The sequence below is a fragment of the Ptychodera flava genome, chromosome 13 (assembly GCF_041260155.1).
Source record: "Ptychodera flava strain L36383 chromosome 13, AS_Pfla_20210202, whole genome shotgun sequence".
In the NCBI taxonomy this organism is placed as follows: Eukaryota; Metazoa; Hemichordata; class Enteropneusta; family Ptychoderidae; genus Ptychodera; species Ptychodera flava.
The window spans coordinates 8,554,456-8,615,403 of record NC_091940.1 but is presented as its reverse complement, the minus strand read 5'-3'; the positions used below and the strand labels follow the sequence as shown (position 1 = coordinate 8,615,403).

Sequence of the window (60,948 nt, the reverse complement as noted above, 5' to 3'; positions counted from 1 at the left end):
CTTTGACCTGTTCAGACATCAAAATGGCAAACATCGATATCAGAACATGTTCAACTGTTTTTGATTTTCTTGCAGTTTTTATATGCAACAATAGCTAATCTAACAGGTAATCAGTATCTCTTGGATGAATAACTTACATGACAGAATTGAACATGCATAACCAGACTCAGAGTGCATGGCAATAGTGCCTAAGATATAAGTGACGTTAATTGGATGATGTGGTCTCACTTGCTGAGCAAATCCTGGGGGAAGATATTATTTTGAGAACATGGGATGTGATAAAGACTGGAGGGTGTCATCTGGGTTAGGGTCAGCCCAGTGCATGCATACACCAGCGCACTTTGGACCTGCCTGACCCAATTAGGGGGGCGGGCTTTGACTCTCCTTCTTGCCTGGTCCAAACTAGACCAACCCTGGCCCTTAAGTGCAGCAATGTTGACAATTTTAAGTCGACTGAAAACCTGAGCTAGCACTAACTACTCAATGTGAACGCAATTGATCACATACTGTATTGATACAATATCAACCAAAAGTTGCAAAGAATGCTCTACATGCAGGTAGCTCAATATATAAGAATAATGCACAAATCCTTGTTCAGAAAATTATAGTATGCACTGCTGTAGTTAAGTACTATTCACACCCTGAATCTTTCAATATGACTTTAAATACAGCGAGGTACAAGCACAATTAGCTCACAATAGACAGGTAATCACACTTCATTTGCAAGGGTGACAAATTAACAAACATCTGTGACTCTTCGTTGAGCCATGGTTCTACGCTGACATTAGAAAAAATAGTTGGATTATGGAGGTGATCAGCATAATGCAAATTTATGTAAAAACATGTTTTTTTCAGAGTCAATAATGCATTTTTTACCTTTGATTAAACCTAACTGCATGAAGTTAACTTACACATCCACAAAGGCGTATAATTTTATGTACTTATTCATCAGAAACACTTTAAAACTTAGTGGCTATACCGTAAAAGGTGCTTACTCAAGCATCTTGTCACAGTTCAGTCAAATAAATCACAGATCTCTGAGAAAATAATGTTTAGATGTTTTTTGTTCAAAACACTTGTCAGTTTAAACTTCCCCAGCAACCAGGTTCTTCAATTCATCATGTGAAGGGAAGTTAAGATCATGAATCCGTAATTACATTTTTCGCACACCTCAATGTTTGGATTCAAGGATGACCTGGGAGTTTGAAGAAAACCGCAATTAGTTTCATTTTCCAAGCACAATTTTTCTTTATTCAGCTGCAAACAAAAACCTCCAAGATATCAGAAACAAGGAAATTTTGTCCAGTCAAGATAGTTTTTTGTAGGAAAATATGCCTTTATTTCAAATCATGTGCTGAGGCTCATACACAGAAACAGCATGCCTGGAAAAAATAAGACGATAAAAATTATCAGGAAAAATCGCGTTTTTGTACACCTATTTACAATAATGTCAATCATAATAAATATCACATCAGTATGTTTTAAGCAGAGAGTACATTATAATGTTTTGTTTCAAAGCTGGTGTGGATCAAAAATTTATCGTGAGCAAAATCCATATCCTTGACATTCAGCTTGGTGAAAAGGTAAAGTGATTTACACAAAAAACTGGCAAAAATCATGTGCAAAAACTAAGAAAGCAACACGCCTTCAGATGAAATACATACAACATGTACTGATATTAGGGGAGCTATAGATTCGTTTGAGGGTCAATGAGGAAATCAAAGCGGAAAACAATGCTGACAACGTCTTTCATGGTATTTGACCCCAAAGGTCAGTCAAGAATATTTCTGTGGGTATAGACGATGTAGACTTACAGCAAAACTGAAGCCCGCGGCGTCAGCCGGACAGTAAAGAGTGAAAAGGGGCTGTTGATAATTAAAATATGTTTACGGCACAAACAAAACTCAGCACATTCAAGGGAACTCTGTTTCCATTATGATATTGAAATTTCAACAAATACCATAGCACATGCACAATAATCAATCACTGTTCAGATTTTGATCGGCAGAGGAAAAGTGTTTTGAGGTAGTCTGTGCCTCAAAATTGCAAGACTTATACTTTTGCCCAAACTTTCCTGAAAGAAACTTTAAATTAGTCCATTTTGAAATAAAAAATAAAAATATCACAGGTCGCTGCGCAAAATTTGGTATGAGATTACCAAATAATAAAAGACAATTGAAATTCAACATGTCTGCTATCCCTCTGTCAACCTATGAGGAAAAATACCATATAGGATTTTCATAAAAAATAGCCAGTGAAACTTTATAAAGTCAATAAGCTTCAAAATTGAGCCCTAACAAGTGGTGGACTAAAGTATATTGTAACAGTTTGAAAGTCCAAATATCTGTCCCCAGGGTATGTTCTACCTTTAAGGGAGTTCAAACCATAATTTTATTGTTGCATTAATTTTTGCACATCAAAACGTCTGTTTAGGGGAGGTGGTTTGTGGTCGAATATGATGAGTTTTATTTGCGAAATACAGACTATAATTTATGCACAGATCTTTTAGAATGGAAGGCATCACACAATGTTCACATAATAACTGAAAAGTGAACATATAAGTATATCACTGTGCTGATATAAATAAAGCCAATGGACAACAAATACATTTTTATGATTCAGTGCTGTTATTCGACTGGTCTCAGAGGTTATAAAATCACTCTAAGACTTTCTGTATTTGCCAACTGTCTGCCATGTTGATTAATCAGAGCCACCACATAGCTTTGTTCTGGCACTGCAAATTTGCCACTTCTGCAAAAAAGTCATGTTGTTTAGTATTGAGTTTTGGCGATCCTCTTTTTCCATTACCATGATATCAATGGGTGGACAAAATCAAAGTAAGACTTTCATGGCCCCGTGTTATACCGGGGTATGGGTGTGATGATAAAAAAATAATACAATGTACTCAAAATTTTTTCTGGAACCTAACAAGTCCATAGCACCTCGACTGGCTCTCAGAGGTATACCGGTACTTGGATTTACATTCTACTAACTAGGTTCTTCACTACTACAAAAGTTCCACAAACATGTACTCTGTAAAAAAATGTTGACTCTCAAATTTAGGGGACAAAACCCCCTCCCAAATTCCCTTTGATACTTTGCCACTCTTCAATGTGTCAAAAGTTTCATCATTTATTACTTTCTCTACCATTAAGGTAATTTGTGCCTCGAAAGTGAAAGACTTAAAATTTTGCTCAAACTAAATTTTGGTACTGGGGAAACAAATGACTCAAGATTTACTGATATTTAAAATTCAAAATGGCCACCATCCCTCTGTTAACTCGATGGAGGAAAATATAATTTTCGAATTTCAAAAAACCAAGCTGGTGAAAAGTTCTCTTACACCAAGAGCTTTAAAATGAACCTCAACAAGCTGTATATCAGAAAAGAATTGTAAAAGTTTGAGAGTCCAAATTTGTGTCCCCAAGTCGCATTCTGCCTTAATACACAGTGAAAGATGAAAAATAAATGTTTGTTTTCTTATTTTTCTACAAATCCAGAGTATCTGATAAACCATCCGGGTTCAACGAAAATGGACAGTCTCAGCTTCTATTCTCACAAATGTCATATCATAGTACACAAGAAATATTATTTAAAATTCATTCATTCCTCATCAAAATATCCAGCATTGTAAAGTAAAGAGCATGGCGTAATGTATGCTGATACATGCAATGTTACTTCATAAAGTAACATACCTCTTGTCATGATAGATTTCTTTAAAGAGAGGCTTGAAGAGAGCAGTCTTTGAAAATTTAAACTTTAGTTTCTCTGTAAAAAACTTATAAAAACTTTTTCTTACACAAGGTGATATGAACTGGTCAAAGTGTGTCACCTTAAACATTCATTCGTTTGTCCATCAAACTATCTAATCACAGTTTTGTGCGTTGTTAACATTCTTATTTCAGTATAATTATGTTCAACCCTTGGATTCAAACTATGCTGTATATATTCAAATCACGCCTTCAATTCAGATGAAAGGAAAATTCCAAGAAATGGAAAATGAACATGCATTTGTACTAAACTTTGATTTGATGATGAAGGTAAAATAATCTTCCCTTACTGGAAATATTTCCTTTCTGTACATAGATATTCTCTTTAATGCCTGATAGACGAGTTCAATTATATCTTCCAATCCCATGGTATTGAAATTTCTCCATCCTGTGATACTGCATAAAACTGTGAAATCTTGAGACTCAGCCCTTGTAAACTGGCACCTGGTTCATAGGGATTCTCAATGAGACGGTGACAGCATGCTATCATCTGTTCAGCAGACACACCATCGTCCTTTGTTAGCTTAGCCAGATCAAATTCCCGCTTACACTTCTCGACCACTTCCCTGAGTTTTTCTTCAGACCTGTGATAAGGAAGGAATGCTATGTCTAAGCCCATTTTTTTTTCTTCATTTCACACTTTGATTTGTCTTGCCAAAAGAGGTGAGAGCTGAATATCTAATGAGATATGAACTTGCTGAACATCATCAGAGCAATGAGGTCGTACCTGCAAATGTCTACATTTGACAGGAGTGCCAAGTGAACTTAACTTTGTAACAATAGCAGTCATCAACATAAAACTGGTAGATGTTCAATAATGGTCTTACACAAAGATTATACTTTCTTTGAATTGGGCCCTACAAAACATGTCATTTTCACCCAGTTTCAGGAGATAAATCTCAGTAAAAAAGTCAGTTCTTGAATTTACAAAACAATTTATTGATTTCGTATGATTCTAGTGGTGAATTGGTTAAGGGCAAAGTAAGTTCTTTGATGTATGTCTGTGAAAGAGTCACGTATTTTGAGTTTTTTGTGGGAAAAAGCTGAATTTTCCATCATTGGCAATATTCTGTCACAAAATCAAGCCATGACTTTTTCATGGCAATAAAATACTTCTTTATGGCATTTATATTACAACCACTGAACCAGTGACATAAAATGGTATCCTCCAGATACCTATGGTTAAAAGAATGTGCACGTTGAATGACACTTTCAAATCAATGAAAATTGATTTTGTACTAAATTTTGTATGTGTGTTTGAACTGCTTGTCGGTCAAACTTTCGGCATTTTAGTGGAAGTAAAACATAGAATTTACTTATTTTGGCCCAACATCCTGTTCTGAACTGATATTTTGTTGCATCAGATGCAGTTAAACATAAACATCGCATCTTCAACTAATACTTTAGATAGCTAGATTGAATAAGAATTACTAATACTGAAATGGAAATAACCCTGCCGGCTTCCTCTGTATTATTGTCCTCGTCTGAACGAAGTACAATATAAATGACAACATTGATATTTGAAAAAAAAACTTTTAAAAATATGAATGTTCAAACCTCAGAATTTGCAATGTTCCATGCCTCACATAACCGGAAAATCTTTCAGCTTTAATAATTTTGGTGAATCGACGACAATTAAATAAGAACACATGCCAGCAAGGGAAAGATCACAATTTGTTGCCCGCCGAAGGGCTGGTGCTCATGACACAAGCTCCATGACGGTTAAATATTGATGATGCTAAAGCCGAAGGCGAGGGTATCATCAATATTACCACCATGAGCACCATCCCTTGGGCAGGCAACAAATCCTGATCTTGCCCATGCAAGCCTGTGTTATTGATTTTATTACAACGAACAAACACTCTTGTTTTCAAAACTTTGCACAAAATGTAGTAAGGTGTCAAGACTTGCAATAGTAAAACGTTCCATTTCTAGCTCGATGGCAATGCTGAATGAAGTTGATTTTGAAGGTCAACTGAACCTAACCTCTAAGTGAAGACACTGTTGTTTAAGCTTTCTTGTACAACATACTGAATGTCGTCAAACTCAAATCAAGCTAACTTTTTGAAACTTTCCAAAAGCCATTGCTTACAGAAAATACCAAGCAAATGTACGCGATGACGTTGTATATGTATGCTCAGAAATGAGGTGTACTACTGTATGATAATTGTCAAAATGTAAATGTATGCTCAGAAATGAGGTATACTAATGCAAGATAATTGTCAAAATGTAAATGTATGCTCAGAAATGAGGTATACTAATGCAAGATAATTGTCAAAATCAGTTTATAAAACATGAAAAGGTCATACTAAAGAATATTGAGCCCATGTTAAACTGCAGTACACTTTAGCATCATCTCAGAGTGTACCAGTACCGGTATATTGAGAAAGGTCATGACATACCGGTATGGCATATCTGACACATGCAGGATTTCATAGTGAAAGGTGTCGCAAGACAAACACTGAGTTAATCACTTGGTAGATATAGCCCAGTGTTGTTCAGGTGTGTCCATTTTTCTTGAAAATGTTCTAGATATTGCTGTGTTCTACTGACTCTTGTTTCTTACCTCAAAAACTCTTGATGTCGGAACCTTGCTTCATTTTGTTTGGAAAGGATATATTCCAAGAGTAAAACTGGAGGATAGGATGCTGGCACATGGAACTGGCCATTGGATAGCAATCTGACATCGCCTGCATCACTGCATGAAAATAGCAATGGAGACATTTATCTGTGATGATTTCCATGAAGCACTACATAAGGAACTAGTCACATTCATGACATGTTTGACACATGCAGGATTTCAAAAGTGTTTTCAAGGCAGTGAACAATGTCAATTGGCATCAGCTTATGTCATGTGGCGTCAAGTTACCAATGTCACTGTGACATTGTCTGTTCTTACCATTTTCACACATCTTATTTTAATATCAATAGTCAAGATTTGTCTGTTCAATGAATGGTGAAACACATGAAATTTATGACCCCGGTATCTTCATAGCATGACATTCAGAATCCAATATTTCACAATCATTCCTGAGATTACTCGGATGTGCCAAAAGAGGTGTTATCACTATTATTGTACTACCGGGTTTCTACAGAACCATAATGCACCATGGCACATGACATACCCTTTACACATACTGGTAAGTGTTTGAATATGTGCAAACTCCTGGCAACTTAGCTAACAAAAGTGCAATTGACAAACATTTAATCTTAGGTACTGAAATTTACTCAGCCAGCAAAATGGAGGACAGCGCGACACTGCACATTTATACAATATCAGATATATATGGTCAAGTATCGATACTAGAAAATATCGATATCAGAGTCAAGTACAGCTTTACATGTGATATTGTTTTGAACTCTTCACACAATGTGATACATAATTAATATTGGATACTATCAATACTATCATCTAGTATCGTCTACGGCTTCATAGTAGACGATGTTTTATAATGGCTTTGACTGGGTCCTGATGATGTCAAACCTAAACAAGCGACCTAGCGGCCGATATAGCTCCGCTGTGTTTATGTAGAGAATAACTATTTTTGACACATGTTGATGAAGAAGGTGGAAATCTTTGATAGCTTGATGCAGAGGCCAGAAAAAAGTGGCTAAAATGAGCTGCAAAAATACACAATTGAAGATATCATCATACTTTGAATATATCACATCGGATCATCCCTAAGAACATGTCAACCAAAGTTATCTGATGAGTAATTTTTGAGAATAAATTTTTTGACCAAAAATGGCAACAAATGTCCCCAAAAATAAAAATTGCAGATTTCAACATAATTTCAAAAGACCAAATTTAGTTATCTATAGAAACCTGTATACAAAATTTCAAAGCTGTTAAACAAGTACTTTTGAGACACGCATTTTTTGACCAAAAATAGGAAAAATTGCCCCAAAAATTCAAAATTGCAGTTTTCATCATTATTTCAATAAATATCATTTAGTTCATCTATGGAAACCTGTATACCAAATTTCAAAGCTATCAGATGAGTAGTTTTGAATATACACATTTTTTGACCAAAAATTGGCAAAAATTGCCCCAAAAATACAAAATTACAGATTTCATCAGAAATTCAATATATATTACTTAGCTTATCTGTAGAAACCTGTATACCAAATTTCAAAGCTATCAGACCAGTACTTTTTGAGAAACACGTTTTGACCAAAAAATGGTATAAATTGCCCAAAAATTACAAAATTGCAGATTTCGTCATAGTTTCAACAAATATCATTTAGTTAATCTGTAGGAACCTGTACACCAAATTTCAAAGCTATCAGATGAGTAGTTTTGGAAATACACATTTTTTGACCAAAAATGGCAAAAATTGCCCCAAAAATACAAAATTACAGATTTCATCAGAAATTCAATATATATTACTTAGCTCATCTGTAGAAACCTGTATATCAAATTTCAAAGCTATCAGACCAGTACTTTTTGAGAGAAACATTTTTTTGACCAAAAATTGTAAGAATTGCCCCAAAATTACAAAATTCTAGATTTCATCATAATTTCAACAAATATCATTTAGTTAATCTGTAGGAACCTGTTTACCAAATTTCAAAGCTATCAGATGAGCAGTTTTGGAAATACACATTTTTTGACCAAAAATGGCAAAAATTGCCCCAAAAATACAAAATTACAGATTTCATCAGAAATTCAATACATATTACTTAGTTTGTCGATAGAAACCTGTATACCAAATTTCAAAACTATCAGACCAGCACTTTTTGAGAAATACATTTTTTGACCAAAAATGGCAAAAATTGCCTTAAAAATGCAAATTGGCATATTTCTGCACAATTTGAACAAATCTGAAATAGATCATCCCTAGGGACCTAGGTACCAAATATCAAAGCTATCTGACTGGTAGTTTTGAAGAAGAAGATTTTTAAAGATTTTTTTACCAAAAATGACAAAAATTGCCTTAAAAATACAAATATCCAAATTTCACCGCGATTTGAACAAATCTGACTGAAGTCACCCTAAGCAAACTGCATATCAAATTTCAAAGCGATCGGACAAGCTATTTCAGAGAAGAAGATTTTTTTACCAAAACCACCAAGAAATGCCCCAAAAATACAAATATGCAAATTTCACCATGATTTGAACAAACTGAAGTGAGGTCACCTCAAGTGAACTGCATATAAAATTTCAAAGCAATTGGACTTGCGGTTTCAGAGGAGAAGGTAATTGTTGACGGACGACAACGGACGACGGACGACGACGACGACGACGGAAAATCAACCTATTTGATAAGCTCCGCGTCGCTGACAGCGGAGCTAAAAATGCAATAGTTTGGATACTATTAATACTATCATTTAGTATCATCTAAGGCTTCAAACTAGACAATATTTTATGATGACTTTGACCGAGTTCTAACCTATTGCACCTCAAAAATATTTGATAGTATCAAATGCTATCAATAGTCTCATCTATCGTCTAAAGCTTCAAACTTGATGATATTTAATGATGACTTTGCTTGGGTTCCGACCATGTTGCAGCTCAAACATATCTGAAAATATCGGATACTAAAGATCGTCTCATCTATCATCTAAGGCTTCAAACTAAACAATATTTTACGACAACTTTGACTAGGTTCTGACCATGTAGCACCACAAGAATATCTGATAGTATGGGATACTTACTATCGATTTATTGTTTAGTATCGTCAAGGGCTTCCAACTGGATGATATTTTATGACAACTTTCGGTGGGCGCTGACAATGTTGCAGCAAAAAAGTGTATGAAAGTTGCGGTTCCATCATTAGTATACTTTAGCATCCACTAATTTTAGAAAAATGGTGTTTGTTAATTTTGAATATTTTGTATATGTCGGTAGGGCTTATACTGACCCTCATTATGAAAAACACATCACCACGTAATAAAAAAATGTACTTTTCTGAAATTATTGGCAGTTCCTGCTGTACTTTAACTGTTTTTGATTACTTGTGGAAGCCATGTACAGCGATTTGCATAATGTTTTCGTAATAAGTCGTGTTTGGCCTGGATTATGCAAAAAAGCTGCCAAAGGGCACAGGTCAAATAAAGATTAGGATGAACGGTTATGGCTTCTACCACAGTCCCTCTGAGTGCTTTTACATAATATCACGAATCAGAACTGTAGGGTGGTTAATACGGGGAGTAACAACATAATTCGACCGGCAAATCAAAACTTGAAATTTGCAGCATATGTTGGTTATAGATGGGGATTAGCATAGTCATTGATCATTTTGTCCGAGACACACATAAACAATGTAAAGCTTCTTTTGAAATAGGAACATTTATTTTCATATCACAAGAAAAGAATATTACAGACATGACAATATTATATGTTGTTACCAGAATACATCATAATGTGGATATCTAATGAAAGAATTTGGTGGAAATAAAAATCACTTAAAATTATTAGTCTAAGAATAGCCACCCTAACAGTTGAAAAGTCAAGGGTGACAGAAGAAATATTACATACCGTACATGTAGGTGTTAATGGGCATACAGTAAAACAAAAAGAAGCCACTGGCAACTGTATAAGATACAAAGTCCTTTGCAAGAAAACGCAAATAACAAGATTACAGACGATCTTTGGAGTCGCTGAAATTTGTTGTTTAGGTTTCATACAATGTACCGGTCTCCTGCAGCTTCTACTTTTGCAGGCCATGATCGATACAACAGCAATGTCCCACCAGTGCAATGTTTCTAATTGTTTCAGTGTTCATCGTGAAAATCAATTACATCCACACAGCATCTCTTGTAATCAGCTGCAGTCATCTAGCAAAGTTGAAGGATGTCTTTCAATGTCAAACAGAGTTCCTTGTATGGCCTCTTCTTAAAAACAATTGATTTCTTTCTGTAGTCAATTTCTCCAAATCCAGTAGCTGCCATCTTTTTCAAAAAAGAGTCTTCAGGCTGTCATAGTGTATCTGAAGAGAAATAAAAAGAAATATGTCTTAAGGTCTTAGCACGAGTATGGAGGTATGGCATGAGTTTAGCAACGACAATTAGCTACAATAGGTGATGTCTCTGGGTATGCATACTATTGCTTTGCATGAAGACTGGAGCTCCTTTTTCCATGATGCTATGGTGATACTATAAACTATTTCATGAAAAATTATGTATGAAAACATACCTATTTTGATGCTTTCCCGGTGTTGAGTATGGGGCCATCAAATGGGTCTGCATGACTTTTGTTGAGTGGAATTTATTCAAACGATACATGTAGGTGAGTAGAGATTTGATGTTGTGTTTGGCACCTCATGGAAAATCTGGATACTGACAGTCATACAAGTCTTCCGAAGTGACGTTACTGCTTACTGGAGTAGGTACTGTACTTGGTGAAGTATCTGACTGTGCTGAGCATATACTTCCTTGCTTTGCTTCAGCGAATGTAGTTTCATCAGGCATGAGTGCAAATTTATGATGAACAAAATAATCAGTCATGTACATGACAGATAGGGTGATACTGTATCTTCATCGATGAGGTTGGTTTGGAAGGACGAGTCTGGCAGCAGGTTTTCTTCTAGCAATTCTAGGCCTGACTTCTTCCACTCAGATGAACAAACGATGGTACATCTCAGGCACTGCAACACTGTGGCAATGCGGAGGAATTCGCCGCAGGCTTCAGAGAGCACCGCTCTGAGGTTTTCATCATTGACGATCTGACCTCTCTTTGCAGTCAGCCTATTTAATATGTAGTCCAATGGTTTCCGCTTTCCTCCCTTTGTAAACTGGTAAATGATTGGGTGAGTTGTGTCATGGATTGCTGCCACCACTGCCTGTATTTCTCCGAAAGTTGGTGTACTATCAGTCTCATCTGACATTTCATCGATGAAGGGGTCAACTTCTGGCAGACAGGAAAAGAGCTGTCGGTCGAAAAACTCATCTGAATCATCCTGTATGACATTCTTGATAACGAAATCGGTTGTAAGTAACCAGTCAGATTAAGGTTGGATTCATTCATCAATGGAAGTCCTGCATTCGTCATATAGTCTCTGTTCCATTCATACCCACTGTATAAACTTAAGACAAGTTTCTGTTGAGCTGTGAACTACCAGCTTTATTTGCAGCAACGATCTTGTATAATATCAAAAGTTCATCAGAAAAAAATAGCATCTGGTGATCGTTCGCCAAAAGCACTTGGTGAAGTTGTTTGAATGAAAACACAGATGTGTACTGTTGTGGTTCTTTGTCAAGCTTTGCCATTTCCTAGATACAATGTCTTGGTTGTTGGACTCTTTCTTCAATTCTTGTTGCACACGTCTTTGCATCGCCTTGATGCCACTTATCACAGTCTTTCCTGCTACAGATTTTTTCTATTCCTTTCTTGCGGCCACAACTGTCCAAATGATGCATGGTTCAGACCAATGTTTCATAAACTTGATGACAGCAATGGAATCCGTCAGTGATACTGTAACAGGTAGTTGCGGGATGAGTACAACCTCGTCTAGGATGCCCAGAGCTCTTGAGTAGGCCTGCACAATATGTTGGATGTCGGGACATGCAAACTCCTCCCAATAGGAAGGAGTTTCCCAGGCTCTTTGCAGTCACGCAGAATGGATCTTGTCAGAAGCAGCACTCGTACTAAAACCGCTTAGGTGTGGTAAAAACTTGAAGACTCATAGGTTTTTATAAGCTGCGAAGATGTTTAGTAAAATCTGTACTTCTGTTTTTTTTGTTATTTTATGAAAAACAGATGCTTTTGATTGGTTGCTCACCCATAAGTTACAATATTCTATGCGCAGAAACTACATACGTCAGTGGGAGTTTTGCTTTAAAGTCAAGGGTCACTCTAAATGTCACGTGTTACACCTATTATATATATGGTGATGATTAATAAAGTTGACCACACAGCATGAACATATACACCTAATGTTTAATAAAGCATCATTGTCAACCATAAGATTTTAGACTGTGTGTTGTTAATTTTAATTAGAATTAGGGTTGAGCACAATTACGTAAAGGCTGTCAACATCAATATACATATAATTGTTGAAAGATTTACATAAAGTTGTTGAAAGATTCTTTTCCTTTTAAAGGTACACTGTCACCTGTTCCAATTTTGCCACAGTTACCATGGAAAGAGAAAATCTAACCAATCAGAGATTTTAAGCAGGTGGCCACTTTTTAAAAACAGAGCCCTAACATGGGCATTTTGAATACCAAGGAACGCCCCTTTGACCATATATGGACATATTTAGATTACAGGTGACTGTATACCTTTAATCAGGAATGAAAGTGGAGTTAAAATTATCCGGTAATTAAAGCACTTTCTTTATATTATTTTTAAACAGGGAGATGTCATGTCATGTCATACAAACACAGCTACAATGAAAGTGACTTTGGTGAGAAATATTACAATGAAGAGCAACGCAGTAACCTCTTTAAGATCTCGTCGAGCACAGTATATTAAACCAACTTCTTAGAAGATATCTCAAACAGCAGATATCAATATGTGCACCGTCGGAAGTAGAATAGTAATTGCAACCATGGCGACAGGGACCAGCAACAACTAAGTAAGCGGTTCAGATTTAAGTGACAGGTGAAAGACAACACTTTTGAAAATTGACAAGTGATTAGACAGAAGAAGCATTCTTTCTATGGGAGATTGTTGGTTGGTACAGAAGAAACGGAAAACAGTTGTTGGCAATCAACCTAAGCACAAATTCTGATAATCGCGCACCCGCAGGACATAGAAAAAACATAGAACTTTTGATTAGAAAAGTTATGACAGACATTACTCAAAAAAGAAATCTATGGGTCGATCACGTTTGTGACACAAAGGAAGTGGGTAAGTCAATGCCAAGATTGATATAGTGCTGTTCTGAAAGTCCATCAGCTGGAAACAAGCATGGGGGACAAAAGAGTTTTGCTCATGTCATTCTTATTTAGAGTTGAAAGACAACGGAGCACCAGGTTGTGAACATCATGAAACAAAGGTGCCACCCATGAGGATCAGAATACATGTACCTGATACATGTAGTTGATAATAGGCATGGAGAAGTCATCAGAAAGGTCCCACCAATTGTTAGTGTAGTTAAATTGCTTAAGTTTAAGGCCTTCAAATCCTATCATTTTAAACAAAGGAGATTTACCTGATGAACGAGTAGTTGTAGGTTGTAAAAAGGCGAAAAACCTACACAAGTTTGTAGATCAGACAGCCGGTGTGTTTAAGCAGTGGTGAAGCCCTGTGGCATTATCTATCATTCACTGTCAAGAAATGTTTACACAAGAATCTTACATACGAGCTTCTCTTTTTCTGATGTGGTTGTTAGTTGAAGGAAACAGATACAAAATTAAATACTGCGGTTAGGACAGGTTATGTGACCTTTAACCATTCACAGCCAATTTAGCCAAGCGTGGTAATGAAGCAGCTAAAGTGCTCCTTGAAAACATCAAGTTTTTAGTAGACATATGTCACTGTAACAAGCACACAGAGCCACAGTGTTTCCGACCAGATAATCCACTGTGCAAGTATCATCCCTCATTAGACACATTTCAAGAGATAAGGGGTGTAAATACAGAAAGTGTAGAACGGGCTTATTCATGGCTAAGTCGTTTCAAATATGTAGCAGTACATTATTCACAGGGAAATTTTGCTTATTTATTTATTTCTTTTCATTGTAATTGAACGGAGAAATAAGCGTCTGTCAAAGAGCCTCACAATAAATCAATTAATGTAATAACTGTTCCTATGTAACAATAACATTATGGGAATGATATCGATAAAACTGATGTAAAATGTGTGAAAAACAATTGAAAACTACTGGTAAAGGAGTTGTGTGATTAAAATTTAGCATTGAAACCAACGATTTCTTTATTGGTATGAATGAGTGATTAAGGACGAAGTTTGAAATATTCTTGATGTTAGCATTCATGTTTGTGTTTTTAAATGTGGCTATTTGGTTGTTGTCTGAGATACACTGTGTGCATGTGTGTGTCCAATATTGTTGCATATTTTTATAGACGCCCGTACACATAAAATATACTAGATGTTACCAGATGCTTATCAACAGTACCTAATAGTATCTGATAATTCTCTTGGTGAACATGTCATAGGCGACATGGGTCTCTAGTCGAATAACTTAGACGATACTACCGGTAGACAATACTATCGATAGTATCTGATATTTTTCTTAGTGAACATGTGATAGCCGGCATATGTCTTCAGTCAAATAAATTAGATGATACTATCCAATAGTACTGGATATTATTCTCAGTTAACACAGTATACGGTAGATGACATAGGTCTCTAGTCAAATAAATGAGAGGATAATAGACGATACTATCAATAATATCCCATAATATCTGATAGTTTTCTTGGTGAACACATCATAGCTGTCATAGGTCTCCAGTCAAAAAATTACATGATACTAGATGATAGTGTCAATAGTATCAGATATTTTTCTTGGTGAACATGCCATGGCCCACATGGGTCTCTAGTCAAATAAATTAGATGATACTAGACGATACTATTAATAGTATCCTATAGTATCTGTCACACTTTTCTTCATGAACACATCATGGCTGACATGGGTCTGTAGTCAAATAATCTAGAGGATATTAGACGATATTAACGTTAGTATCTACCATTATAGTATCAGATACTATACCTAATAATATCGATATTATCTACTGGACAATATATATGTATCTGATATTGTATTAATGTGCAATGTTGCGCCTTCATGGCAAAATGTACACTTCAAAGAAAATATTCCATGTATAACTGACAGTTGGAATAAAATGGCATCTTTAACCTGTTCACCCCCAATTCCCTGTAAACAGGTCCACAATCACCATTGCTAACAGTGGGTTTGGGCTAAACCATGGTCGTGAAAGGGTTAAAAGATGTTACCATTACCAGTACAAGAAGCGGTTCTCTAACCAATCAAGGACTAGCACATTCTCCCAAAAGTCAAATGTATATGTTTCAAGTGAAGAAGAGTATGCCCATGCACTCTTAACATAAAGTATTATGACACCAGCAGGAAATGAAATGCTGTTGGCAGCATAACAACTTATGTTATGTTGGAAGGTTGATATACCGGTAAACCCATGTAAACTTTTAACAACTTATTCATTTCTTTACTTATCAATTTATCAAGTAATTTCTTTATCTACTCCCAATCAAAAACATCTTGGAGTACTGCTAGTTCTGCATGTATCCATTCCTTACATGTTTGATATGTTGTTTCTTGACTTAGAAATGAGAACTCCTAAACAGGTATCTGATAACTCACCATTCTACCAACATTTGTAAGTCCTGCAGAAGGCCCCTGGCTGGTTTTTCTGGACCTTCAACATCATCATCGTAATGTAAATTACTGTACTCTGAGACAAAGATATGACTGCGACGCCTGTAGTAGTTGACAACTGATCTCAAAAGTCGCATCAGTAGCGTCTGATAATCCTCTGCAAGCATGACTCTCTCATTCTCACGTTGAATAATCTGTATGTCTCCAAGTTGAGCAGAGACAGCCTCTTCTAATCTGGGAAGGTCACTTAATACTTCTCTGAATGTGTGGAAAGATCCAAGGAGCTTGAGGATAAGAAACAAACTAAAGTGAGTTAAAGGTATACAGTCAACTGTAATCTAAATATGCCCATATATGGTAAAAGGGGTGTTCCTTGGTATTCAAAATGTCCATGTGAGGGCGCTGTTTTTAAAAAGCGGCCACCCGCTTAAAATATGTGATTGGTTAGATTTTCTCTTTCCATGGTAACTGTGGCAAAATTGGAACAGGTGACAGTATACCTTTAATTAGGAACAGCAATATCAAATAAGAACATCAAACTAGACGGGAGTTTATGCTGATGTTATGAACTGGTTATCAGAATGTTTTTATGAGATCATCTATGATAGCACAGGGTAACAGATGAATTGACAGATCAAACGTTTATGACACTAGAGGATAAAGGGATTCATTTGGCAAAGAGCATGCATAGGTTACCCAGTAGAGTCACACAAGTAAACATGTAGAGAAAAAACACCTGATTTTACCATGAGCCAGTGATGCGGTACATCTCCTGAGCTAAGAACAATACTGCCATTTCGGCTGACTCCAGTTGCTGTACTGAATATTAACGACCGGCCTATTAGAGAGATAAAAATTGTGACAACATCACTGTTCGCTCCCATATAGTTATCAAAACAAGTCAACAATTGTATGAAACATGGACATACATATACAGACAGACTGACATACACAGACTGGCACAGAGTGATGACATTGACCCCAAGTGTGCCTTGGCCCATGGAGAGTGATAAAGATATAACAAACAGCTGAATGTAATGATAAAATGGTTAAGTATAGGCCTACAGGCACTGAGAGTGAATGTGTTACAGCGGTTTGATTAGTTTCTTTTCCTTTTCTACTTCTGTGATAATCTTTAAGACAACCAATCTGCAAGGCAGTTTATGTATTGACAAATATGTTATCTTTTACAAGCACACAGTACAGTAAACTGTTCTTGATTTTTCATTTACAATATTTGACATAGATTGAAATACATAACATGCAACCAATGTTTACACTTTGCCCATACACCAGATACATGGAGAAATTTCAACATACAATCATCAACTCAGAAACCCTACAGGGAAAAGTAAACACTGTTTTCTTCCAGAACAGCTGGTGCATCCACATCTGGAACAACTTACAAACTTAACCAATTACACAAGGATGATGACACAAGAGATAAAGTTAAACTGTGGTGAACTTGACTATTCCTTTCAAATCCTTACCTCACTTGACATCTTAAACTAAAATACACTACATGGTTAATTGTGCACAAAAATACATCGGGGTGGACCATTTGATAAGGGATGATGTCTGGAAGATCGATGAGGTACATTATCTTTTTTATCCGATCCATTGTACATTCTTTTTTCCCCACTCTCCCACCTTTTCTTTTTGTCAAACCTTCTCTGGCTGAATTTTTTATTGGCATTTGTTTGGAATTTTTTCAAAATCTGCCAGGATTTTTTTACCGCATTTCAACACCAAATACAGTTTACCATATCAAATGCTTACTAAATCACCACATTATATACTCTTACTGAGTTCCAGTAGGTATAAAAATACCAAAAATACAAAATGAAAGATATCCCAGTAAAACTGAAAGTTTCGCAAAGTTGCCCAAAAAATTCAAAATTCCGGATTTCAACTTAATTTCAATATGTCTTATTAACAAAAAACCTAAGAACCGGTTTACTAAATATCAAAGCAATCAGACTGGTAAATTTCGAGAAACAAATTTTTTGACCAAAAATGAGAAAAATTGCCCCCAAAATACAAAATTGCAGATTTCATCCTAATTTTAAATATATCTTATTAACATAAACCCTAGGAACCTGTACACTAGATATCAAAGCTACCAGATCAGTAGTTTTAGGAGAAAAAAATTTTGACCAAAAAGGCAAAAATTCCCCTAAAATTAAAAAAAAATTGCCAGTTTCAAAATAGCTTCAATACATTATATTGAGATTAATCTTAGACACCTGTATACCAAATATCAAAGCTATCAAATGAGTAGTTTTTGGATTAAAAATTTTTTTATCAAAAATTGGGAAAATTGCCCAAAATTACAAATATGACAATATCAATACAATTTGTACAAGCATGACTGAAGTCATTCTGAGGAACATGAATATTAAGTTTCATAGCAATCAGACGAGCGATTTCAGAGAACAAGATTTTTTGACTAAAAACGGAAAAAATACCCTAAAAATACAAACATGAAAATTTCATCCAAATTTTTGCACACATAATTTAGAATATCTAAAGAAATCTGCATACCAAGTTTCAACCAAATCTGACCAATGCTTACTGAGTTTTAGCCATTTGCACGATTTTTCCTTTTTCCCCCTCATTTGCATATTTTTGGCACTGACATGTTCATTTGAACAAATTCACATCTCCACCCCTAGGTGCACCTGTACATAAAATACTAAGACAGTAGGTGCTGCGGTTTAGGTGTTTTTGATGTGGACGGACTAACAGACATACATACATACCGGTACTTACATACATACACACAGACGCCATTTTGCCACCTTATACGAATATCTCCCATTTGCATATATAATCGCAATCATACCAATCAATAATCCAATGACAGTAGGTCGGAATTCGGAAGACAATAGTTGTAAACATAGACACAAAACAGCACAGAACAGACAGTAAATAGACGGTACACAAACAAAGTCATATTCATGAAAGAAAGATATATGGACCTCTGGCCAGAAGACCAAGAAGTGATGTCAGGTGTTTCGAAAATAGTAAGCGCATCCTGCCCCACATGTGGCACCCGCCATATATCAATCTGTAAGTCAGATAGGTAGTGGTCACTAACTAAGGCCCAATGTCACCGATGCCATCAGTGATCATTTGTCGAAGAGAGATATTGTATTTATCTACCAGCTTGCGATACCTGCCAAAAAAGCGTTTGAATGTAGAGACAAGTCTTGCTCTGGTGTAACCTTGATTTAACAGTTTGTAAAGAGAGATGGCCATGTCTCTCTACAAAATCACCATATGAACTGCATGCTCTAGCATATCGAATAAGCTGGGAAATGTATACCCCATAAGCTGGTGAGAGTGGAATATTACTTATGAGGTGTGGAAAATTGATGATACTAAGTTGAAATCATCTCTCTTGTCATATAGCCTAGTAGAAAGGTGACCATTAGAGTCAAATTCAAGTAAAATGTCCAGATATGAAGCAGAAAGAGGCCGTTTCTGTAGTTTCTTTAATCTCCAATTCTGGAGGATAAATCATAGCGAGATATTTACTGAATTCAGAGTTATTCAATAGAAATAACATCGTCTATGTATCTGAATGTTAGATTGAAAGTTCGAGCTACAGAGACCTTTTTCTGTTTAATTAAGTTCTGGATAAATTCTGCCTCAAATGAGAACAGAAATAAGTCTGCAAGCAAGGGAGCACAGTTAGTGCCCATAGGAATTCCTATACACTGTTGGAAAATGTGCCTCCAAATTCTACAAATATGTTGTCGATGAGGAAATCAAGCATACTGATAATGTCTTTCTCGGTATAAAACACTTTAGCATTAGTAGTATTTTTAACAAAATATGTAGAATTATACCCTAATACTACATATTTGTAACGGCGTGAACCGTTTTTGTAGAAAAATGCTTGGTTGATGATGTTTTTCAAGCGTTCTTTCAATTTATTATGTGGTATTGTGGTATACAATGTGGAAAAATCGAAAGTTTTAATAGATGTTATTTTTGAAACAGATCTTGATTTCAAATTTTCCAAGAGTTCCTTCGAATTTTTTAATATCCACATTTGATTTATACCACTCCGAGAAAAGACAACATCACAGTATGCTTGAAGTCCCCGTTTAACAGTACAAAGAACAGAAGTCAGTATCTTCGATAACTCTGTTGTTGAACATTTTGAAGATCCTGCGATAAACCTAGCTTTGTAAGGTGTTTTGTGGAGCTTTGGTATCCAGTATAAGCTAGGCAACTTATTATGGTCATCCTTTGTTGTAATATTAAAATTATCCATGAATGACTTATGGTTTGCCAAAATTTCAGATTTGCTGAACATTGATTGTCTGTAAGTGGAGTTGGTGGAGGTCTTAGTTACACCAAGTTCGTCTATAAGACATTCAAAATAATACTTCTTACAGACAAATACAATGTTATTGGCAGCTTTATCAGCAGGAACGACAACATATTTGTCATGGATATCATTCAAACACTTAACAGCATCAGGATCTTTAAATACAGAATAGGGTCTTCTGCAAACATGTGATCTTAGTCGACCAATACGGCCACGAACTATTTTCCTCACAGATTTGACCCATTCTGATAGTGTGTCCAACTCTACATCCTCCCTTTTAGCCCATTTCCTGGCATATTCTTCAACAGAGTCCATAACAATCTTAAAATTATGGTTCCAGTTGACCCTGCGAGGTTCTCTGAACTTGGGTCTACAAGATAATATCTTACGAAGGTGATGATGTTCAACCAAGTTCAGATCACCAGTGATGACATGGCCAACTGGAGTATATTTGAAAGGAGATGTAGAGCAGTCACAGGATGCTGGTGTTTGAAAGAATTCATCAATTTTTAAGTGCTGCAATGCAATATGCATATTTGGGAGCGTAAAAATTGAAATATATTTGATTGTGCAAATTAGGTAAAATTGAAAGCAACAACCTTTCTCATTACCGACGTAACTCTGCATGGATACACTACACCTACAAACAAGGACAATGCGGTAAAGCCATCAACTGCACTTGGAAGGATATTTTCAGGTAGAAGTTTTCCACATGAACAGAAAGATGTGGCTTTGTTAGAAATAGAAGTTAACTTTACCATGGGAAATACTTTGAAAGGTTACAGAATCTTGTAATCAGTTGTTTGATTAAATGCTGTTTGTAAACTTTTTCAGAACACTTTCATTAAGACTGTGATAAATAGGCAATTATACTGTAACTCAACTTGTTTAGAAGGCTGGAAAGACGCAATATAATTATTTTATTTTAACATAGTGGAAATGGCTTTCACTATAGCACTGGTATGAACTCAATTTTAGAGTACCAGTATGAATCAGAAATGTAAAGACATTGCATGTGAATAGAAAAGTCACAGTGGATAGGCCAACCATTAAAGTTCTTGAAGTTATTTGACATAAATAGTAACAGCCTTGTATATCATTTGCCATATTATAGATGACCATTTTTGAACAGGTGTCTCTTGAAGACGTACTGTACACGTGTTAGCGGTACTATCTAAGAGAAGGAAAAATTGGTTTGTAAAATTTTGTTCAATAAAAGTGATAAAACATTACCACTAAGTATATCCATGTCACTTCTGTGCTGTTCACAAAGTCGACTAAAACTCCTTAGACATGCTCTGTAGGCAGATACTCCCCAACCACAATGCCAGATGATATCTTTAAGTCCCAACTCTAGCCGCAGTGACTCTGAAAGACTTTGAATCTCTTCTTCAAGTTGTTGCTTGGATTTTACTTTCTGATAGACCAGTCTCATATTATCCTTTAGCCAATACCTATTTGAGAAAACAACAAAATCAAACAAAACCTGGTTATCCTATACACAAACATATCATGTAATTTTTACAGTTTTCTTTTGTCACAGAGAAACTGATTAAGAAATGGAAATTTAAGGGGAAGATACACACTGAATAAAACATTGCTTTGGAGCTATGTATCACTTGAAGTCAAAACAATTGAACATGACAAAACATTATGCAGTAAACCATAATCATCTAATGATACATGTTGAAAGCTAAACAAGACATCTTGCCATGCTGTTACTATGAGCGTTCCCTTCTGTAATTTTATAATTTTTGTATGAAGAAGTAGAACATTAAAATTAATTTCAAAAATCTTCATTAGTATAATATTAATTTTCAGAGAAAAAATGGCATGTGTCTTTTCTAATTTTGCAGACATGTTTTGCATGCAAACAAGTCTGGTATTGCCGTACTTGAACTCTTGCCAACTGTGCAACTAAAAGTTCCAAACCTATGCTCCTTCACTTGGGCTATTATATTCAGGTGTGCACAAATCATACTGCTGAAACCAGCTAAGTGTTGCTGAGCTACAGAGTACGACAATGCCATCAGCATGTCTGACCACAACGTTCTACCCATCTATCATTTCGATTTTCACTGAAAAATTAAATGCATGAGACCATGTCTGACATATGAAACTACAAAGTTAATGCAAGAAGTAGAAGAGTTAGACACTGGAAACAGAAAAAGTTTCAGTTTGTCTCTAATCATGATGTACAGTACAGATTGTCCTGCCATGCAGCTGACAGCTTTGATACAAATCACTGCAGCACGGGTCTAACATGTTCTACAGTACAGTTTTGAACAAAGCCTTCTTATTAATAAACAATGTCTGCAGTGTGGTTCTCACTGCTATATCATGTTCTGATTGATACTTCTTAAGCAGTGTCGCCATATTCAGGCAATTTTTCTTTTGCAAATTGATATGTTATTGACAGCTGAACCACATTTCCATCAGTTCAATATTGCTGTCTACTTTGGACATGACCCTCTTATTACCTTTGAGAGATGCATGAGCCTTGTAACATTTTTCGTAATCTTCTAATACTGAAACTCAACTTTTCTGTCACCTTTCTGAACCCAAAAATTACAAGTACTGGATTGCCCCTCTCTGTAAAATAACCTGTACAGTCAAGTCTGTTCTCTGCCTTTTTAAATCACCGTTGCACTACCATGGCAGCATTGCAAACTGACATCATCTTAGTTGACTTTGTTCAAGACTGTTCATACAAGGTGCAGGGATTGTGGTGCATACATGTAAGACCTATGCACATTGTGGTGTATTTTAAGTGTTAGGTGGCAGTTGTACTGTAAGACAATTTGCAGAAACTGATCAGACACTTTACTTGATGAGAAAGTTAAACCTTTCCTGTTTCCCATATCAAACTTTTCTGCTTCCTGCGCACTAACTTTGCACTTTCAAATATCAAACTTTTTGGTCTTTCCCTCGATATTTTCAGTTAAAAAGTTGTGGTCAGACGTTCTCACATTGTAGCACAGGCACTCTTTGCTGGTTTCAGCAGTATTATTTGCAGAGCACACATACAGTATACACAACCAACAGTATCATTCAACAACATGTCTGCCGCTGCGAGGGGCATGGTATTAGGCGCTGGTACACCCTGCACGGATGACAAGAACTATGTTGCCGTAAGGTCTTACCTCAGGGTATCTGGTTTCACTATTGGTTTTGACGACAATATATCCTCTGGAGGTACTTTGCCATAGTAAGTATAATATGATGGGTCCCATCGTATTGGTCTCGGAAATACCCCTTTCGAAGGTATTGACTTGACAAAGTCTGTTGGCATCTTGCAAGATTTGAGTATTTGATGAACTGTGTGACGTACATCTGAAGACTCCAATGTAAATGTAACTTGAGACATAGCAGTACTGCTTGCACCTGTGCAGATATAATTATTGTAATGTATAGGGTTATAAAGTGACTCACTAATATTAGATTCAACAATGCACTGCACTGGCATACTTGTTGGTTTCTTTATGCGTACTGCCTTATGATTTTCTATTTCATTATTGCACATTTCTGCTTCGTTCACAAGCGTTAACTTGTGAACCACTCTAAAAATAAGTAAAAAAGTGGAGAGCAAGTAGTGCAAACTAGAAGTCTGGCTGAGAAGCAAGAGTAGAAAACTCCACGGTGTTTCACAAAGCCTGAGTCCCAGTATGCAGACTTCAAAAGAAAACCCAGTGTCCTGACGGGACCCTAACAGCTTGCATTCAGGATGCAAAATATCACATTAATGCAATCCCTAGTTATCATTCAGCTGATAATCAGACAAATGTGCATACTTGACAGAGCACAGGATTTACCGGCCTCACCAGTGTTGGTCTTGTCATCTTGACTGTCCCTGAGATAGAATGTCAAAGTTGTTGGTTTCACGTAGTGTTGGTCATATAGGCAATCCAAGTACGAATTCAGCTTCTTCAAAGAGGTATCATTCACAGCCTTAATGAAGAGATTAGAACGGAACATACATGAACATTCTTAACAAGAAGCGGCTTGTGGTGGTATTAAGACTCTACACAGACTGTATGAATAACATTCATTTGTAATTTATGTAGAATATTGGGTACTGTGAGCTCTTTTGCCGCCAGGGATTAGACAAACTCTTCTGCTATTCAAAATGTTTCTGGTCAGTTATTTCAATGAACAATTTTCTCACCTTCACATGTGTGAACTCTCTTCCTTCCCTCCCTGGCAACTATCAATGGTAACTTGCCTATTTGAAAGCTTTTGAATACACTATGGCAATCAACGTAATCAGAACAAAGTGTGCATTTTCTAGCAAAAATTAAAGAATCATTGGGACTTAATTTTATAGATGTAGGGATGACTCACTTTTTTGTATGGTAGTGATCTATTCAACAACAAACCATCAAGGTATGAATGGACTTTGCAAAAAAAAAAGTAATACTCCTACAGTAATGTTTGTGGGGCCTCTGTCACAATAGTTGAAACTGTGTCATCTGTTACACAAAGGATTAAAGTTGCACACCTTGAATCTTGCATCACTTGACATTGACCAACTACAAAATATCAATTCTTTCTTTACTTTCATAATGGTAGTACAATGAATTTGCTTTGAGAAAAAGCTTGTTAAAAAACCCTTAGCTTATAAAGGGTCAATACCCTCAAAGTAACTTACCTTGAAGAACTTTTCCAGCCAATATCAAGGACTTTTTGAAAATCAAATACCTTTTTCCAGGTATAATTTTGACAACACATCGTTTTTTTGATATTATTGTACATATCATTTCTACAATATCATGACTGATCATCTTGTCATTTTTGAAAACTGTGGGGGCATTATCAATTTATTAGGACTCAATTTTATTTTCAAGGACTTTTCCATGATTTTCTGGAAGCTTTAAAATCCAAGGTTTTAAATGTGGAATTTGTAATCAAAGACAATTTTACAGAACATATTGTTCACACAGGTTGATAAAAGCAAGATGGGTACTTACCCTTTCCCTTGGATATTGTCCAAAGAAGTCTGGATGCACAGCAAAGTAGAATGGTCTTAATGCTGTTGACACTTCTGCAGTCGTAAGACCTCTACTGCACACTCTTGGTAGATAAGCCATAACAGGTGTAAACCTGACCAAAAGAAGGCACCAAGATCAAGGATTTGCAACCCACAATATTGGGATGAATGATTCTATATTTTCCTAGGTAGATACTTTTCTATAAATTTACGGCCCGCTAGAGTACAGCAGATTGAGCCTTGTATGACATCAAATCAATTCCGGCAATCGTTATCATTCAGGGCAACTAAATCACCCGGTCCAAGAAACAATACCAAAAAGACACTGACAAAATCAATAGTGCAATCTCGAACCATTAGTTAAGTGGTGGTACCAGGTGTCTGGAATGGTATCATGTCACAGGCCGCATAGAAATCGTTTTACTGAAAGTAAACTGGAACTATTTTCAACTTGACAGCTTTTGGATTTCAAAATGATCAAATTACATGTTTTACATACGAAATCCTGTTTGTAGGAAAATATGCATAAAAATTTTGACAAACCGCATACCAGTGATTTAAATATATCAATGCACTGCTCGATGTTGAAAATAACAGATCCTTCGTACTAACATTGAAATAAAGAATACGATTGTCATTTGCAGAAATAAACTCAAACATTTAGAGTGCAGCCAAAACAAGGAACTATGTACCTCACAGCAGAAGATCATTTGCCCTCCTTACGTCTGGCAAATGGTAACCTGCCCTCGAGCACATAGTCCCCTGTTTGTTCTGTAATAGCTCACATAGCTGACTCTTGATGACTTTGGTTTTTTCCAATGATTAAATACATTCAACTTTCTCTATATGCATGAATTTTAAAGTGGGCTTTAGTAACACTATCACCGCTAAAATTCAAATTTTATAATTTTCAACCCATATTATTTGCCATAACCTGCTCTTTATACTGGCATAATGCGGCATTTCTTTCATTCAAGATAAAAATAAAATGGAAACAACATTTTATCATCTGATCTGATTGCTTTGAAATTTAGTATACATGTTTCTTTTGGTGACCTTAGTTAGGTTTGTAGATATTGTGGTGAAATTCGCATATCTGTATTTTTTTTCAATTTTGCTAGTTTTTGCTAAAAAATCTTTTTCTCAGCAAGTATATTGTCCATTTTGGTTTGAAAGTTGGTATAGGGGTACCTAGGGGTGACCTAAGTCAGCTTTGTTCAAATTTAGATGAAATCTACAATGTTGTAGTATCAAGGCACTTTTTGCCATTTCTGGTCAAAAAATCTCATTCTCAGAATCTCCTTATGGTCTGATTGCTTTCAAATTTTGTATACAGGTCCCTAGGTGTTATCCTGGGCAGAATTATACAAATTGTGATGAAATCTATATTATTGTATTTTTAGGGCAATTTTTGCAATTTTTGTTAAAAAATCTTGTTTCAGAATCACCAGTCGTCAGATTGCTTTGAAATTTGGTATGCTGGTCCCTTGGGTTTATCTTTGGTGGATTTATTCAAATTCTGATTAAATCTGCAATAGGTATTTTTTGAGTAAATTTTTGCCATTTTCATTAGTTTTCTACCGGTATGTGCTTGGTATGCAGGTGTTGACAAGTTGAGCGACTTGTTTATTACTTTCCGATGTATTCACTCTTGTTCACTGGAGAATGCCATATTTGGATTAAATTACCAGTAATGCAATGGTACCAGAAATAAGGGATTCTGTGGTAGACTGTAGACTGGGTTCTGTGGTAGACAGGGCTCTGCTCAATGTTCAACTATCAGGCAGTCTAAACGCTTCGTATTGATCATCACAGGACCGTTGCTACAGGTTAGGGGAGTATTGGGCAATGACGCAAGCACTTGAAACAGATGCGTCTTTAAATACTGCCATTTATGAAAAGGGGATAAAATTGTCTCTTCTTACCGTACTCGCCGACACAACATCGCCATTCTCACTCGCACCAGTTCAATCGGTCAGCTGCCGTTCCGGGCTAGAAACGGGCAATATCAACTTGCACTACATTAGCTCTACTTTCTGCTCAGTTGTCCGGCGCAAAAGAAACGAACACATAACACTGCTCTTCGGAATGCAGCATCTAAACTTTACCCAGGCGCGACGGTCTACGTGCAAAACTTACGTTGACTGCCCATATCGGCGGTAGCCATTTTGATGTTTTCGATCGCGATGAGCACGAGAATGAAGGACATCCCCATGACGTCACATTCCCGTTTTTGTAAACACTTGGCTCGGATAGTGCGAGATTTCATGCTGTTCACGTCAAGACGAAATTTCGCTTCTGTATACGTAATATATGCCGCGATATACACTCAGGGGTTTTTTCCCCGATTTTTGTGGGCAAATTATTGTCATATGAAACCGCGTAACGGTGAAATGGCGAAATAGAGAAATAAGGTACGGGACATTATTACTGGGAGGGAGGGCCGGTGCTTTTCAAACTCTGCCCGTAAAATAGTGACCCTTGAAAAGTGTTTGCAAGAAAAAGGTGACCTCCCTAATTTCTATGCAGGGAATACACCAGAGAGTACACTTTTTACGGTGCACTGAACACATCATATACACTCCTTTACTGCCGCCCTGATTGTGTGAAGTTCTGGGGCAAAAAAACCCAAAAAAACAAACCATGATCCGCGGGAAAAGAGGTGTAGCCACAGGCGCTCCTTAGATGGGTAGTCTGCTAAATAGATCGATTTTCGGCTCGATCTATCGATCCCGTAGTCGATATGTTCGCCACTGTAACTAAGGCCGCGTTCAAAAAAAATGGTGGGGGGCTGGAGGAATCGCGATTGAAATCTTATTTTTTTTCAGATCCCCCCCTCAGTACCCTCAAAACTTTTCAAGTCCCCCCCTCAATACCCTAAAAAATTTTCAAGTCCCCCCCCTCCAATTACCATATAGCCGCATATTTATTAGGAATGCACGCAGAGTAAAAAAAATATGTAATGTGTCGTTCTGCACGCAGATGTTCAACACTACCTCTTATCAGCAGGTTGTACAGCCATATACCTAGGGCAAGTTCTTGAATTGATTCATTTTTAAATGCATCAGTGAACTTTTTGGATTTCTCAGTCTAAGCCGACTTGAGTTTATCCAACTCTGGCCAGTTCAATGGCACCAGCTGAAAAGCACACAAAATGACAATCATGAGAGAGTATGAAAATTGTGTATTCCTAGCTACGTTTAACCAAATTGTGAAAAAATGAGCACAGTGACCAACCGAATTTTTTTTTTCAAAAGTACAAGACATATACAACTTAGATGCCACTTATAAAATGTTTTACAAAATTGACAATACTGGAAGGTTAAAATATTCCATGAAATTAATGTTTTAATCTCAGAAATTTTGGGTGTAATAATGGCAAATTTGATAAAAAATAAAGTTTCCATTTAGTCACACATTTTTCCGTTTCAATTAAAGTCTTTACTGTTCAAAGTTTTACTTTTGTGTCATTGGTACAATGAGATGTGAAAATTTCATTCACTGAAGGAACTTGAAATGAATGGTTTTATATATTGATTTTAAGTGATTGTAGAAAAACTGACTTTTCATCGTACATTTGTATAAGATCAAGTATGGTGACCCCATCTTTTTTCTCTAATATTTGATTGTTCTCATATGCCAGAATTCAAAAATCCATGGTAACTGTTAGTCCCCTAGTCTTCTATGTGTTGCTCTCTGGCTGGATCTTGTGTACAAGAAGATGTATTTTTCACTGTCAATTGAGTGTCCTATGACCGAAACTCTTCTTAAACTACATCAGAGTCAGAGCTACATGTATCACTGTCACTGCCAGTATGTAGTAGCAGGGCAGTAGTTGTATTAACGTTTTATTTTGACAATATTTTTGTTCAGTTTATACAATTGCATTCTTGTTCTACACCCTACAGCATGTTGAGCTGTCCAGTATTCAGCTTGCCAACACAGCCTACGTGTACCGTGCATTTGCATCATGCAATTATCACCAATATTTAGACAAACAGGCTTTGTTGACAAACTGAATATTGTGTTTTTCAGCATGCTGTAGAGAGACACCAAGAAACTGTGTTTGATACATTGCATAGAAATATTGAACAAATTATCAACAGTTGTAGCTCCTGCCCCATTACAAGGCCAACTTGTTCTACGAAAATTTAATGGCATTAATACATTTTAAAACTTTTTAGAGATTAAAGACATAAAATATGACAAAACGGTTCTAGATTTTGTTTAATTATGACTAACATTAGAACCATTGGACGACATCAAAATGTTGGGAGTCAAAATATTTTCAGGTCCCCCCCTGTAGGCAGAGCAAAACGTTCAAGTCCCCCCCCCCTCGACTACCCCAAAAATTTTCGAATCCCCCCTGAATTCCTCCAGCCCCCCCTCCCAACTTTTTTTGAACGCGGCCTAAATACTCATTTTAAGAGAGGCTGTACTTAGAACCCACCCCACCCCTCCCCTGAACTAAAGTTTGGAAGTGGGAAAATCCAACCAAGCCTCATTCTGTATGAAATCACGCATATGCTACCCCCTCCCGCATACGCCCCTCCCCCACGCTAAAATCAATCTTTGTTCAGGGCCAACTCAACAATGACGCAACCAATAGAATGAAATGAAAGAGCGTATCCAAAATGATTGTTACGTTATTTTACTCGTGCTCTGAACCATATGTCAAAATAATGATAGTGTAGAGCCGGTGCCGCAGTGGCCTTTTACACGCCAAACAATGATAGTGCTAATACGAAAAAATGTAGTGCGATTTTTGCCAACAGTGAGGGGTGGACCATTTGATATCCTGGGGGGCCTGGAAGATTTTTTTTTTGGGGGGGGGCATTATTTTTTTTTTCCACATGTTCCACTGGATGTATTTTTTTCCCCTTTGTGAATCCTGGCATTTTTTTTTGCATTATTCCTTCAAAGAATTTTTTTAATGCAGCGATGTTTCAAACTTTCACAAACAGGGTGCTCCCCTGCGCGCGACAAAGGTAAAGCAAAAAGTGGAATACAAATTGAATAATTCATTTATATATATATATATATATATATATATATATATAATATATATATATATATATATATATATATATATATATATATAACACACCACATGCTCATTCGCCAGAATACGTCACGTGACGAGAAAATAGATACGTCTAGTCCCCATCGGATCGACAAAAGTGACGTCAGAGGGCATTTTTTGAAAAGCTATTTCCCTAGGGAAATAGTTTTGACAAAATTTGGAAAAGTGCCCGGTCGCGTGACCGTAGTGTCGTCTGCAGCTTTGCAACAATGGCGGGTGACTAGAACGTGATGTGCGTCCGGGATAGGTGACGACATATTCTCTGAAACAGATTTTCTAACATTTTCCAACATTCCAACAGCGTAGGAACTTGAACAGCTCATCGACGGAAAAGATTAAAGTGCAACTAAGGATGTCGCTAGGTATGCTTTGAATATTTTTTGAAAGATAGTGGTACCACGTACGTACAACTGAAACCGCTGTGTAAACATCGCCCGGTAAACTTGTCACAATGGATTGTTGTGGTGCAAAATATCAAAACACATTAAATACTATATAACAATACAACATGAGCATGTGGTGTGTTATAAAACACCTATAGCCTGGTCTTTATTCGGGCTATAGCGCTCGTCTATTACCCCTCGTGGCCGTGTGTTACCAGAAACACATCGCTATACCCCTCGGCCTACGGCCTCGGGGAATAGCGATGTGTTTCTGGTAACACACGGCCCCTCGGGGTAATAGACGGGCGCTATAGCCCTCATGACCAGGCAATAGGTGTTTAATATATATATATATATATATATATATATATATATATATATATATATATATATATATATATATATATATATATATATATATATATAATTTTGGGGGTATATTTTAAACATTCAGTCATTCTCTGTTTCAATGAAATTGTTGTCATGTCAGTTGTAAGATAGGAACTTAAAAGTGTCAATTCTAAAGTTTGAACACTATTTTGAATGAGCTGTGAATGTACACTCTTTTTATGCATAACCAAATGTCCAGAACTGTTATAAGAAAAATGTGATTGTGAAATATTAGTGCATGTTGCTTTCAAATACTGAATTCTCATAGAGGAAACAGAAAAGAGTCAGGAACTTGTCATGCTTTTCATATGAACTGCAGATTTCATAATGATTAGTACACTTTGCAAAACAGACTTTCAATTTACAGACATCAAGATATTTCTGACATATATCTCTGATATATTTATTTACTGCGCCCGAAGGGCGCGCAGAAAAATATTAAACATCAAGATATCTCTGATATATATATATATATATATATATATATATATATATATATATATATATATATATATTATATATATATATATATATATATATATATATATATATATATATATATATATATATATATATATATCTGATATATGAAAGTCATGCAGCTGAAAGGCATGCTGAAAAATATTGTTTGAAATTTTAAAAAATGCGCCCGAAGGGGGCACCGAAAAATTTTAAACATACAGATATCTCAGATATATGTATGTCTGATATATTACAGTTTTGCACTAGGACGGGGCTCTGAAAAATATGTCTTATTATCATTAAAGTTACGCGCCCGAAGGCCGCGCCGAAAAATGCAACTGAATAATGAAATTTGTGGCTGGCACAATGCATTTTATGTAAGTATGAGCCGTGTCGAAATTCAAAAACACACTGACCCCCCATATTAGGCATTTCAAAAACATGGTGACCCCTACAGTCAAAAACAGGGTATGAAACTGAATGATGAAATTCATGGCTAGCACGATGCATTTGATGCATTTTAGGCAAATATGAGCCCGCGTCGAAATTTAAAAACACACTGACCCCAATGGGGCATTTCAAAATAGGTGACCCCATCACCGAAGTAAAAAAGAGGGTGACCCCATGAATCCACCGGCCTCCTAGGCCGAAGAAACTAACCATCCCTCATTCCAGCTAATTTTTAAAAGCATCTTGTGCGAATTATCATAACCAAGCCCTCCCCCAGTATATTTGGTCACACTGAGATAAATGTAACACCTTAATTCCATAGTAATGAAAAGATACTGGGCCACGCCCCAAATAAATGGCAAAATTGGACATTTGGTATAATACTGGAAATTGAAAACACGGAAATGTGCATTGTGGGAAATATAGTTTGTCAGAGGGAAATTTGAATGGTGGCAAATTGCCATCCTCAGTATACACACCTATACATGTACAGTATACATACCCGTTTCCTACATTTCAATCTCAGCCCAAAGATTTTAATTTTAGAGATAGGCATAAAAGTTAATAATCAAGATGATAAAACCATTTGAAAATTGAAAATTAGTTCCATTTTGATTTTCTTTTTTGAAAATGCAAATCGGTTTATTAGTTGGCCAAAATGTGCCACAGATTATAATACTTGACGATAACAGTTTTGTTTTAAAATCTTCTGAAATGCTGTCATTTGACTTGTCAGTGCAATCTGTCCATATCACAACCATAACAGAGAACAATAATATTTATTGGTCAACACACAAGAGATGATATGCATGTATCTACAGAGTGTGTTCACTTATCTAGAATCAGTGAACAATTTAAAAGCCAAATGTAACTGAAAATTAATTTCAAGAGGCTTTTGGAAAGACAAGAAGGGTGCACGGAAATGAAAAAGTTACATCCCAAAGGTTCTTGCTGATACTGTGATAGATTTTTTTTTCTTCCACATTAGCATGCCAGTTTTTTTTTTCATAAGTCATCTAAGGCAGAATTTTTTTCCCCTTGTATCTGCTGGAAATTTTTTTTTGTCGAAAATCTTCCAGACCCTCCTCCCAGGATATCAAATGGTCCACCCCTAATCGAAATACAGCTAGCCAAACTCCCCCCTCCTGAAGACAGAGATATTGCGTTTACCGTGTGTATGTTTTAATTATACACGGCCCCTAATCAGTCACTACCGGCCGACAAGCCTTATTGCTCTATCAACAATTATAGTCACGAAGCCGACTGTGAAACAACACCATCATCCATCTGTTGTTTGTCGAAAATTTTGAGACAACTTTACAAACCAATTTCACAAGTGTGGTAACATTTAAGATAGTTTTCAGTGTCTATTCTTACCCGGTTTTGATAATAAATATATATGTGTTTAATTAATGACTCTACTCCTCCCGGACTGTATATAGGAAAAAGATTTAGCCACAGTTTTGCTGCAGAAAGAGGTATTTCGCAGGTCAAAGGTCATAGAAAATTCTGAAAAATAACACTTTAAAAATCTTTTTCTCAAAATCAACGTGGCTTTAGATCTTGATATTTGCACTGTAGCAACCTGGCCATATAGTCTATAAAATTTGTGCACAGAATTTCGATAGATCAATTTTTATACAAATGAGGCCAATTTTAAAGTTAAAATCCGTGATGGCCACAAGAGAAAGGGTCTAAATATTATTGACGTGGACTGTGACACGTCGGGGAAGGTCACCGTTTGTTGCAATACCGGCCCTCCCTCCCCCTCCCTCCCTCCCTTTAACTTCTTCCCTTCCCTAATAACAGGATAATGGGGAGAGAGTGGCGCGAGTAATACATCGAATCAACCGGTTGTTTTGCTGCTGTCGGGTTTACCTCAGTCTGCATATTCCAATTTCTTTATTTCTTTATTAATGTATGAATTTATTTTTCAGTTTCTTTATTTCTTCATTTCTCTATTTCGCCATTTTGCCGTTCACGATTTCGTCGATTATAATTAGCCGTTTCTATGGAGGGGTGGAATGGAGAAAGTTGTGGAGGGTTTTACTATCTACAAACCTGTCCTTTGGCGAGAGAGTCACATTTGAAAAACTGGCCCAGGGATCCTATAAGAATATTCTACATTTTTGCTAATTTTTAACAAATACAGTTTGCGTGTCGTCTCAGTCCGTTGGTTACAATTTTGAGCGATATTTTTAAACAGTCCAATACTAGTAAGTATTGTCAAAAAGTTGAAGCGAAGTGATGTACAAGTTACATGGAATTAGTGTCGCTTTCAAATTATTTTGACTTGCCTTTTACAGAAGAACGGTGTCCGTAAATGAGTTTACAGGGTGGGCTGTTTGATAGAAGAGTGGGGAACTTGGAAGATTTTTGAGAAAAAATTCAGAGAATTTGCCTTTGACAGAAAAATGTGGCCACGGATGGCAGAAAAATAAACTTTGGAAAAGATTGCCAGCAGATACGAAGTAAACAAATAAAACCTTAATTTTAATATGGTGCCACATTTTATAGGTTAGATTAGGCTGGTACTGAACGCAGGCTCTTCTTCCTTGTTCAACTCCTAATCAATCCATAAGCTTACTCTCAGACTGAGTAGTTATGTCGGTTCTGGTTTGCATGATACAGGGTTCAGAATAGCTGAATGTACTTCATCGGTTGTGATGCAAGGATTTTGTCGAGGCGATTATTGCATGAGTTCACAGATGTGGCATGGATTACATGTTCAGGTAGATTGTTCCAAACTGCAGTCGTCCTGTCTGTAAAGAATTTAGGCCTACTCTGTTGTTCAGCTTGCAGTACGTGTCCCTTGTCAACTAATTACAGGGATGACCTCTGGTGTGTTTATATTGACTGAGACTGAATAATCCTTCTGAGACACGGTAGTCGTATAAACCACTCAAGATTGTAAATGTCTCGATATGGTCCCAACGATTTTAAAAAGCTTGCACTTTGCATTCATTGAGTACGAGGAAAATCGTTTCAAAAGCATGTTATCAGAGATATAAAATGATCTCTTTTGGCGTTCATTATCAGCGTTATCACTGCAAATATTTGTCATAAGATTACTCTGATGTTTCTTGTCATCAACAAACACAAGTTTGATTCAATTGAGATAAACTGAAGGAATGAGCACCATCTCACAACTTTTGGAAATCGCACACATGCACTGCGGTTTTTCTGCATTGACGATAATGTCATGAATACCACCATATTTTCGGCAGATAGTCTATGTAGCCGACACGAACATGGGGTTACACGAAAAATATGTAAATGAGAAATCAATAATAGATGACACGGGCCTCTTCCCTCTTGGCAACTTACTTGACAACTGGAAAGTTGGTGGGGCCCCCTGACAGCTTGCCAACTTACTTACTTGCCAACTTTCATGAGTCTAAGTTGGCACATGCCCCCGCCAACTTGGCAACTTACTTGCCAACTTTCAGAGGTGGAAGTTGGCGGGGACCTCTGCCAACTTGCCAACTAACTTACTTGCCAACTTTAATGGGTGGAAGTTGGCGGGGGCCTGTGCCAACTTGCCAACTTACTTGCCAACTTTCATACAGGGAAGTTGGCTGGGGCCTGTGCCAACTTTCCAAGTTACTTACTTGACAACTTTCATGGGTGGAACTTGGCGGGGGCCTGTGCCAACTTGCCAACCTACTCACTTGCCAACTTTCATGGGTGGAAGTTGGCAGAGGCCTGTGCCAACTTGCCAACTTACTTGTCAACTTTCATTCGTGGAAGTTGGCGGGGGCCTCTGCCAACTTGCCAACTTACTTACTTGCCAACTTTCATGGGTGGAAGTTGGCGGGGGCCTGTGCCAACTTGCCAACTTACTTGCGAACTTTCATGGGTGGAAGTTGGCAGGGGCCTCTGCCAACTTGCCAACTTACTTGCCAACTTTCATACAGGGAAGTTGGCGGGGGCCTCTGCCAACTTGCCAACTTACTTACTTGCCAACTTTAATGGGTGGAAGTTGGCGGGGGCCTCTGCCAACTTGCCAACTTACTTGCCAACTTTCATGGGTGGAAGTTGGCGGGGGCCTCTGCCAACTTGCCAACTTACTTACTTGCCAACTTTCATGGGTAGAAGTTGGCGGGGGCCTCTGCCAACTTGCCAACTTACTTTCTTGCCAACTTTCATGGGTGGAAGTTGGCAGAGGCCTCCGCCAACTTCCCCATTGAAAGTTGGCAAGTAAGTTGGCAAGTTGGCAGAGGCCCCCGCCAACTTCGGCCCATAAAAGTTGGCAAGTAAGTAAGTTGGCAAGTTGGCAGAGGCCCCGCCAACTTCCCCATTGAAAGTTGGCAAGTAAGTTGGCAAGTTGGCAGAGGGTCCCACGAACTTGCTAACTTCCACAACTTGGCAAAGGGCGCCACCAACTTCCACGCATGAAAGTTGGCAAGTAAGTAAGTTGGCAAGTTGGCAGAGGCCCCCGCCAACTTCCCCATTGAAAGTTGGCAAGTAATTTTGCAAGTTGGCAGAAGGTCCCATGAACTTGGAAACTTCCACAAGTTTGCTATTGAATTATGTAACAGACAATAGCCACCGACTTGGTATTTCAGAGTTTGAAGTTGTACCCAAGAGGGGGCAGTTGGTCGACGAAACCTGAAACTTGTACATTCTGCATATCATTAGCATCTCATTGTCGGCTACATGGACTGTCTGCCGGAAGTTGGCGGGGGCCTGTGCCAACTTGCCAACTTACTTACTTGCCAACTTTCATGGGTAGAAATTGACGGGGGCCTCTGCCAACTTGCCAACTTACTTGCCAACTTTCATACAGGGAAATTGGTGGGGGCCTCTGCCAACTTGCCAACTTACTTACTTGACAACTTTAATGGGTGGAACTTGGCGGGGACCTGTGCCAACTTGCCAACTTTCATGGGTGGAAGTTGGCAGAGGCCTGTACCAACTTGCCAACTTACTTGTCAACTGTCATTCAGGGAAGTTGGCAGGGGCCTCTGCCAACTTGCCAACTTACTTACTTGCCAACTTTCATGGGTGGAAGTTGGCGGGGGCCTGTGCCAAGTTGCCAACTTACTTGCCAACTTTCATAGAGGGAAGTTGGCGGGGGCCTGTACCAACTTGCCAACTTATTTACTTGACAACTTTCATGGGTGGAAGTTGGGGGGGGCCTCTGCCAACTTGCCAACTTACTTACTTGCAACTTTTAATGGGTGGAAGTTGGCAGAAGCCTGGCTGTGCCAACTTGCCAACTACTTGCTCAACTTTCATGGGTGGAAGTTGGCAGAGGCCTCCGCCAACTTCCCCATTGAAAGTTGGCAAGTAAGTTGGCAAGTTGGCAGAGGCCCCCGCCAACTTCGGCCCATGAAAGTTGGCAAGTAAGTAAGTTGGCAAGTTGGCAGAGGCCCCCGCCAACTTCCCCATTGAAAGTTGGCAAGTAAGTTGGCAAGTTGGCAGAGGGTCCCACGAACTTGCTAACTTCCACAACTTGGCAAAGGGCGCCACCAACTTGCACGCATGAAAGTCGGCAAGTAAGTAAGTTGGCAAGTTGGCAGAGGCCCCCGCCAACTTCCCCATTGAAAGTTGGCAAGTAAGTTGGCAAGTTGGCAGAGGGTCCCATGAACTTGGAAACTTCCACAAGTTTGCTATTGAATTATGTAACAGACAATAGCCACCGACTTGGTATTTCAGAGTTTGAAGTTGTACCCAAGAGGGGGAAGTTGGTCGACGAAACCTGAAACTTGTACATTCTGCATATCATTAGCATCTCATTGTCGGCTACATGGACTGTCTGCCGGAAGTTGGCGGGGGCCTGTGCCAACTTGCCAACTTACTTGCCAACTTTCATACAGGGAAGTTGGCGGGGGCCTCTGCCAACTTGCCAACTTACTTACTTGCCTACTTCAATGGGTGGAAGTTGGCGGGGCCTCTTCCAACTTGCTAACTTACTTGCCAACTTTCATGGGTGGAAGTTGGCGGGGGCCTCTGCCAACTTGGTAACTTACTTACTTGCCAACTTTCATGTGTGGAAGTTGGCGGGGGCCTCTGCCAACTTGCCAACTTACTTGCCAACTTTCATACAGTGAACTTGGCGGAAGCCTGTGCCAACTTGCCAACTTTATTACTTGCCAACTTTCATGGGTGAAAGTTGGCGGGGGCCTCAGCCAACTTGCCAACTTACTTGCCATCTTTCATACTGGGAAGTTGGCGGGGGCCTCTGCCAACTTGCCAACTTACTTACTTGCCAACTTTCATGGGTGGAAGTTGGCGGGGGCCTCTGCCAACTTGCTAACTTACTTGCCAATTTTAATGGGTGGAAGTTGGCGGGGGCCTCTGCCAACTTGCCAACTTACTTACTTGACACCTTTCATGGGTGGAAGTTGGCGGGGGCTTCTGCCAACTTGCCAACTTACTTTCTTGCCAATTTTCATGGGTGGAAGTTGGTGGAGGCCTGTGCCAGCTGGCCAACTTACTTGCCAACTTTCATGGGTGGAAGTTGGCGGGGGCCTGTGCCAACTTGCCAACTTACTTACTTGCCAACTTTCATGGATGGAAGTTGGCGGGGGCCTCTGCCAACTTGCTAACTTACTTACTTGCCAACTTTCATGGGTGGAAGTTGGCGGAGGCCTGTGCCAACTTGCCAACTTACTTACTTGCCAACTTAATGGGTGGAAGTTGGCAGAGGCCTCCGCCAACTTCCCCATTGAAAGTTTGCAAGTTGGCAGAGGCCCCCGCCAACTTCGGCCCATGAAAGTTGGCAAGTAAGTAAGTTGGCAAGTTGGCAGAGGCCCCCGCCAACTTCCCCATTGAAAGTTGGCAAGTAAGTTGGCAAGTTGGCAGAGGGTGCCACGAACTTGCAAACTTCCACAACTTGGCAAAGGGGCCACCAACTTCCACGCATGAAAGTTGGCAAGTAAGTAAATTGGCAAGTTGGCAGAGGCCCCCGCCAACTTCCCCATTGAAAGTTGGCAAGTAAGTTGGCAAGTTGGCAGAGGGTTCCACGAACTTGGAAACTTCCACAAGTTTGCTATTGAATTATGTAACAGACGATAGCCACCGACTTGGTATTTCAGAGTTTGAAGTTGTACCCAAGGGGGGAAGTTGGTCGACGAAACCTGAAACTTGTACATTCTGCATATCATTAGCATCTCATTGTCGGCTACATGGACTGTCTGCCATATTTTCTACAGATATTAACCAATTTCCGAGTACGCCACACAGACGGGCTTATCAAAAAAAAAACAACCAAGGCGCAACATTATCTGCATACGTAAGATGTTCTACAAAAATACCACCGATGTTACACCCAACGCTAGAATTACAAGTAATCAATCTATAACTAAAATCATCGACACATACACTGAAAAACTTGGGGGACTTATTCCCCGTCCAATGTCAATGGTCCATTCCTTAGAATAGACGCGTTCTCGATCGATAGCTGCAACGGTGATCGATCGAGACCGCGACCATGTATAGTCTATAGAGGGCGTATACTGGTACAGTCCCACGGCATTGACCACAGACGAGATCACATACAGCCCATTCTGCTGCTGCTAGCTACACACTGTGGCCCGTGTAGGCTAGCTCAGTGAGCCTGTGCAGCCAGCAAAAAAGTACTAGTTTTTGTATTAAAGTTCCACACAAGTTTCGAGTGAACTGTGAAGTCATAAGGGAGCCTTCAGTAATTAGGCTGCGCTCACAAATAAACGGTTGGGATGGAGGAATCACGATTGAAATCTTATTTTTTAGACCCCCTCCTGATGCCCTCAAAAATGTTTAAGTCCCCCATCTAAAGGATCAAAAATTTTCAAGTCCGCTCAATTATCATATAGCCGCATATTTATTAGGGATGCATGCAAAGGAAAAGTAAACATGTATTTGGCTGTTCTGCTCGTAGATGTTCAACACTACCTGTTATTTAGCTGCAATTATTGTAGCCTTGGTTTGTGGGGCTTGGGCCCTAAGGGGCAAGTCGCGAGCCGCACGACAGAAGCCCAAGCCCCGCCAACCAAGGCTACAATTATTGCAGCTACCTGTTACTAGCAGTTTGTAGAACCGTATTCCTAAGGCAAGTTCTTAAATTAATTCATTTTTAAATACATCAGTGGACTTTTTGATTTATCAGTCAAAGCCATATTGAGTTATCCAACTCTGGCAAGGTCAATGGCAGATGTTGACGACCACACACAATGAGGACCATGAGAGAGCATGCAAATTGTGAATTCCTGGTTACATTAGATGTTACTTACATAAAGTTTTACAAAATTGACAATAATGGAAGGTTAAAATATTCAATCAAATTAACGTTTAAATCTCTGAAAATTTTGGTGTAATTATGGTAACTTTGGGAAAATTGAAATAATTCAAGTTTAGTCACACTTTTTAAAATTTAAATTAGAGTGATACAATGGCGATACAGGTGCACGTTTCAGTGCACGTTTATTTGCGTTTCTAGGCCTCCGGCCCATATGCAAAGGAGTTACAGAAAATATAATAGTCTGTAAGTAAATGACAGGTATAAAAGGTACAGGTAGCAATACACGAAATAAACTCAGAGTTACAATGTAAATACACATAATTGGATACAAACAATATAAAAGTATTATTATGTTTCTTGCTGCAACAGATTTGTTCTGAATTTGAAAGCTTTTTGTACAAAATAACAGAGATTAATAATCACATTAGAACGGCTGGAACTCATAAGCTGCACAAACTTGTTGAAATTTGGTTCTACAAATGAAAAGTTAGGCAAATATAGAATCCTCAAATTGTTGTATGCTGGACATTCCAAAAGAAAATGACACTCATCTTCAATAACATTCATTTGGCAAACTTTACAAAGTCTGGCTGATGGGTCAATACCACGATGTCTGCCTTCCTCCATTGCTAGAGGGAGAACCGAACATCGAAAACAGGTAAAAATCTGAATAGCTTTATAATTACAATTTGAAAGTAAATGTTCTCTGGTTCAAGTAAACCCTTGAATTGACTATATACATGTAGTTTCGGTTTTGTTGATAAGTTGCCCTTCCATTGTTGTTTTAAAGTGTCTACAATTCTCAAGTCAAACATAGATAAAAATACTTGTTTATTTCCTATTTCCTGTGAGATCCACGCATATCCAAACCCATATGAAAACATGATATTTTTGATGGAACTCGCCCATGTGTTTCTGCCTAAATTGTCAAGATTGTACAACATTTTATATGCCTGCCTTGGGATTCTATCAGGAGATAACTCAAGCAGATTCACCCAAAAACGAATACAACGTTTTAATGTATGGTAGTATATTGGAAGACGACCACATTCTCCCATAACAGCTTCATTTGTTGTTTGACGTGGTACACCCAGAAACTGGCGACACCACTTTCTCTGGATTTTCTCTAAAACATCATAATACTGGAAGCCCCATATCTCAGATCCATAACTTAAAATTGGTAAAATCATTGAATCGAATAATTTAAAATGAGAGTGAAAAGGTAAGTATTCTAGCTTTCGTCGGGTAATTGACAACATATTGAGGGCTTTACTGGCTTGACTTGCTAGTGTTTGTACAGCTTTCGACCAGATATTTCTGGAAGATAAAGCAAGCCAAGGTATTTTAATATGAGACGACATTGACTGGAGTGCCACCAAACTGCCAATTTTCAAATCTTGCTCGATGACCACCTTTGCGGAAAATCATTACCTTTGTTTTCTCCAGATTCACTTTCATTTGCCACTTCGAGCAGAAATTGTAAAGAATGTCAATAAGATTTGTAAATTTCTGACTGAATCCGCAAAGATGACAATGTCGTCTGCATAGAGCAAAGCAAAAGGTCACATAAATCTTGCGTCAATTGAATACCCATGTGACCTGATTCCATAAACATAGAATTCAATTCTTCAATGAAAAGACTGAACAGAAGTGGGCTAAGAATGCAGCCTTGTCTCACACCAGCCGGGCAGTCAAAATACTCTGATGTTACATTACCACATCTCACACATGACTTAATGTTGCTATACATAGATTGTAAAATAAAATACATTTTCCCTTTGACTCCAAGTGACATGAGTTTGTACAGTAAAAGAGAATGATTAACTCTGTCAAAAGCTTTGGAGAAATCAACAAAAAGACAGTAAAGTTTCCCACGTCTGATACTCAGGTATTTTTGGATAATAGCATGTAAAACAAAAATATTATCTATGGTACTGTGATTCTTTCGGAATCCAGCTTGACAATCAGAAATTATGTTTGTTTTATCTGACCACTTGGTTAGTCTACTATTTAAAATGGAGGTAAAAATTTTCCCCAGAACATTGAGGAGAGATATACCCCTATAATTATTGACATCAGTTTTTACACCTTTCTTAAATAATGGGATGACAATTGCAACAGTCCACTCAGAAGGAAAGTTTCCCGAATTGAAAATAAAGTTGAAAATTTCAACTAAAACAGGTAAAATAACGTCAGCTGCATATTTGTAAAACTCAACAGGTAGTCCATCTGGACCAGGAGCTTTACCTGATTTCATTTTCTTTAAGCAAATCAAAATTTCATTCTCAGATATTGGGCTATTCAGAATATCATTGACGTCATCATATACGTCATCGTCTTCTTCCCTTAGATCTGAATACAAGTTTATCTCTTCTTCTACAGAATGCAAAAACTCTACATCCCCTTGAGTGACATCATGACATTCTTGATACAATGAACTGAAATAATCATACCACTCATGAATACTAATATCACTGGATGTATATCCTCCCTTACTTCTTAAAACAGATTTCAAAATTGACCAAAATTCAGATGAATTCCCTGTTGCAGCAACTCGAAATTGGTTTCTAACTCTGTTTTGATAATCCTGTTTGCTGCATTTGCAAGTTTGTTTGAATTTCTTTCTAGCATTTTTATAATCAGCCAATGCAATCGTTGACCCAGTCTGTCTGAAAATTTTTAATTTGTCATACACCAATCGTTTTGCTTTCTGACAGGGAATTCCAAACCAAGATGGCTGTCTAATCAGTTTCGGATTTCGTGGTTTTTGCTGGCGACCATCAGCACCTGCCATCTGGAGCGCTTCGTTAATTTTCAAAATAGCACTATTTGTATTTGGTAAACTGTTTCTTGATTCCTCAAGAAGATTCTGTACATGAATAGAAGTGATTTTTTCTTTGAAAGATTTACTGCATTGCTCTGACATGTGATAACGAATAGAGTGTGAACGGTCATTGACACAGGTTTTGCTCTTTTGAGTGTAAGCTTTTGCACAATGAATATAACAGCTGACAGGAAAATGGTCCGATTCTATCCTGGAGAGAATATCGAACCGGTTTACATAATTGAAAAGCTCTGGTGACATCATTATATAATCAACCACACTGCAACCTTGTGAGGTTATGCATGTCACATTACCAACCTTGTCATTGGCAAGTCGACCATTAACAATATGTAAATTAAAATTTTTACAGATGTTAAGTAAGCATTTGCCAGCCTCATTCAAAATCAAATCTTTTGAATTTCTCGGAATGTGAAAACTGGATGGGTTATACATAGAATCTTCAAAAGGAAGGTGGTCAATAGTGTCATCCAAAATGAAGTCAGCCTCCGTGCCCGTCCTGGCATTGAAATCACCTCCCACTATAACATAACTATCTGAATGTACAGTATATAAATGCAGCAACTGATTTTCAAAATTGTCAAGTCTATCTAAAATACATTCTGGACGGAAATAGCAGCACCCAAACAACACATCTTTATCGAAATGAAATAAATTTTTATCTAAATTAACAAAAATACAATTTTCCAGATTGCAAGCTACTTTTTTGACATTTCGGGCGATACTTTTCTTGATATAAAGAGCTGTACCGCCACTTGGTCTCCCTTTAGAACTACAACGAGAGGCTGGATATGTGTATACAACGTAGTTATCCAAAAAATCAACCTTGTCTTTATCTGTACAGAATGTTTCGATTAAACCAATTATGTCATAATTAGAACACAAAGCAATAAATTCAGAATTTTTCACCTTAGATTTTAGACCTCTAATGTTCCACACTAGAATTGAAATATTCGACTGGTTTGGACCTTGGCCACCTCCCTAGCGCGTAGACTGTCTTATTGGGCAAACTTCTCCGGAATTTTCATCAACTTGATAAATTGTTTTGGTGCCTTCTTCGTTGATGCACGTGAGCTTGTCATAACGGATGAATGTTTTTAAAGCCGGGTTTTCTTCAAGTAGAGATCTCCGGAACATCAGGAGCTTGGAACGAATATTTCTCATTCGTTTGGAGAAGTCTTCACTAATGCTGATGTTACTGTTTTTCAGTTTGTTGGCATTTCGTAGAACATTGGATTTGTCCTTGAATTTGACGAACATAGCGATAATTGGCCGGGCTCCTCGTATCAACGGTGCATTTGTTATACGATGTACTCTTTCGAATTCGATATCTTCAGTAATTTCCAGGTTGTTTTTCAGTACAGATTTAACTTTTTCTTCAGATGTGTCCCAGCTCTCATTTGTGCCGTCTTGCTCGATGCCATAAAACACGAGATTATTTCTTCTTCCTCTATTTTCCAGGTCGTCATTAGCACGTTTAAGCTGGTTATTTTCTTCTCGTAATTCATCTAGTGTGGTTTTCAGTCCAGCGAATGTACTAGGGTTGGCTTCCATTTCTGTCATTTTTGTTGTGTTTTGTTGTAGTTGTTCGCGGAATTCAGACATTTCGTCCTCAATGTTGTCCATTCTGTTCTGCATTACTTCTAACTTTTCGTGTATGTGCTGAGATTCCGTTATTAGTCTGTCAAGTTTCTCATCGATACCTGAAATATCGGCCTTTGTAGCCAGTTCCGTTCCTGGACCAGTAGTTGTACCTGCTGACCTTAGTATGGGTCCGGGATTTCTCTCAACATTTCCAGCAATGACTAGCAGGCTAACCAGACAGAGCTTGATGGAGAGTGACACCTGGCTGTTCAACAAAGGTATGACGAGGGCGGCCATCTTGGGTACTTTCCTCTGCCTGTCTGGGTCGCCACCGGCAAATCCGCCAAATTTAGCTCGACACTGCTCAAGACCTACACCCATCTTGTTTCAAAAAGGCCAGCTGTGTGTTATCAATGCATCTATGTTGAAAGCTTACTTGAGTCCCAAAACACAAACTGCTATTTCAAGAAATTACGCGGAGCCGATCTCCATACCTGCCATCTCTGTCTCAGTTACGTAAGGTTCCTAAATTAGAGTCTTTCCTGTACGAAGTTTTACTTTTGTGTTATTTTACGATGAGAATGTGAAAAATTAGAAAATCAAGCATGGTGAACCCCATCTTTTTTCTTTAATATCTGATTACTCTCACGTGCCAGGATTCAAAAATCCCTGATAACTTTCAAGTCTCCTGTTGCTTTCAGGCCTGATCTTATGTACAAGTATGTATCACTGTCATGAGTGTAAAACCGGTCCCCGGGTTAGCGTATTTAAGCAGTTGATAGAACAGTGTTTGAACGGCTAATACAAAGCATGTGATTGGTTTTATGTACGTCTACCCTGGTTACTTCAGCTCATATGTTTTGTGACTTACTGCTATGCATCACGGGTCTTCCGGCAAATGCGTTCTGCCTCTTTACCAATGCTTCTCGGACAAGCTCGATATTATTCAATACAACAAGATTTCAATCATTTTATCGGCTATTTAGTTTAGTTTGACGTCAAAATTATATAAAGATTTAAAAATCGGCAGTTGAATGGTAAAATAGTGAAGAGAAACTAATTTTTTTTGGAATAGCTATTCCGTTCCATTCCGTTCCGCTCATTCCGTTCCGCAAATTAGTGTAAGCCCACTGGCAGACATAACAGCTCAAAGTAGACATTGCTCATTGTACCGTACTACATTTTATATGTCACATTTTATTTGTACAAAAAATAATTTGTTTCTAGCTCTCGTACCGCTTACTTCTATGCTAAAGTAGCATCTAAGCTTACTATAGGCAGGTATTCAATTCACAATTTGCATACTCTCTCATGATCGTCATTTCGTGTGCTCTTCAGCACGTGCCTGGCCAGATTGAGTTGGATTAATTTAAGTCGGTCTAGACTGATGATTTTAAAAAGTCCACTGATGTGTTTGAAAATGAATCAATTTAAGGACTTGCTCTAGGAATATGGTTCTACAAACTGCTGGGTAGTGTATAATATCTGCTAGCAGAACTGCCTGGTACATGTTTTTTTGTTCTTCGAGTACGTCCCTAATAAATATGCGGCTGAAAATTTTGATCATATAAACGGGGGAAATTGAAACTTTTTGATGGTATCGAGGGGGGAGGGGGGGGGGTCTGAAAAAAATAAGATTTTAATCGCGATTCCTCCAGGCCCCCAACCGTTATTTGTGAACGCCTAACGGTTTGTTGGCAAGTGTACTGTTTCAACTTGCTACTATTTATCAATATCAGGACACTGTTTTCGACGAAATTTCATCCAAAATTTAGCGCAGAAACATGACAGGGTTAAGTGGAAGCAGGCAGACAATTGAACTGTTGTGTCTCGTTGGTGCGCATTTTGAGATTGGTCGTTCAGCGAATCTGACAAATCGAGGACAAATTATCACATGATAAATGACGTCATCAAGCGTGATATCACCTTATACCAACTGCATACAGAGACCAATAGTAACACTGATGCCCGGACCATGTGTGTTCACTGATGTTCGGACAATCGGACTTAGTACCTGTCATGAATTGTTAATTTGTTCGGAACAACAAATTAAAAAGGTTAAACGGAGAAAACTTTCAGAACAATGACATAGAATGAACAGTAAGGAAGACAAATTGTAGGGAGGGCACCTACGGGTCAGCAGCAGTGCAAACTTGAACGCACAGCTGGGCTTTCCTATGTACTTTACGCTGTATACACGGTGTTTTCTTGTGTAAAAGTTACTCGCAAGATTTACTCAAGATCATTTTCTGACGCTTAAGTTCACTTTTAGACTTCGAACGCGGGCCCATCAGCCAACTCTGCTCACTACCATGCAGTGAGCTGTATCAGTGCAGTATAGAGCTGCGTTGAGCTGCCATTGGCTGTGATACTTTATGCGTCAACAAAGCTTTACCTAAGATGATTTTAAGCTGCTTAATGGTTGCTGTTCGATCTGCAAAGAGCTGCACAAAGCCGAATCGTCTTTAAGAGATACTTGAGTCTGGAGCAGGCATATGACTGCTCAAAATATTCTTTGCAGATCGGCATTTGATCTACACCGAACTGCCACAGCTCTGAAACCGATCTGCGATAGCGAAGTGCAGATCTGTAAGCACTTTTGTAGGAAAGTGCCAGATATGAACATTACGATTACACTGCTCTGATGCAGTAAACTATACTTACGTTCAGCAAGGCACCTCCTTTATCTTGTAAGCGAAGTCGGACTAGTCAGACTGGGAGCTTGGAAAAATCTGCGTCAGACGAACCCTGGGGTACGAAGGTCGAGGTTATTTTGACATCAGTACATTGGTCACGTGAAAGCGGTATGTGACATATATAGAAAGAAAGAGTGAGCACGCAAATCACTTCTGGGGAAAATAAAGCTTTCAGCGATTACCTCCTACGATTTTACAATTTTCTGTCCAACCAAACAATGTTGATGCCATTAAATCTTGTCCAATTCTCCATGAAGAAAACTCACCATTTCGACAGTTCAAATCTGAACTCTACTCGCCACATGGTTTTGCCTTCCCCATTTGAACTGACCCCCGGAGGTGACATGGATCCAATTCTCTTCCAGCCTGCTGACCTGTTTACCTTGATGAACGTTCAGCCAAAGAATACTTTCCCCCGGTGTCCTTATTGAAACAAATATGAGTTTCTTCATATTTTGAAGGGTCGTAGGAGTGCACAGTGAGATTTGCATGCCAAAAAATTTAATTTCCTTTGTATTGTTAAAAAGTCTGGTGTCTTTACAAAACTGCAATTATGTCCGTTTTTTCCAAAGAAAACATTTCGGTCAAAAATGGGAAACTTACTTTGTTTGGAACGGAGCACTTTGTTTCTGCAAAGTACGAACAGGAAAAAATACAATGAATATCTGACGTCTATGCGTCTCCCGTGTGTTCTGGTCTGTTTTCTCTTCGAAGACACTGACCCTCCGTAATTGTTTTAGCAAACCTCTTAAAACGTTCAAAATGTACAATTTATTCTTGATCATTCTCACAGCCTGAAGTCTCTCTATGGACCGGCCACGTTATATACCTACGTCCTTCGACCCCGTTTGTAAATCGCCGCTTTGCCACTATAAACTATCATTTTGATATCAATATATAGAATACAGACCGGAAGGTTGAGTAAATACATTGATTGAATATTTTTGCTTGTGCGAGAGATAATCCGACGTTTTCCACGCGACGTGTCTGTGCTTTAAACAAGTAGACATTTGCGATATCTTTTTCTACATAGAATGAGGGAAAGTGGTTCAAGGACTATTTGGAAAATGCTGACATAATTGTTGCAGAAATATACCTGCATCTTTCTCAAACACTCCCCCAGAAGGGCGTTTGTATACATACAGATGACCAAAACGACCCGAAATCAAAATAGAACGACCCCAAAATGAAGAAAATGATCCAAACGATTGTGTGAAACAACCTTAAAACGACCAAAATTAGCGTCGAAAAGACGCAATCGGCCGTAAGATCGACGGAAACTTACTTCCGTACTGTTTGTGATAAGCTGACATACGCTAACGTAAGGGGCCCATTGCTGTTCTGCCTTGATTCGGTTTGCTTCGTCTCAATATTTACAAAACGCCATCAAAAATTAGTGATACGCTCTACATAGCTGCAACAATTGTAGACCGTGCGTCTGGCAGTGCGCCGGCCTAAATCAGTCGTGTTCGCTGTGTAGCACCTACGGGCTGGCGCAAGGCAGCCAACACGACACAAAAAGCCGGTGGTGCACTGCTGGGTGTACCTCTTAGCAAACTCTTAGCAAACTTTCAGTGGATCTTACGGCTCATCGCAGCTTTCCGACCCTAATTTGGCTCGTATCAGGTCTTTTTACAATTGTTTGGATCGTTTTCTTTATTTTTGGACCGTCTTTTGGGAGTTAAGGTCGTTTTGGTCATCTCTGTGTATACAAACACCCCCTGCAGAGAACGAAAACGGTTCTACCACCAATTGATAGTGAATTAATATTGTAGGCATCGCCCCACAACTGTGCATTCCTCCCCCTTGCCATCTCACTGCCCTCAGGATCAAAAGTATTGCTGTAGGTCGTTGGTAAATTTCGAACTTTACTTGAATGAGAGAAATATGCCGGCGAAGCAAACTCATCGACAATGCAAACGGCACTGGACTTGCATTGTATGCGATACTCTCGTTCATAGGAGGGGTAATTAATTAAATAACGACACCTGAAAAAGTAGTTTAATCTAAACTTTACTTCTAGCATAAATTGCAAACCGTAATTGTAAACCCTAATGAAATATATACAGTTTAAACTTTTAACAGACATCATGCATGTTATACAACATAATTGTCTCATCAATATAGATAGCAAGTTTCATAAACTCTTTAGAGTCCTTCCAGTCTTACATATCCCTATTGGGGAAGTTAGTTAAGTATGTAAATTAGTATCTTGCTAATGTAAAAATGCTAAACAACTTTCCTAAATATTTTATCCAATCTGATTAATCGGATGTAATGATGGGTCGGACTTTTACGCTATCGTATTACGGTTTTTACTGCGGTCGACCACAGAAAAAAAAGACTGTAATATTATATCATAAAAGACCAACCCATCACTACATCGGATTTTAATCAGATTGTATTTTTTCATTTTGTCAATGTACATAGCAGGTTTCATCGACTTTGATGAAGTCAATCAAGATGTATCCCTAATGAGAAAAGTTTATTAAATATTGAAAATTAGCAATAAGTTGTTTACAAAATCAAAACTGACTTTTGAAAATGTTATGTCATAGTGTCTTCAATATATATAGCAAATTTCGTCAACTTTTGTCAAGTCAATCCAGATATACATCCCTAATTAGGAAAGTTCGTTAAAGTACGCTAAAATAAGAATGCTAAATGACTGCAATAATGTCATATCGTAGTATCTTCAATGTACATAGCAAGTTTTATCAACTTTGATTATCCAATCCAGATATTATCCCTAATTAGGAATGTTCATTGAATATGCAAATTAGTGATTTAAAGTTCTAAAACATCTAAACCGACGTTTGGTCATTATAGTTTCTCTCACGTACAGAGCAAGTTTCATCATTTGATCCAATCAATCCAGATATATATCCCTAATTAGCAAATTAGTAATTAACTGCAGTAAAAATGCTAAATGACTTTCAATAATGTTTTAACTTAGTATCTTTAATGGTCATTGTAAGTTTTGTCAACTTTTGTCTTGTTAATCCAGATATATATCCCTAATAAGGAAAGTTACTTAAATATGCAAATTAGTAATACGTTTATCGAAAACTGCTAAAAAAATTTTCATGATTGTTATATCAGTGTATGTCAAATAAATATAGCAAGTTTCGTCAACTTTGATTGTGCCAATCCAGATATATATCCCTAATTTGGAAAGTTCGTTCAATATGCAAATGAGCGATTACCTGAAGTGAATATGCTGAGTAACTTTCAATGTTATTTTAACCTAGCATCATCAATGTATATCAAACATGTTCACCAACTTTGATCAAGTTTATCCAGGTAAATATCCCAATTTCGAAAGTTCATTAAATATGGAAATTAAAAATTTGCTTGGGTAAAAATGCTAAATGACTTTCAATAATGTTGTATCATAGTATCTCCCATGTATATAGCAAGTTTGGTCAACTTTGGTCAAGTCAATCAAGATGATATATCCCTAATTAGGGAAGTTCATGAAATATGCGTATCGTCTTAGAAAAAAAATGCTTTATGACTATCGATAATGTTGTATCATAGTATCTTCTATGCACATATCAAGTTTAGTAATCGTTGGTCTACTTCATCAAGATATATCACCCAAATTAGGAAAGTTCATTAAATAAGCAAATGAGGAATTGCCTGAAGTAAAATACTTAATGACTTTCAACAATGTTGTATCATATTATCTTTAATATACATACCAAGTTTCATCAATTTTGATGTGTTAATTCAGATATATATCCCTAATTTGGAAAGTACATTTAACTTTGAAATTCATAAAACACCTTTATGTCTTTCATGGCGGATAAATCCTTGTGTGATCAACATTTTAGCAAATCTCATCCAATTCTGTGCAGCCGTTTTCATTGTATGTCTGGTTTTTTTTTCCAAAGACATTAATTCTGCAATTAGGCATGAAAAATGGAAGAGAAACCCACCAAGAACTGATCAGTTCTTGCCACTGTCAAAATTTGATTCTGATCCAATAAGCTGTTCTTGAGATATCGCACCAACAGACAGACAGAAAAACTAAACAGACACAGAGACGAACAGACAAACAGACATCGCAGCGACATTGCTTTATAAAGCTTTACATAGTTTATACTTATTTGCAAAATGTAATAGTTCTATAGTGACTTTTACTGTGTGCGATGTCTTCTGATTCTTGTCACGTATATCCAAACTTTTACTGATTCCATTGGGTGATTTCATAGTTCTGTGTTCTAAAACGTTGAAACAAATGGTATTTGCTATGCGAATTTAAACATGTAATTCCAAAGAAATGCGTTCCCTTGCAATGACATCGTAAGGAGTACATTTCGTTGTAAGAATTTGGAAGGTAGGTTCCAGGCTTGGTTTCTCTTTGCCTGGTGCCGGTAAGAAAGTAAACTGTTGAAATAGGCAGACGAATATCAGTAGCATTTCATTCTTTGCCAAAACTTCTCCAACGCATACACGACGTCCAGCAGAGAATGGAAGAAAACTGTCTTGTTTTGGCAAAGCCTTGCCATCGTCATCCAAAAATCGTTCTGCAAACGAAACATAAAAAAACCGGTTGTTTACAAATCGATAGTTCAATTCTGCTCAATATGTATGCATACATCACTTTGCGCAAACACAACTCAGAACGTGCACATGAAGTCGAGTAGATGGAATAGTTTATGGCGTGTTCCTGAAGCACGTAACAATAAAGGTCAACAAGGCTGCTGTTCGACGTTTATATCAAGCTTTAGAAAACTATTTGATTTTGTACAGATACCAACAATTTTAGTTATTTATATACCAAACTAAAGTATATGTGCTCGTACTGACGTTAGTGCAACATTAGCGGTTTTATCTTCATATTCTAAACAGTGATCCGGTTCCAGGCGCCACTACAATTTTGAAGTAAAATTACCTGGTCGGAATGTTTCAGGCGCCTTCCAAAAATTCTCATCCATGTGCAGCTTCCAGAGATTTATCCATATTTGGGTTCCTTTGGGAATATTATAGCCACCTAATAAAGAATTATGAACAAGCGAAATCTTGAACGCTTTGGTATGATAACGTCAATTATATTACCATGCCCTCTCCGTCGCATTTTAATTGGTCGAGCTGAATCATGTGACCGACCACAAATACGCAATAATGGTTTGTTTATGTTCCTTGAATATGAATAATATCGCAAACATCGTAACTTTTCAGCTAAAACGTAAATTGTGATTTGTACAAAGATCATAATCAATCACAAAATAAAATGGAACACTTGTAGGCCAAGTTTAGACAATTTTGTTTTAAATCTCCGGATTTGCAAAATTTTTACAGCGCGCACTACTCATTGACAAGTTCTGGGACCCGTTGTCATTCGCGTGGGAAACTTTCGTAAATTTTGACAGCTTTTGGAGTTCGTTGATAATGTAATGGAAATAACAGACTCCGCGCTGACCATTAATGTTTATTTATGGGCGTGGGCTCGAGGAAAGCCAAAATTGGTTTGGTTTAGTTTATTACCATGAAAGTAGTAGTACACTTCACAAGTCATAACAGGCAAATACAAAATTTACATTTTAGTGGTAATGTGGAGCCAGAAAATATAGCTGTTCAGTCGAGCCTGGCCCATTTACAAAATTTATATTAGTTAGGTTAACACGTACGCTGTTATACTAAGAGTTCTACAAGCATTATTTTATATTTATATGATGCAAGTTCGATATCAGAGCGAGGTATTCCTGAAAATTCTTACACAATGATGTGACGACTATTGATTTTTTAACTAGTTCACTGTAGGTATTCCTGTAACAAATACTCTCTCAGTGCTTTTGTAAAGCTTTACCTGGAAGTATGAGCTTTAATTACAATAGGCAACGAGTTCCACGATTGAGCACCCGTGTACGAAATTGCCGATTGACCTTTACATGTGCACATTTTCTTGAGTGTTAAACTCATCCCTACTTTTTGACGGGTGTCATAACAATGACACCCGTCTAAATTAACAGGCTTGCCCGTTAAATTTTGGCTTTCCCCTCACCCTTGTCCATAAATAAACGTTTATGGTCAGCGCCTTGCCCGTTATTGCTATAGTATTTAAAAAAATTTTAGCGGTCGCGGTCATACCTTCAATCCATCTCTCGACAGTCTCGTAAGTCAGTAAAATAAAGTTCAAGGGGCAGTGTTCATGGATAGAAATTATATGCAAAACTTGTCTTATGTCGTCCCTATGTACAGTGAAACCATTTTTGGAAGTAGATAAGTCGAAATTTGATAGTTAAAGTTTGAAGTTTGCTCTCGTGTCGATAAAATGTATATATATATATATATATATATATATATATATATATATATATATATATATATATATATATATATATATATATATATATATATATATATATAATATATATATATACATATATATATATATATATATATTATATATATATATATATATATATATATATATATATATATATATATATATATACACCATGAGAAATACAAGAACAATACAGAGTTGTCAAAGTTTGTATGAAGCTTAAAAAGTAAGGACAAAGTCTTTGACATTTCGTGATCGATCATTGAATCATTGACAAAGCATCGAGCCACTCTAACATATGCAAACGGTGTAATCTTTGTATATCAGAAAAGGAGCATATTATCAATGCTAACAAATCTACACTGATAAACAAACGCTCTGAGTTGGTTTCAAAACGTCGCCACCAAACAAACATTACACCCGTGGCCACTTTAGTGTTGATTAAGCCTGTCTGGTGCAAGCAGAAATTCTGTTTGTATAAACGAAACAAAGTGGTGATCGGTGTAATAAATGTAAGGTTCACTATCGGCACCCCACTGTTAGGATTGAGATAACGTTCTACTAAAATGTCTCGCCTGCCCAATTCAAATCGATCACAACACTGCACTGCAGACACGCTGTAAGTCTGCACTCCGACAATGAACATCAATAACAACGGTCGCGAATATCATACGGGAAAATCCTTCAGTAAGGACGTGGGCAGCTTGATTGTTCAAAATATAAGACATTGTGGTGGTAATTTGGCATCTCGCGAGGTACCACGAGGAGCTACAAAAAACAAGCAAGCGACCGTTTTAAGATAAGCGTGCAGGGAGCCAGAAAAGTTTGGAAGAGATACATGTATCAGGACAGGTTCCCTTCAACCGGGATGAGAAAAGTGTCGTTCATGGCTACACACATGTGAATACATGTACATGCAAAACGCTACCGCGACTGTACTTCTCTCGTACCTTTCCGTACCAAGTGAAATTGGAGTAAGTTTATTCACGGTTTGTATGAAAGAAACATGGCTTAGTGCAAGTGAATGTTCATTTCGAAATTTTGCAGTCAAGACGGGCGATGTCTGTAATTTAATAGCTAACATTTTCAAAGTGGCATTTTCTCAATTCCCGCGTCTGAACAAAGTCTGAACACGACACTTACGATACACGCTATAGTATCGTTGGTATTCATTCACTGCAATATTGAAATCGGCACAAAATATGTGATGTTCTGTAACACTGTCTGCATTTGAAAGACATGAGTTTTAGCAGAAACTAAATACTGATCGGGTAAATGCTGTGGTCAACATCATGTGTATACAGTGTATTTTATAATCACTCGGTAATTTCAGGCTAATCGGCGTGTCCATGGGGTACCGATAGTAGGATCATATCACCACTGATACAGGGTAAAGTAACCGTTTTATCACCCTTCTGCAGACAGAATTTCTGCTTGCACCAGACAGGCTTGATCAACACTAAAGTGGCCACGGGTGTAATTTATATATATATATATATATATATATATATATATATATATATATATATATATATATATATATATATATATATATATATATATATATATATATATATATATATATATATATATATATATATATATATATATACACACACACATACATATGGGATTGTCAGTGTACATGTATCTGTGTGTGAAACAAATTCCAATTCAATTTGCTCCGAAAATAATTCGAAAGTATCACATACCAACGGAAGTATTCTCTACAGTTTCTCGAGGAACACCGACTGGTACAACGGTTCTAATTCTCATGACTTCGTGGATAACAGCTTCGCAGTACGGTAATTTACCCTTGTCAGACAACATCGGCAATCTGCCTTGTCCGATGACGTCATCTATTTCCTTCTGAACTTTCAACTGCACATCCGGGTAGTTTACTAAGTAAGCCACACTCCAATTCAACGTGTTAATGGTTGTACCGATCCCGGCTGTGCGAACAGAGTTAACACAATTACAAACATGTAAACAAGTTTTCTGTAACGAACTGGCCAATTGAAAGATATCAATCTATTCACTGTATTTATACATGTGCTACTTTCCTCATTTTGCCATCTTACCGAGGGTGAACGGTAGTTCTATGAACTCCATTCAAATTTAACCGGTATCCATTTTTATGTGTTATACCGTTTTTCGAACCATAATTCCTTTGTTTTGTCCATAAGCGTAACCCTGCAGAAGACTGTCTTCACATAACGCTAAAACAGTTGGATAATTCACAGCCCCCCACACACATGGATTGTAATTAAATAAAATAAAGACAGTTTTCTTAAAGACCTGGAAGTCTGGCCAAGCACACTTGATCCTCTTTGATTTTATTATGTTTTTAGTTTCCTCCAATCTTGTACTAAAAGACCGCGATAGTTTTAAATACATTTTATGCAGTACTATGGTTTTTTGTACAAAATAAGAAGTAACTTAAAATGGAAAAGCCAACAACGGATTCACAGCTACTACCACATAAGCTTGAATATCGACCAGCGGTAAAATTGCCGAAACATGCAACACGCAAGTCTTTGTAAGCAAGTAAAAGTTCCCGTTAGTTCTTTCTCATTTTAAAAAGTTTTGAAGACGAGCCAGTATTTCTTTTGAAGTTACTTTGCAATATTTTATTTGATCATCAAAGAATAAACATGTGTATGAAAATTACCTCCGAATACATCAGAAACAGCTTGCCGTACGTTAACGTCCGTCAACAAATCAGCTTGATCTTCCCCTGCAGCCTGAGCTTCTGCTTGGATCGTAAGAATGTCATCGATGAGATCAGAGACGTTTCCTGGGAGAAAAGAGGAAGTGCTCATTATCCTCGGAAACAAAGATTTTTGTTAATGAGTTTTGCCAGTTAATGGAAAAATATATAGGTCTGAGTAGTGATGATGATGATGATGATGATGGTGATGGTGACAACTGTAACTTTGTTGGCGATGATGATCAGGATGATGATTATGATGACTACATAATGATAAAGAGGCAAAGAGGAAGACGAGAAGGACGATGAAGAACGATATTAATGGCGACTATTACGATTAGATGGTGGTAGTGATTATGATGTATATTATCACGATGGTTTGATGTTGATGATTATTATTACATTAATGGTGATGAGGCAAAACGGAAAAGGACGATGATGTTGTTGACGATGATAACGATCGTCATAATCACTACTAATCACCTGGAACCTTAGATAATATTTTAACAGCTTTTGTTTCACAAAACAAGTAAATTTTCTTACTGTATTCCAACAAGCATGTACAAATGCAAACCATGAGCCTCGGAAATACAACGAATTGTGTATACACCTTGTAATTTTTATAGAAAAATTAATTCTTCTCTGCAATAAGGTTCGCAACAACAATACACACATATAGTCTATATTGATACGTTGAACACTAGGTAGAAAGGCAAAAGAGTGTATTTCATATAAATTACGGGAATACTCGAAAATGCATCAAAAGATACAGCCAGTAGAGCTCCAAGTTCAAAAGCCAATGAACGTGTACCAGTTTACAGTGTATAACTAAGTCTTGTAATCTAAGGGTGTACAAGAAAGCCCCTTTATGGGCTAGTACGAAAAGTATCATATACTGATTACAACACCATATCCGATCCATACTATTTAATAACTTCTTTCTCTTTGACTATATCTTTAAAGTGTTCGTCTGATTACATAAGACTTTTACCATACCTTCTCGCATTTTCATTTTGTGGTCATCAACTTTGGACTGGATCATCATTAACCAATAATTAATGTTTTGCTTGAACATACGGAGAGCTCTAGTTGGTATGTACCGGAATATTGAGATAAAGTCAGCAACCAAACCTTGTCCAAAGCTTTCGTCTAGCCCTTTGACGAAGTTTAGAATTTCCTTGAATTCGGGGTCATCAACTTCATACCTGAAAGCAGAGGCAATATATTTTCTCGAGATGAACTATTTGAAACGCTGTTCCACGGTACAATGCATGTCACTGTTCCTGCGAATAGGGTTTTGACAACATCAAAACTAGTTGTATTAACACTTTAGTTTACGCTGATGATATGACTTTACTCAGTCCAAGTGTGAAGGGCTTACGCCATCTTCTCAGGATATGTGAAGTGTATGGCAAGGAATATGATATAATTTATAATGCTAATAAGACTGTGTGCATGCTTTTCAATGGGAGGAGAACGAAGATTCCACAAATTCCCTCAATAAAACTTAATGGTTACAAATTGAACTTTGTTTCTGTGCACACCTATCTGGGACATGTAATATGTTGTGATGGGTGTGACAACGAGGATATCGCAAGACAGAGACGTGCTTTTTGTGTAAGAGCAAACATGTTACTCATACAGTTTAAAGTATGTAGTCCGAATGTAAAGAAAGCATTATTTATGGCATATTGTACCAATATTTACTGTTGTAATCTTTGGGTGAACTTCAAAGTTAAAATGATGAACAGCTTTAAAACTATGTATAACAACGTCTGGAGAAGACTTCTCGGTCTTCCTCCATTTTGTAGTGCATCAGCAGTTTGCAACAAACCATTTCATGTCTCTAGGTGAACTTATTAGGCGTAATATGTACAGTTTTAAGTGTAGGCTTGAAAAGTCATCAAATGTGTTACTTGCTGCGACCTGTTCATCAGATAGAGTATCAAATAGTATATTCTTTAAGCATTGGAGAAAGCAATTGTAACTTTTGTAATTTTTTTTTGCTCTGGTGTGTATTTTTTTTCAAATTGTAAACTTTTGAGCAAAAGCATATATCCCAGGGACTGAGAGAATTTTTCAGGTGATTCCTTTTGTATTTTCCTTATATGGACATTTCAGTCTGAAATAAAGAACCATTATTATTATTATATTAAGGGTGATTGAGCCACTGAATTTTTTACCAAAAATTTTCGTTATTTTTCTCTAACAGTAAGCCTGATATGTGAGGATGAGATTACGACAAAATAATCAATATGACACCAGATTAATTTAGTAGCTAGAAGGATTTGAAATACACCCACTTTATCCCATTCGAATGACAGTAATTATGAATCTCCCGTAAGCGTTGCCCAACCCAATATATTTACTTTCTGTTCCTTTCTTGAAATGCTGCACTTTTTTATTGACATGTGAACCACATTGAATAATAAATTAAAGTTTTAGCTATTTTTCCGCTGAAAATGTGCATAAGAATTTAAACTATCACTTCTTAGACCTTCTAAAACAACAGTGAAAGCTGATGCAACTTCAAAAGTAATGACCATGCCTTATCCATACTTTGTAGAATTATTAGATTTCCAATCCAACAATTTCGTTTATTTTCACATAAATCATTGTTCAGATATTGCACATTATATGTATCAAATAAAAATATGGGGTCACCAGCCCTATTCACAGTGCTACATCTCTGAGCATCACCCCCCATATGTGAAATGGGAAAAATCACAATTTGATGAGAAACATGTCCTTTTCAAATTATTTTGTTGTGATTTTTAAATACTTTGTAAATGAATCAACATTCAAACTTAAACCTCGAAGATAATATAATGATCATTCAATCATCACTAACAACGTCCGCTTTCATGCTAAAAGCTCTGACAATAAGTTGTATGAAGATATGTTCCCATCAAAACCACGGTGTAATTTTAAGCGAGCACGGTCCCTTACAATGGACGCGCGTGCCGTAGAGTGCGCGTTCTATTGTTTGTAGCTATGATGACGTAGCAAGTTCACCAAAAAATTCCGGTGAAGGGGGGAGGGGGCTGGAAGAATTCAGGGGGATTCAAAATTTTTAGGTAGTGGAGGGGAGACTTGAAAGCCTTGCCCTGCCTATTGTCACATTTCGAGAATTTTATCTCGAAAAAATCTAAACATGTATGATTTTTCGTAAAAAGAACAAACAAGTGGGCCCAGTAACAGGGCAGAAGCTGCAACTGTTGAATTTTTTTCCAATATTCCTATGCAATATATCAATACAGCTTCTGACAGTCTCCCTATAGTATGCTGAAACACACAATATTCAGTTTATCGACAAAACGGATTTTCGACTCCAGACTGAAAGTCATTTCAATGATACAATGCACAGTACACATACATAGGCTTTGTTTGCAAGCTGTATACCAGAGAGTTCAATATGCTGTAGGAGTAGAACAAGAACACAGTCGTATAATCAAAAAATATTGTCAAAATAATCAAAGTTAATACAGCTTCTGCCTTGCTGCTGCAGTGTCACTCTCGCTGCATATCGGCAGTTACAGAGATAGCTCTGACCCTTATGTAGTTGAAGCAGAGTTTTGGTCAAATAACGCTCATGACAGTTAAATATACTTGTATATAAGATCAGACCAGAGAGCTTCACATGATTTTGGCATATGAGAATAATCAAATATTAAAGAAAAAAGATGGGGTCACTATGCCTCATTTTCCAAATGTTCACATTCTCATCGTAAATGACACAGAAGTAAAACTTTTAGGACTATCAACGAAAAGTGTGTGACCGAATGGAATTATTTATTTTCTACGAAATTTGCCATTATTACCAAAAAACGTCAGAGATTAAATCGTTAATTTTGTGGAATATTATACACCAGTTTTGTTAATTTTAAGCAGCATCTAAGTCACATATGTATCGTACTTTCATTGACTCACTGTGCTCAGTTTTTACACTATTTTTTTCACAATTTGGCAAAATGTAGCCAGGAATTCAAAAGTTGCATACTATCTGATGATCGTCAATATGTGTGCTCTTAAGCTACTAATAACAGGTTGTGTCGAACATCTGCGAGTAAAACTGCCCTATACATGTTTAATATTTCTTTTCATGCATTCCTAATAAATATGCGGCCATATAATAATTGAGGTGAGTTGAAAAATTTTGATCATATAGACGCGGGGGACTTGAAAATTTTTGAAGGTACTGAAAGGGATCTGAAAAAATAAGATTTCAATAGCGATTCCATCAGCCCCCCCCCCCCAACCGTTATTTGTAAACGCAGCCTACGATTGAGTGTTTATGTGATATATTCACGAGCAGGCGGGAAAATACTGTCCGATCATCTTGCCTTGAGGCAAGTTTTTAGCATACAATTCTCAAATACGATACCGAAATGTTGTTTATCGACGACAGCGTATTACATTTCTGATATTGCTGCGAAAATGGTCAGATGTGTGGTGATATCAGGG

The 60,948-nt window shown here is 37.5% G+C and overlaps 2 protein-coding genes across 7 annotated transcripts in view; both read right to left on the bottom strand.

Moving 5' to 3' along the window:
* Positions 1–1,315: 1,315 nt before the first annotated feature.
* LOC139147321 (T-cell activation inhibitor, mitochondrial-like) lies at positions 1,316–27,576 on the bottom strand. Of its 3 annotated transcripts, none has more exons than XM_070718379.1 (9): positions 27,288–27,576; positions 25,343–25,475; positions 24,197–24,323; positions 23,519–23,759; positions 21,609–21,829; positions 16,780–16,871; positions 16,019–16,317; positions 6,337–6,468; positions 1,316–4,354 (listed from the first exon to the last, which is right to left on the bottom strand). In XM_070718379.1, the coding sequence occupies exons 1-9, from the start codon at positions 27,311–27,313 to the stop codon at positions 4,120–4,122; spliced, it is 1,506 nt and encodes a 501-aa protein (XP_070574480.1). In that variant the 5' UTR covers positions 27,314–27,576; the 3' UTR covers positions 1,316–4,119. The 3 variants fall into 3 exon arrangements, with proteins under 3 accessions (XP_070574480.1, XP_070574477.1, XP_070574479.1); XM_070718376.1 differs by having other exon boundaries at positions 24,167–24,323; positions 27,288–27,562; XM_070718378.1 differs by having other exon boundaries at positions 24,188–24,323; positions 27,288–27,556.
* Positions 27,577–49,475: 21,899 nt separating this feature from the next.
* The window catches only part of LOC139147317 (steroid 17-alpha-hydroxylase/17,20 lyase-like), a 24,252-nt gene continuing 12,779 nt past the window's right edge, over positions 49,476–60,948 (bottom strand). For all 4 annotated transcript variants that reach the window (XM_070718370.1, XM_070718371.1, XM_070718372.1 and 1 more), the window contains 5 exons: positions 57,481–57,689; positions 56,446–56,571; positions 55,487–55,726; positions 52,380–52,478; positions 49,476–52,011 (listed from right to left, as the gene is read on the bottom strand). In XM_070718370.1, coding sequence (XP_070574471.1) covers positions 51,743–52,011; positions 52,380–52,478; positions 55,487–55,726; positions 56,446–56,571; positions 57,481–57,689 — 943 coding nt within the window. In that variant the 3' untranslated portion in view covers positions 49,476–51,742. The remainder of the gene's footprint in view (positions 52,012–52,379; positions 52,479–55,486; positions 55,727–56,445; positions 56,572–57,480; positions 57,690–60,948) is intronic.

Coding starts and splice junctions, on each gene's coding strand:
- LOC139147321 (XM_070718376.1), bottom strand. CDS start 27,313: ATGGCGATGTTGTGTCGGCGAGTACG. Junction 16,318..16,779: donor TACCGCATCACTGGCTCATG/GTAAAATCAGGT, acceptor CTTATCCTCAAG/CTCCTTGGATCTTTCCACAC. Junction 4,355..6,336: donor CGACATCAAGAGTTTTTGAG/GTAAGAAACAAG, acceptor TCCTTATCACAG/GTCTGAAGAAAAACTCAGGG.